We start from the raw sequence: 72,089 nt of genomic DNA, 5'->3' as shown, positions 1-72,089 counted from the left end.
CTTGTGCACAATTATTTAAATTCCCATGAATTTTTTTGAAGTACACAAAAAAAGGACAGACATCTTTCTTGTTTCATTAAACACACACGGGAAATGGTGACTTCTTAGAAATCAGACATTTTCAGAAACAATGAATGTTGTCTTCAGCTGAATAGTCCTATTGACTGACCAAGTCATCATTTTGTTCCAATTTACGTGTAGAACAAAAAAAATTACGTTGCATTTCATAAAATGAGAAACTATTATGAACATATAGAATGATTGTATTCATTTTTATTTATCAACTTACAGTAATCAAACAAATCTGTCAAGTTGTCATTCCACAAATTATCATAAAAATCATATTTGATTAAGACATCTGTTAACTCCCATCATTATGGTAAATTACTATTTAATTTTAAGTACATTATACATAGGATCCATCCATTTAATTCCAATCCAATTATCACAATAAACATCTGATTAATTTTCACTTGAGTAACCACAGTGAGCATGTGATTGTAGACCTGCCCAGCCTGGTTGGGAACATTATGAAGGAATGTTGTGCAGCTCTGATAGTGTCTCTGTTACCAGACCAGGAGGTACAGTTTCAATTCCCATCTTGCACAGAGTTGTGTCAGAGCAGCTCTGAATGTTGATTAGAAAATATCTAAGAATCAATTGAATTGCCTTTCAATTCAATATTAGATATGCTCCCATCTGTTATTCATTCCAATAATCACAGTATTTGCTATTTATTTTCTTCAGGTCAATAATAACAGAATGTATCTAATTCTACTCAATCATTATTCATTGGAAAATATTTGAGACTGTTGCAGTCATACAGATGAAATATACAAAGTAATGATATTCATTGATTTTCTTTTGTTCTGAAGAGCTGAGTTCAAACAGTACATAGAACATGATGCTCCAGTGCTATAAAAATGAGGAGAAAAAAATAAATTTCTTGCTCAGTCAAATAAACAAATACTAATTTCTTTTATTTATCAATTTTTAATTATTGATCCATTTATGAATTATGTGAAATTTGTTTTTCGTTTTCCACTCACCTATATATATTGAATGTGAGATTGAACTGCTGTGAAAATATCCAAGTGCATTCATTTGAAATTTGACTTTGCATATTTATCACTGTGGGATATATGTAAAGCAGTGTTACTTCTGCATTCATAATTGTTTATTCAAGGTAAATGAACTCGCACCAGTGTACAATTCTTTCAGCCAAGAGCTGAGTTAACAAGAATGAAAACTATATGAAGGAAATATATAATTGCTTTTGTATTAGCTAAAATGTGCAAACAAGAATGAAATGTGTCTGCAAATAATGGTAGATGTTATAGCCAAATAGTTAAGGTATTGTGAGGGGAGGGGGTGTAGGTTAAGTTAGATATGCCTGTACAAATAGTTACAAGCATCTGTTTCCGCTTCAGCAGGAACAAAAAAAAATCAAAAGGTCATAGGGGGCGGTGTAAATAAAGAATAAAAGGAAATATTGCTTTGGTTAGCACAGAAATAGATGGCAGTGAAGAAGGATAAATAACAATAAGACCACAGAGGGAGGTGGTCAAACGGCCTTGTGAGGCCAGAGATAAACATTTTGTCAGGGACGAGGCTGGATGAGTTCAGAGATAAACAGCCGGTTTAGATTAGAAATAGCTGTAAACAGGGGAGGAGCAATGGGAGGAGGGACGAGTAACGAATTACATAAATATTGTGTACTCGTTAAATTCCGTGTGTGTGTGTGCCTTGTGGACAGTGAACACCACACCCCTCTTGCAACAGCGTAATAAACGATACTACTGATTCAGGTCTTGTTCCAGACTGAAGTTATTGAAGTGACTGAACTTCGTTTCTCACAATCACTTATCTCATTTATTGCATGATGTCTGAAGTGTGTTTTGCTCAGCAATTCTATCAACTATTTAAAAAGTCTAATCTTAAATAAGATCCTTAACACCCAATTATCAATCTATTCCTAATTCATGTAAATATCTCAATTTTCTTGAAGTCAATGTTCACACAAAACAGTGCACATAAAGCAACACGAAGATTTTCATCATCAGCGAATTACTGTTCAGTGGAATAACCAGAGTATCTTATTGTTCATGAGTCTAATGACAACAGTAAGCATTTGTTTACTCGTCCATGCAGTAAGTGCATTTGATATTAATATTTCAGTTCAGTCATTAATGACAATTTATGTTGTTTAAACCAATAATTCTAATTTATCATGGATATTGACGGTAATACAATAACACTGGAAATATTTTTTAAAAAATATTCTAACAATCTTTAAGCTCCTCTTCTGTTGTGTGTGTGCAAGAGACATTTCAAATTATAACCATTTTTGTTGCAAATTCAACAAACGCTACATTTTGAATTTATGAACTTCTTACAGGTTTGCAAAAAGGTTAGTCTTCACTGTATGTCATATTAAAAGACTGCTCTTTCCAAACATGCGTGCTACAAAATGATTATTGCTTTCATTGCATTGTAAGAAAAGAAGTGTTGATTTTTTTGTTGTTTCAATTCCAACATTATTCATCATTGTACAATAATGACACAATTATTACAATCGCTTTATATACCACCCAGTAGTGACTTCATTGTTTGTTTAGTTTCATGCTCATTTTCATGATTTATTAATTTTCTTCCTAATTCTGACACTTTGATTATAATATTAATCAACGTACCATCTCTACAAGGAATCCAGTGGAAAGAAATTCGCAATTTGTATATTGCATATATTTTTGAGTTCAGAAAAGAATTTTGTTCAATAATCACTGAATGTCTCATTTTTTGTTTAATACGTAAAGCTAGCTCCTATGTTTTATTCCTTAGTTCACTGATCTTAATAAATATTCAATCGACATCACAGCAAAGTGCTTTTGAAATATTGAATCATGTTAATTCTTCATATGTATTCATTGTACAATCTCTCATTCATTGTAACAATCAATATTTATTTTACCTGTTGAAACATAGTTCTATTAATGTAAATATATTTCACTTCAATGCTAACACTTAAGACTTAAGCATTTTTCATGCAACAAAATCCAATGAAAAAGCATCAGCATCTTTTTATTATTTCATTAAACAATGACAATACATTTTGAATTTTTGAAAGTTGAACATTTTTAGAAAGAAGGAATGTTGTCTTCAGTTGAATGTTCGCATTGAATGACTTCTTCACAGTATCTGCTGTTTATTCTCTTCTTCGGATTCCCAAGAAAAGAAATTAACTAGTTCTGCTGGTTCTAAATTCCTGAAAAATATTTGAGAATGTTGTGATCTTAAAGGTGAAAAGGCTAAGTGATCGTAAGTGATTAGTTTTTTGATCGAAAGAGCTTGATTCAAACATTTCGGACATTCACATTGTTATTCTGCCATGTTACAAGGAGAGAATACAAGTCGCTTTCTTCGTCTGTAAAGTAAACTTATGCCACTTCCAATTATTCATTAGTCAGCTAATTACCTACATTTGTAATTAAAAATTGCAATTCATCTAAATATTGGAATGACATTTGATCAAATTAAATTTCTAATTATTTTTCATTCGTGAATTGTTGGAGTTTTTTTTGTTTTCCATTCATCTATTCGTATTGAATGTAAATTTTATGTGCTTTGACAATAGTGGAGGGTGTTTATTTGAAATTTGTCTTTGTATACCTCTCACAGATTTTACTTATTGCATATAGTTGCACAGTGGCTCAGTCATTAACAATGCTACTTCACAGTGCCAGGGATCTCGGTTTGATCCCATCCTCGGGTAACTGTCTTTGTGTACTTTGCCCATTCTCTCCAAGTCTATGTGTCTTTGCTGTGGTTTCCTCCCACAATCCAAAGACGTGCAGGTTAGGTGAGCTGGCTATGCTAAATTGCATATCGTGTTCAGGGATGTGTATATTAGTCAGCAGTAAATGTCGAGTAATATGTTTGGGAAAGTGTTTGGATGGGTTACTCTTTGGAGGGTCATTTTTCAATGAAATGACCTGTTACCACACTGTGCTAACAGTGATTTTACAATAGTTTAATTGCGTTTCTCTAAGCAATTCTAACTTTTTAAAAGTTGACTTTAGTTAATACCTTTAACACTTGATTATCAGTGTTCATAAATCTTGTAAAATATCTCAATATTTTTAAAATCATTGCTCACACAAAACACTGAACATGAGGTCACAGAAAGGTCTTCAGGACCATGTAATTACTGTTCAGTGGAATAATCAGAATAACTATCTGATTGTTCCTGAGATCAATCCCCACTGCCACAGTAAGGATCTGGTTATCATTCCCTCCAATAAATGCAGAAGTTGTCCTCTGGTATTTCAGTTCAGTAATTACACACGATACCGGTTGTTCAAAGCAGTGGTTATTCTTTATTATGAATGGCAAATGATTCTAACAAAAGAGGTGTTCATATGTCCTAATGTGTTGCATGATCACAAACAATTTTCAATCCAAATATTGCACAAAAAAGTGTTAAGTTGGTTTTGTTCAACTGCCGAGGCTAACATTTTCAGTTCATGTCCATTACAAATATTTGGAGAAAGTGAGGAAAGCAGATGCTGGAGATCAGAGTCAAGAATGTGGTGCCGGAATAGCACAGAATGTCAGGCAGCATCTGAGGAGCATGAGAAACCATGTTTCAGGAATAAGCCTTCATCGGGAATCTCCGGCTCCATGGATGCTGCCTGGTCTGCTGTGCTTTTCCACCACCACACTTTCGACATAAAAAATATTTGCTTATTTGGAGCAAATACTCTCTGTTTCCTCTGTAATTTAAATTTACTGTGCTTTCTATTCACTCAAGTTCTCGTTTTAATAGCTCTTCGTTTTCTTCCTAATCTGATACAAATCTCAAAACTCCAGGCACAATAAAAGTGATATGAATTATAAAATTATTATCTGGACAAGAGAACCAATGAACAGCTACATAGACTTCTTGAACAACAAAGATATTAGAATGAAAAAGCAATGCCTTCCAAAAAAAATCTCTGTATATCTGTATCCTTTTTCAATTCAATAATCCTGCAATTAGCTTATAATTGTCAGTTGATCTCTCTTAATGACTATCTAATCAATGTCATTGTAAACCACTGATAAAATTGAAACATTTTATTTGTTAAAATGCAAAGGTTCATTCTCAATTCATTATTACAACAATAAGTGAACCATATTTTATCTGTCCGCTAAGGTCAAGTGACCTGTGGCCCATAATTGAACATTCTAAATATTCCTACAGCTGGGGAAAGCAGAGATAAAAAGGTCAAAATAAAGGAAACAGTAGACAAAGTAACCAGCTCCAGAAAACAGTGGAAAGCCCGGTCAAAGAGCTCACAAAGGTTCGGGAGATCCTGTTACAACCAGCCCAAGAGCTGTGTTTTGGAGAGGTTGAAGCAGACTTCCTGGCACCTTGACTTGCAGCCAGTGCCTGAGCATTAGACACCTCACTTGAGAATGACCACAAGTGAAGGGTGTTTGCATGAAACACATTGAATGCTTAGAATCCAGAATTTTGGTAAAATGTTGTGAAACATTTCCCAGATCATGGAAATCAGCTCAACATTATTGAAATCAAAGTACTTGTAATGGTCTTCAAGACCACCTAATTACTGTTCGGTGAAAAACACTTTGTACGTACCTTATTGTTCTCAGGATGAATAATCATAGCAAACATCACAGTCTCACCAGATCCAAACATATGTAAGAGACACCTTATTATAATTTACACACTACGTCTTTCCCAGATTATTGATAACACCTTATTACTTATGCCTGCGGATACTACACGTAACATGTATCGAGATGAAGCAAGTCCTGAATATAGGATTTTTTTTCCGATAGATTTCCAATCCAAAAATTATGATAAAAATGATATTGTAGTTCATTACATTGTCAACAGATCCCCATTAAAAGTATTTAACCATTTATTCAGAGACAATATTGAAACAAATACATTGATAAATGCTGTTGATTGTATGCTTCTGTGAAAATAAATCTTCCTTATTGACTTATTTTCAGTATAATTCTGACTCAAATGTCTAAATATTGATGATATGAAAAATTGCATGGATTAAATACAATGCGGAATTTGTTGTTATGATATATTATATTTCTCCAGAAGAAAAGTAGAGAAACCAAGTATAGAAATCTTGAAGATCTGAGAATTTTGAATGACAAACCATTTCTGATCAACGTTCACTGAATGTCTAATGTCTTTCCATGTCATCATGCCAGAATTTGCATTCTCAGCTGACAGATGAAGAAATATCTAGTCCACATCAGAGCAAATCCATTTGGAAATATTGAATCATTTATTTTGCCAAAGTTCTAAAATTAATTATCAATTCATTGCCATTCCAAAAATCACATAGTCATTCAGTTTAGGTTTTGTAACAAACATCGTCAAATTCACATTTTAATTTCATCCATTATTTCTTAGTGTCAATATTAAAAGAAGAATAATAGTTCTCTTATTCCAGGATAACACAAACACAAACTAATTAATGATTCCCTCTCCAACACTCATAGATAAAATCTGTTCCCTTCTCATCTGAATGTTCCCAGAAATCATTGGATTAATATTCGTCCTTACATATTAAGAGATGTCTGATTATTTTACACTCCAATAAATGCTGCTCATTTTTACACATGACGGGCAGCTATATGAGATTTCTAATCATTTTAAAGTTTGCTATAAAATGTTTTTAAGATTAATTGTTACTTATATCTAATATTTAAGAATTGATCAAATCCAGTATATCTAGCTTTAAGTGTGAAATTAAGGCTCAGTAACGTAAACGTATTGCATTGTACAGAAACCAATGGTAGCGAATGGTGATTTTTATTTCAATACTTGAATCTTAGTTGATTTGCTGTTCTGGGCATAACCTGCCCCCACCTGGAATAGAATGGTCCATATTGGCTCATACAAAATGCCTGACATTTAAAAACAGGCAGCCTACCTTAGAACTAAAATACAAGGTGTCAGGGGGGTCATAAACTAGACTAACATTCTGTTCCAGCCTTAAATTAAAAGAAAGCACACTACCAATGGACCTACTCCAACGCCAGGACTACAGCATTCCTGACATTTCTTGATAAGAGCATTCCGACATACAGACAAATGACCGATCCTGATCTTCATAAATGAAAGGATAATTGTCCCAGTAAATGAATAAACAGCAGCTGTAGGGTGCAGCACAGTTAACTCACTAAGCAGCTATCATGACAACAGTAGAGTTCATTTGTCAGATATAGTTATTATTTTACAGTTACTCAGAATATTAAACATAGGTTCTAATTACAGATTCTTGAGTATAATAGGGGAAATTTGCAACATAGGTTTGATATATGTAACCAATGTCTACTAAAAACATTATGGAAAAAGCATTTAGACTGGGAGTTGAAGTTAGCTAGTTTTATGAATTAACTTCACGGTATGATGTTGACTGCTCATTAATTATAAAGTCCTGACAGAAAGAGTAGCTGTATAATTTTACACAATATAACAAACTTTATAACACAAGTCATATTACTAATCTTATAGCAAGTAAGCTAAAATCAACTGTCTTTTCTATTTCTTTGTTCATTTATAATTAAGACAGTGAGCAATATGAGGAGTAAAATTGGCTTTGATAAAATAAAATTAAATGAATGGCAGAACTCAAAATGTCTCAACTGATAAGGTATCCTGAGATGCCCGAGGGAGTTCAGGAATAACTTTGGAATCTAAGTCAATAAGATGCATGGAAAGATCCCAATAGGAATCTCGGGATGTCCATTAGAATGCCCATCTGCGATTATGTATTTCAATTGAGTGGCTAGATGAGGAGGGAAGGGCTGTAACCACATTGCATGTGGCCATTGTGATGCAGAAAGTCCATAAAAATGCTGCTTTTTACTGTACATGTTACAGTGTGTTATGGATCTCCCTTCCGAGATTGGCCTCGGGGGACGATCCCTTCATTAACTGGTTGCTGAAGAGTAAACATCTTCCACATGCCTGAGCTCAGATTGCCTCCTGAGTCCTCATTCTCTGCCAGGTGAAAACAATTCTACAGCAATGATGACATTTCAATTCAACACATACATTTATTGTGTGTGAAATTATTATATTCTGAGCGATATAATTTTCATGATAAAATTGCATTTCATTTACTTTTTTTGGTGTACAAGGAAACATTTCGATTATATCCATTTGTTCTTTTGTTCAACCAACACTAAGTTTTAAATTATTGTGAAGACTACAATGGGGGAAATGGGAACGAGTCTTCAGCTCAAATGTCATGTGAAATGACTGTTTACTTTTTTCAAACAAATTGCCCTCCAAAATGATTTTTATTTTCAAATCATTATAAGAAAAAGATTGCTTGAAAATGTTGACAATTCGCCTTTTCCTCCCATATTAGATGTCAGTGAACAATAATCACACAATTATGAGAATTTCTTTCCGTATCATATGTCAGTGACTCTGTATTTTGTTCACAATAATAGTCACTTTCATGGCCTAATTCTTTTCCTCCTAATTCTGAAATAAATATCGAAACATTTATTGTGGTAAAAATTACATCAACAAAATTGACATGACTCTTCAAGACGACTATTGGAACAATATAAATCTTGCATTGCCTGCATTTTTAAACAAAATCTTTTTTTTTCAATTGCTGCTGAATGATTTTTTTCACATCATCCAGCTAAGTTTTATGCTTTAATTTTCAGTTCCTTAATCTTAATGAATATCCAATCAATATCAGAGCAAAGTGTTTTCAAAATATTAAGTCAATTTATCTGTCAGGATTCTAAAAGCAATTATCAATTACAAGAATTGCACAGCAATTGAACATAGACATGGTAAAAATGCGGTTTTTTTAAAAAAAAATGTAATTCATTATTTCTTATTGTCAATGCTACTATATTAATACCTATTTGTCCAGGCCCATGCACATACCAAACGACCAATAATATCCCTTGCAAAATTCTTTGTAAATGTCAGATTTTTGCTCAGGTGAAATATAACGATTATCTCAGCCTTTGAAATTCAGAGAGCTCCAATTCCTTTTCCCTGCGATATTACTCTTCATTTCTAAATATTACTCAGTCTAATATCAAGATGGGATATCTCATTATTCTCAAATTCACGAATATATATTTTTAAAAATCCCTTTGTTGCTAATATATCTTATATCTAATAATTGTGCAATCTAGTAAGGGCTACAAATGTGGAATTATGCTTCTGTACAATAAATACTACAAGGTCATTGCAATGTACAATCTCTTAATCATTGTGAATATTGCATTTATTTTAAACTTGGAAACATCTTTTAATTGATTTGATCATAATTTATTTCGATGCTGACAAATACTGTATATCCAATCACAATATCAGTAGATTATTTGGAGATATCATCGTCCATTCCAATAATCACAGTATCTGCCATATACTTTCTTCTGGTCACTCATAGCAAAATGTATCTAATTCCACTCAATCAAGATTCCTCAGAAAATATTTGAGAATGTTACAGTCATAAAGCTGAAATATACAAAGTCATGAGAGTCATTCATTTTCTGTTGTTCTGTAGATCTTAGTTAAAACAGGACAGAATTTTATGCTCCAGTGCTATAAATATGAGAAAAGATCAATTACTTCTCAGTAAAATAAAGAAATGCCACTTGCTATTATTTATCAATTTTTAATTATTGGTCAGTTTATGAATTGTGTGAGATTTATTTTTAGCTTTCCAGTTATCTATTGATATTGAATGTGATATTGAAATGGTGTGAAAATATCAGGATGTGTTCATTTGTAAGTTCAATTTGCATATCTCTCACTTATCCTGTTGAATGCATGGTGGTTTAAGAACGTTTCACTCAGCAATCCTCGAAAAAATCAAAAACTGTCTGATTTTAAATCAGATCATTCACACCCAATTATCAATCTGTTCCTAATTCATGCAAATATCTCAATTTTATCGAACTTAATGTTCACACTAAAAAATACACACAAAGCAACACAAAGACTTCCATCACCATCTGATTATTGTTCAGTAGAATAACCTGAGGAAGTAACTTATTGCTCCTGAAACCAATGATAACAGTAAACATTTGTTTACTATTCCATGCAACAAGTGCAATTGATATCTTCTATTTCAGTTCAGTAGTTAAAGATGATTTATGTTGCTTAAAACAATGCTTCTACTTGATTACTTATATTGACTGTAATACAATCATGCAAACAACAAACGTTTGTCATTCTATAAATCTTTAAGTTTACTTATTTTAAATTTGTGTCAAGAGATATTTCATATTACAACCATTTTTGTTGTATAATTCAGCAAACCTAAATTTTGAATTTGGGAAAATCTCCATTTTTGCAAAATGGAAGTAGTTTTCAATTTATATAACACAGTAAATGATTGTTTTTTTTCAAAATCACGCGCTCTGCAAAATGATTATTGGGTTAATTTAATTGTAAGAAAAGAACTGTTTTGAACATGTTGATTCTTTTTGTCTTTTCTATTCCAACATTATTCATCACTGTACAATAATGAACAATTATTATAATTCCTTCATGTACCAAATGGCATTGACTGCATCATTTGTTCACTTTCATGCTCACTTTCATTATCTATGAACTTTCTTCCAAATTCTTACACAAACATCTGAACTCTGATCATAATATTAATCATCTCAATTAAAATAACATGTCTCTATGATGAAACCGTTTGACAGAAATTCATATTTCTTGTATTACCTTCATTTTTTAGTAAAGAAAGGAAAACATTTTCTATAATCACTGAATGGCTCATTTTTTCTTCAATTCATAAAGGGAGTTACTATATTTGATTCCACAATTTACCCATTTTAATCAACATAACAGCAAAGTATTTTTGAAATATTGAATCATTTTAATTGCTCGTATAACAACATTATCAAGTCATTGTCATGATAATAATTGCAAAATTATTTAAGAAAGCGTTTTGAACAACTAAAGTGAGACTCACATTTTAATTTAACCAATTGTTTCTGAGTAGCAACACTGCAATATGAAACTTTATTTTCAGTTCAAGTTTCCCACAATGGATCCAAGGACTTTCCATCTAACATTAATTATGAATGTCTAATGTTTGCTTATTTGAATGATCTCCGTAATCACAGACTTTAAATTCACAGACCTGCAATTACTTTTCATTGCAATAATTCCTGTTTGTTTGCACATATTCCTCAGTCACATAGCAAAACGAAATTTCTCATTATTTCTAAATTCATTGATCGAATTTTATAATTCAGTTGTTGCTCATACCTAATAATCATTCAATCCAGTACGTGCTGTGAACGTGGAATTACGGCTCTTTACATGAATAACTAATATAGTGTGCAACATCTCATTCATTGCTTATATTAATTCTTATTTTACCCGTGGAAACATAATTGAATTCAGTTAAATATATTTCACTTTGATGCGAACATTTACTGCATTTCTAATCATCATAAGATTTAAGTATTTTTCATGACACAAAATCATGTAAAATTCCAGCGTTTTGTTAAGTCAAATGAAAAAGAATTAACATTTCTGTATTGTTTCATTAAACAATGACAATGCATTTTGAATTTTTCGAAGCTGAGCATTTTTGCAAAGAAGGGATGTTGTCTTCAGCTGAATATTCACATTGAATGACTAATTCACAGTATCTGCTGTTTATTCTCCTCGAGTTCCCAAGCAACCAAATTAACTCATTCTGCTGGTTCTAAATTACTGGAAAGTATTTGATATTTTTGCAGTCTTAAAGATGAAGAAGTCAATGTGAATTTACTGTTTTTTTTATTGGAAACAGCTTAATTCAAACATTTCAGGCACATAAATTGCTATTCTGCAGTGTTACATGGATGAAAAGCAAGTCAATTTCATCATCAGTGAAGTAAACAAAGGTCACTTCCCGTTATCCATTAGTTAGCTCATTCCCAAATTTGTCATTAAACAATACAATTCACCTGAATATTGTTGTGCCCTTTGATCATATTAATTTTCAAATTATTGTTCATTCATGATTTGTCAGGGATTTCAATTTTTTGTTTTCCATTCACCTATTCATATTGAATGTAAGATTGGTACGCTTTGGCAACATCAGAGTGTTCATTTGAAATTTGACTTTGCACGTCTATCACTTATCTCACTTCTTGTATGGGGGCTGGGCATTGAGAACAGAGGATCAGTAAAGTAATTGAGAATGTTTGAGTCTTAAGGATGAAGAAGTCGATGTGATTGTACTGATTTTGTTTAGCTCATTCCCAAATTTGTTGTTAAAACAATGCAATTCACCTGAATATTGTTGTGTCCTTTGATCATATTAATTTTCTAATTATTGTTCATTCATAATTTGTCAGGGGTTTTTATTTTGCACATCTCTCACTTGTTTCACTTCTTGCATGGGGGCTGGGCATTGAGAACAGAGGATCAGTGTTTAGCACTTATGACTTACAGTGTTATGCACTTGGGTTTGATTCCATCCTCGGCCACATGTTTGTGCGGAGTTTGCATGTTCTGCTTTTCTCCCACAATCAAAAGATGCGCAGATTAGGTAAATTGGCCATGCTAAACTGCACGCTCTGTTCAGGGATGTGTAGGTTAGGTGCATTAGTCAGGGGTAAATGTCCAGTAATCTGAGAGCAGAATGGTGCTGAGTGGATTATTCTTTGGAACGTCAGTGTAGACTTGTTGGGTCAAATGGCCTGTTTCCACACAGTAGGGGGATTCCATATAATTAGAATTGTGTTTCGCTAAACAAAACTGACAATTTTTTAAAAATGTTGCCTTTAAAACTTATCTTTAACAGGCAATTGTCAATCTTGTAAAATATCTCAATGTTACTGAAATCAATGTTCAAACAAAACACTGCACATGAAGCCACACAAAGATCTTCATGACCATCTAATTACTATTCAGTGGAATAATCACAGTAAATATCTTACTGTTCCTGAGATCAATCACCACTATCACAGTAAGGATCTGGTTATCATTCCCTCCAATAAATGCAATCGTTGTCCTCAGGTATTTCAGTTCAGTAGTTATACACCATACTGGTTGTTCAAAGCATGGTTATTCTTTATTATGAATGGCCAAGGGTTCTAACGGCAAGAGATGTTGTTCGATCTGATTTGTTGCATGTTCTCAAACAGGTTTTCACTACAAAGAAACAGGTTTTCACTGCAAATATTGCAAAAAGATGTGTTAATTTGATCTTGTTCAACTGCTGATGCGAACACTTTCAGTTCGTGTTCATTAAACATATTTGGAGAAAGTGAGGAAAGCTGTAGCATTGTAAAAGGGCAGGCACATCCAAAGAGCAGGTGTATCAACCTGTCGGGCATTAGGCCATCATCAGAAAAGATTCCTGACGAAGGGCTCATGCCCAAAACGTCGATTCTGCTTCTTCTCGAATGCTGCCTGACCTGCTGTGCTTTTCCGGCACCACACTCTTTTGACATTAGAAATGTTTGACTGAATATTCAGAGATAATACTAAAAGTTGCCTCTGTCAATTTAATTTACTGTGCTTTCTATTCACTGAAGTTTTCATGTTAATTGCTCCTCTTTTTCTTCTAAAATCTGATACAAATTTCAAAATACAGAACACATTAAAATTCACATGAATTATAAATTTGATTTCTCGACAAGAAAACCAGTGGAAGGCGATATAGAATTCTTGAACAGCCTACACATTTGAATGAAAAAGCAATTCCTTCCAAAAAATGTTTGGACTTCTGCATCTTTCTTTCAATTCAATAATCCTGAAAATAGTTTATAATTGTCAGTTGATCTCTCTGAATGAGTATCTAATCAATGTCAATATAAACAACTGAAACATTAATAACAGATTGATAACTGGGTGTTAAAGACCTTATTTGAAGTGAACAAATGTATGGAATTTACTTGAATTCCACCAGGAAACATTCTTGAATCATAATACAAGAAATGAGATATGTGAGAGATGTGCAAACCTTATTTTTAAACGAATAAACTCCAATATTTTTAAAGCATTTCAACCTTACGGTCAAAATGAACAGGTGAATGGAAAAGTAAAAACAAGTTTCTGACAATTCATAAACTGAACAACAATTACAAATTCACTTTGATCAAAGGACAGAGTAATATTTAGCTGAATCACAACAATTAGTTACAAAGTAGGCAAACAGTTGACTGACAAGTAATAGGTGGTAGCATTTGTTGGTTTACTGAAGAAGCTATCAACTTTATTTCCAATTTATAGCACGAGATAATAATGTTTCATGTGTTTCAATTGTTTCGACTTGCCCCTTTGCAACAAAAAAATCAATCTAATTACTTAGACATCGTAATCTTGAATTCTGCAACATTTTCAAATATTCTCCAGGAACTTATAAGCGACAGAAATGGATACAGGTATCCCCACTATCCGAAAGTAGAGCGTTATTATGAAACCTTTCATAAGCTGAAAAGGCGTAAATTGAAGAAGCATTAATTTATAAGGGAAACATCTCCCCTTTTTTTATAAAAGTGAAAATCCTCTTCATATTTCTTTCAGTTAGAGAAACCAGGGACAGATATGTCTTTTGTAAAAGCAAAGTGGCTAAAGCGAATTTTCCAACATATATTTCTTTGTAACCTGACTCAAATAAGTATCAGATTTTGTGATTTTTGATATAATAGATAAAAGCAGATGTAATGTTGGATTGAAAAGCAATTCAATCTGTGCTTAGGTACTCTCTAATCAACATTCAGAGCAGCTCTTGATAGATTTCTCGTGAAGGTGTGATTTGAAACCTTCCCTCGGGTCTAGTGATAGAGACACTACCACAGCTCCACAGGCTCCTTTCATAATGTTCCCACTCAGGACGGCAGGACTGCAATATTATGTTTCATGTGGTTACTCAAAAGAAAACTAATCAGCTGTTTATTGTTGTAATTTGAATGGGAATTAATTAGGTAGTTTCTGTGTGTAATGAACTGAAACTTAAGCAATATTTTACAATAACAATAAAATAAATGAATGTTACTCTTAAATAAACAGGAATCTCATGACAATTCTTTGCAAGACAAATTGACAAAACTGCGCGATCATTGTACTTTGATTTAAAAATGCGTCAGTCATTCAATGTGAATATTCAGCTGATGACAATTTCCCTTCCTTTCAACAATGTATAACCTCCACTATTTCAAAATGAACAGTAATTGAAAAAGGAAGGAACAAGCAGATGATAATTCTATTTTCTGTACATAAACGTGCGATGAATTTTAAGTAAGCTTTATAGATGTAAAAATGAAACTCTTATTGTGGTTCGAAATAAAATAAACGTTAGCTTGAAGTGAAATAAAATCAAATCAATTCAACTGTGTTTTCTTGGTTAAAATACAGTTCAATATTCAAAGTAATCGAGTGATTGTACACTGCATTATCTTTACATTAATTCAGTGCTGAGGCGTAATTCCACATTTATACCCGTTATGTTAAGCAAGCTTGTGCCAGGAGTCAGAGGCGGTAGGGGAGGTTCTTAATGAGTACTTTGCTTCAGTATTCACGAGTGAGTGGGACGTTGTTCTTTGTGAGGACAGCATGAAACCGGCTGATATGGTCGAACAGGTCGATGTTAAGTCTGAGAATGTGCTGAAAATATTGAAAAGTCATGGGGATAGATAAGTCCCCTGGGCTAGAAAGGATATAATATAGGTTGTTGTGAGAAGGGAGGCAAGGGATTACTGTGTTTTGGCGATGATCTTTGCAACCTCACTGTCCACTGGAGTCATACCAGATGATTGGAGGGTGGCAAATTATTCTTATTCAAGAAAGGCAATTGAGATAATCCTGGGAATCATCGATGAGTCAGTCTTATAAGAGTTGTGGGCAAATTATTGGTGAGCATTCTGAGAGACAGGATTGATGATTATTTGGAAAAGTATAGATTCATTAGAGATGGTCAGCATGGGTTTGTGAGCGGCAGGTTATGCCTCACAAGGCTCATTGAATTATTTGAGGATGTGACAAACACATTGGTGAGGACAGAGTAGTGGGTGTGGTGTATATGGATTTTAGCAAGGTGTTTGATAAGGTTCCCCATGGTAGGCTCATTTAGAAAGTAATGAGGCATGGGATACAGGGAAACCTGTCTGGTTAGATATAAATTGGCTGGCCTTTAGAAGACAGGGTGAGATTACATAGATAGTTTTCAGCTTGGAGCACAGTGACCAATGGTGTTCTGAAGGAATTAGTTCTGGGACTTCTGCTCTTTTGTGATTTTTACAAATGACTTGGATGATGAAGTGGAAGGATGAGTTAGGAGGTTTGCCAATGACACGAGGGTTGGTGGAGTTGTGGACAGTGTGGAGGACTTTTGTAGGTTGCTGGAGGACATTGACAGGATTGCAGAGCTGGGTTGAGAAGTGGCAGATGGAGTTCAACCTGGGAAAATATGAAGTTATTCATTTTTGAAATTCAAATTTGAATGCATATTTTGAGATTAAATGCAGGATTCTTGACAATGTGGAGGAACAGTGGGATCGTGGGGTTCACGTCCATAGATCCCTCATAACTGACATCCGGTGGCACAGTGGTTAGCACTGCTGCCTCACAGCGCCAGAGACCCGGGTTCATTTCCCACCTCAGGCGACTGACTGTGTGGAGTTTGCACGTTATCCCCATGTCTGCGTGGATTTCCTCCGGGTGCTCCCACAGTCCAAAGATGTGCACGTCAGGTGAATTGGCCATGCTAAATTGCCCATAGTGTTAGGTAAGGGGTAAATGTAGGGGTATGGGTGGGTTGCGCTTCGGCGGGTCAGTGTGGACTTGTTGGGCCGAAGGGCCTGTTTCCACACTGTAAGTAATCTAATCTAATCTAAAAAAAGGTGTGAGGGTTATTAAGATGTTGCATGGTGTGTTGGCTTTCATTAGCAGGGAGATTGAGTTAAAGGGCCACCAGGTTATGCTGCACCTCTATGGATCCCTGGTGAGACTACACTTGGAATATCGTGTTCGGTTCTGATCACCTCATTACACATTGGATGCGGATGCTTTAGAGAAAGTGTAGATGAGATTTATCAAAATGTTGCCTGGACTGGAAGGCATGTCTTATGAAGAAAGGTTGAGGGAGCTGGAGCTTTGATCATTGCAGTGAAAGAGGATGAGAGTTTACTTGATAGCTTTGTATAAGATGATGAGAGGCATAGATAGAATGGATAACGAAAGACTTTATAGTTTCTTTATAGGTAATGGTGGGTTCATAGAATGCACTGCCAGTGGTGATAGTAGATTCAGATCCATCAAGGACATCTAAGCGATTCTTGGAAAGGCACATGGATGATAGTAAATGAAGGGCATGTTGGTTAGTTTGATCTTAGAGGAGGATAAAAGGTCAGAACAACATCGTGGCCAAAGGGCCTGTACTGTGCTGTACTATTCTATATTCTATGGACGGAAATGAACATTTATATATTAGCAACACTTAGATTTTCAAAATTGTATGAGCATACTTACGAATAATGATAAATTTCATCTTGCTATTTGACTGTGCTATCTGCAAAAATGAACAGGAATTGTTGCAGGGAAAAGTAATTAGGTTTTTCTAAATATATAAGCCTGGGATAACACAGATCATTCAAATGAGCAAAAGTCATATTTTTAATAGTGCGTGTTCCATCAGAAATAATGGATTCTTTTGTCGCTGTGTTGATTGGAAATAAAATGGATTTTTATATTACTGTTTAGGTACGAGGGAAGATTGGATTAAATTCAAATATAAACTTCACTGTGGTTGTTAGTAAGATAAACTAAACTATATAATAATTATTGTCATGCAAATTCTTTAATAACTACTGTTAGAATCCTGAAAAAAGGATATACTGTACCATTTTTCAAACAGTCAATAAATTAAATTGTGAACCTCAGTAAACTTGTTACCCAGACCAATTATTATGCAATTATTGTAATGGTAATGACTTGATAACTAATGCTAAAACCTAAACAGATACATTGGTTCAATACTTTGTAAGCATGTTGCTCTGAAATTGATTGGATATTTATTAAGATCGGTAAACTGAGGGATCAAATATAATAGCTCGTTTGATAGAATTGAAAGGAAAAAAATGAGAGTGTTTATTGAACAAGATTGTTTTTGTTTAAAAATGCAGTTGATGCAAGAAAAATATATTTTCCTCCATTGGTTTTCTTGTAGAGACATGTTCTTTAAAAAAAAATTGTCATGATTCAATGTTGAGACACTTGTGTCAGAGTTAGCAAAATGGAGAGTGAGGGAGAAAGAAATTTTTAAAAAGGAGAAATGAAAGGAACTGGCGAGAAGAGGAGCTCTAACTGTAGTGTCTCACCCTGCCAACATCTTATTGGGTGAGCTGGAACGCAGACTAGTCAAGCAACAAGCTGACACAATCATACGCACAGAATCATAGCTTACAATGCCCTAGACAACATCGTCACCATCCCTGTACATCCTGTCCCACCGGCAGGGGACATGGATGTAACTGAAATGCTGGAACATACAGGGTAATGGACTAAGATCTGCAGAATGTGATCAATGTGATTTATTTGACACTCCTCCAGAATATTAAACTCCAGTCCAATTTGAAAAGTTACTAGCGTCATCAGACTTGAACTACAAATGTCAGGAAAAAAATTATCAGAAAGTTACAGCACAGATAGAGGCCACTTGGCCCATCCCGTATGTGTAGGCTATAAACTCCCCAGGCTTTGCAGCTTTTTGTACTCACCATTGAGAGCAATTATTTCAGACTGTACTCTGCCCTCTATGCTTTTATAATCTGTTTTTAACATATTTCTCTGACAGCTGCACACCTTGTTTCCTTGTTTCTTTCCCAGTCCTAATTCTGTCCCCCGTGACCTTGGGCGTCGACCATTTCTGCTATTTAATCTCTCCTGCCTTCCCCTGTGTGACAGAGTGTCTTTATGTCCTTGTCTCATCCCCACCTTGCTCACAACCTGTTACATTTCTGATGGTTCCCAGACCTCTGAAACTATCACTGCGCCCCCTGGGTCAATGGCACGAGTTTTGAATTCTCTTCTTCCTGAGATAATCAGAAATCTTTCCGGTTGCAGTTACCCCCTGATTTTATTTTGAAAAGCAGTGCATTTGTGTCAGACTCAAGTATTTGTGAACCTTCATCCACAATTCCGAGCATTTGGATGTAATTTGTGACCCTCCCACAGATGTGTAACGTTACTGGATTGGCCATGCTAACATGGCTGCAGTGTGCAATTTATGTGGGTTGGGCTAGCCATGGTTAACGTGGGGTCATGGGGGTAGGGTGGGTGAGCAGGTCATTGCAGACACGATGGGCAGAAGAGTCTCTTTCTGCAACCTATAGATTCTGTGATTCTAACTAGTTGCGAATGTTGTCCCATTTTCCTCATGCCAGGTTCATTCAAGTCACACATATGATTCTGTGGGTGCTCACTCACTCCTTCCCTTCAGTTTTACATCAATTTCACACTGTATGTGAGGATGGGAATGCATTTGTAAATATAAATACTCCAACCGAAACCCCAAACAGGTCAGGAACTGTTTATGCTCCTTTCATCACTCACAAGGAACAGGAAAGTAAAGGTTCCGTCACAAATCTTACAGGAACATAGCGGTTATAATCACCCAGGAAAGGCTCAACAGCTCAAAATGCTTTTCTCAAGAAAAGAGGAGGCTCAAAGACCGCCTGGTACAAGTAGAAAGCTTTGTGTTTGTGTTTTCAGAGATGTGTTTGAAATCATTGGGTTGGAAGCATGTTTCATTGCACTAGATCATCAAAGGTGCTATCTAAATGTGCATCTTTCTTTCTATCTGTCTGAGTTAACAATCAGATGGACAGGTCAGTGTCTGAGTGTCTTACCAAATCCCTGATTGAATCTGTCACCGCCCATAAACTCAGGTGCCTCACCACTCACTGGGTCACGGAGAAACTCTGCCGTTACAATGAGAACTATCTTTGCTGTCGCCTCTCCTCGTGTTTCCGCCTAATCCCCACTTCCCTTCATTAAATCCCAGCTGCCTCTAGCCCACCCACATGGGCATATTGAAGAGCATGACAGGAGAAAGGATTGAAACAGAGAGTTCAATAGCCAAAATAAAAGAGGAAGAAGGAAATAAACGGTGATTGTGGATCCCAGGGGATACAGACTCCAGGATTAGTCCTTTGTGGGCATTCCTGCAGTAATACAAGACAGCATTCCATGATGAGAGTTAAACCCGGGTGGCAGGAGAGGGAGCCACTGAACATGAGCAGGTTTAGTTCAAACACAGGAGATTTGTTCAGTCAGTAACAGTGTGTTCGACATGGAGGTGAAGTGAGCAGTGAGGGGAAATGTAACAACAAGCTGCCGATGGGTAACTTTTATTGGAACAGGAGGCGGCCATTCAGCCCCTCAACTCTGCTCTGCCATTCATGATGATCATAGCTGATGTGTGACATAACGTACAACTTTCAAACCCCTCTCATTTCATCAATAAACTCCTCTGCAACACACAAGATGAGTATTGGAAAACTAAGCATCTGCAAACTTTGGTACATCAGAAACAAAATCAGATATTGCTGGAAAAATTCAGGAGGTCTGGCAGCATCTGTGGAGAGTGAACCGTTTGTGTCCAGTGATCAGTCAGGTGACCAGCTGCAGCTGACCATTCTGTTGTTTCTGTAACACTGGAACAGGTTCTGGTGCGAGGGGAATGCGATTGTCAATAACAAACGAGAAAACAGGAGGATGTACTCAATCAGAATTAGGAATTCACTCACCCCTCCCAGTGAGACACCCACCGACACAGTCACACTGCGGAGAGGCCATTCACCTGCCCCACGTATGGGAAGGGATTTACTCGATCTTACAATCTGCTGAGGCACCAGAGAGGGCACAGTATTTTTAGACCCTTCACCTGCTCCATGCGAGAGAAAGGATTCATTCAAATCTCTCACCAGCGGAGATATTAGTGCATTCCCATCGGGGAGAGGCCATTCACCTGCTCAGTGTGTGGGAAATGATTCACTCAGTCCTCTGACCTGCTTAAACACCAGCGAGCTCACTCTGGGGAAAGATCATTCACTTGTTCCCAGTGTGGGGGCAGATTCACTCAAATGCAGCACCTGTGAAGTCCCCAGTGAGCCCATACACGCGAGAGGACATTCAGATGATCAGTGTGGGAGAAGGGATTCAGTGATTCATCCCGCCCCCGAGACCCCAGCGGATTCACACTGGGTAGGAGTTGTTCACCCCTCTGTGAGACAAAGGATTTGCTGCGTCTTCAACACGATTGAGAGCCCAGTGAGTGCTCACAGGGAAGTGGTCATCCCCCTGCTCCATGTGGACTGCAGGACTCTGATTCTGATGTTACTGTCCATCAGAGTCAGGAGTGGACCTTGTACATGATGACACTGCTGGAGTATTGATGATGTTGTTGTTAACCACATTAACTGGGCTGGAGGTGACTGAACTTACATTGCCACTTTCTGAACCTCAGGATGTCTCTTTGGGCAGTAAGTCTCCACAAACAGCAATGTGACAATAAACAGGGATCATCTGTTTTGATTTAAATTGGGATTATAGCACGGCTGCTTCACAGCATCAGGTACAAGGTTGGAGTGCAGCCTTGATCAACGGCCTGTGTGGCGTTCCCACATTCTCCCCAGGTTAGTGTGGGTCCCCTTCAGGTGCTCTGGTTTCCTCCCACAGTCCAAAGATGTGCAGGTCAGGTGGATCAGTCGTGCTAAATTGTCCACAGTATCCAGGATTGTGCAGACTAGGTGGATCAGCCGTGGGAAATGCAGGGTTACAGTGATGGAGTACTCTGGGAGTGATGTTCTTCGGATGGTTGGTGGGGTCTGATAGGCCAATGCTCTCCTTCCACACTGTAAGGATTTTATTCTATGATTGAGGATAAAGGCTACACAGCAGGGTGTCCTTGGAGAAGGAGCATGTAGTGTGGATCAATGCTCTCGATGCCTTTAGATAGAGGTGGGCACCGCAGGGGATATAGTGCTTTATCTCCACCGCTGCCCCCTCCCCACAACTCTACTTTGATTTAGTCCCTTCTCACTCTGTCACTTGTAATGGTTTGCTTGACCCGTAATGGGCTTTCTTTGGAAATATTCAATTGGTTACACAAATGGTTTACTGCTGGTGATTATATGTCTCGACGAGAGTGGTGCTGGAAAAGCACAGCAGGTCAGGCAGGATCCGAGGAGCTGGAAAATCAACGTTTTGGCGAGAGGCCTTTTCCAGCACCCCTCTAACCTAGGCTCTGTTTTCCAGCATCTGCAGTCCACACTTTTGCACGGCTGGTGATTATATGTTAACCAAAAGCAAAATGGTGTAATGATGATTGTGATGGTGGGAAGGTTGCTGTGCTCACATTTCTGGGTCAGAGAAATGGGGAAAAGAACGCTTCACAGCTAACAGAACGAGAACTGAAAAGCAGTTAAATCAAACCAAAGGTTCAGACAGGGAGGGAATATTTCCCTGGAGTTTGAGTAGCTGGAAAGTGATGGTGTCTGGGAATAGACAGGATTTTGTTTTACAGGAGGTTGAAAGATTGAAAACTGTTATATTCAAACAGTTCAATTTATTTTCTATAATTTTTTTTGCTGTGCAAAAAGCTCTTACAACATTTTAAAACCAAATTCACAAACCTTGTGTTGAAGATAAATGTTAAATAAAATCCATCAAACCATCCCTCACTGAAAACTGTTGTGGAAGTGCAATCTCCTGGAGAATCCCTGTCCCCTTCTTCCTACCCGGGCTCCATGGCTATATACATACCTAGGAGATAGCAGCAGGAGGGTATTCGGCCTTTCAATCCTGCTCCACCATTCAATGGGAAACAGCTGACCATCCAGCTCAATCTCCTGTTCCTGCTGTGTTCCAATCCCCTTTCATGACTTTACCTTGAAGAACTATGTCTCAGTCCTCCTTTATTTCACTGCCTTTTGTTCCAGTGGCGTTGCGGTGTTACTGTGTGGATGTAGGTGGGGTAATATGATGGTGCTGCCTCCTGGAGGATGCACTCAGCGTCCCTCATCATCCTGCAGTAACATCAATTGGGTTTCAGCAACGAGAGATAGAACCCATTTCCAGGATATGGGCATCACTGGCTCAGCCAGCATTTATTCCCCATCTCTCGTTACCCTCGAGAAGATGGTAGTGAGCTGCTGTCTTGGACCATTCACAGTCCATTTGGCGCAGAGAGACCGACAATGCTGTGAGGGAGAGTGTTGCTGGATTTTGGCCCAGTGATTCTCCATCTTTGGTTCATCAAATGCTGGTTAACTTTATCACAATCGGCAAATGATTTTGAGATTTCAGTATGCAAATCTTCACCATCTAGCACCCTGTATAAAAGGAATATCGTACAGATTAGAAATTCAGAACAGACAATTCTAGTTTCTCTGGAATATCTATTTCCCCTTTCTTCCCCCAAAGCTGTAACCCTGCAGCCCACTTACTCTCTCCCACCATTCTGACTCTACTACCCCCTAATGTACACCCTCTACATTCTGATGGAGTAACTGATAAACAGATCCATGCCACCACTTCCCGTCCCTGGTTAGACTCTGCACCCTTTCTGGGTTCACTTCCTTTTCCTTCAGTTGCTGCAAGTCAATAATGTAACAGCAGAATGAAACAAAAGGAAACAGAAAGGGAGGTGGCAGATCCTGGACAGAAGAGGAACCTTCAGTCTGGGAGAATGGGTCAGATTCTTCCTTGTTTCCCATTGGTCAATACCCAGTGTTATAAGAAGTTGCGAATGGAACTTGGTCCCATCTGGGCGTAGTGACACTTTGCCCCCCCTACCCCCCCCACTAACTGATCAATACCATTGGCAGATGCGTCCCTTCTCCTGCCAATCACAGTGTGAAATGCTATCCGCTAGTTACCCCAAAGAACATGCTCCAAAACCCGCCCACATTCTGTACGTGTACAGTGCTGGGTTTCCCCACACACGTGTGGTCCCTGCCTCAGGGACTGTGGGAGTTGTAGTCCCCATGAACCCCAAACACCCCTCCCTATTTATCTCTCAGCCGTATTCTACCACCCACATTTCTGATGAAATGCTGACATGCCCAATACGTCAATTCTCCTGCTCCTTGGATACTGCCTGACCTGCTGCGCTATTCCAGCGCCACACTTTAACACAAGCTGGAAGAACAACACCTCATCTCCCACTTGGGGACCCTGCAACCCTCTGGCTTCAACATCAAATTCAATAATTTTAGGTCCTGAACTCTCCCACATCCTAGTGTCTTTGCCCCCCTACCCCACATACCAGGCCTTTTTATTACGTAGCCTGCCAGTACACACTACCTGTGGTTAGCCACTAACAGTCCCCGTAAACAGCTATTCACTCTCCCCCCGTCCGATCATTATTCACTCCTTTGTCCAACTGCTCCTATCTCTCTCTTTGGACTCTATCCCCACCTATCATTTACTCCTTAACCCCTACCTTCTGCATAAAAACAGACTTTTTTTTCTCAGTAACATCAGTTCCTGAGGAAGCGTCACTGGATCAAAAATGCGAACTGATTTCTTTTCACAGATGCTGCCAGATCTGTTGAGCTTTTCCAGTACCTTCTGGTTGTTGTGTGTGATTTACAGCATCTGCAGTTCTTTTGGTTCTAATTTACCCGGAGTATTTAATTCAGGTCCCACCCCTCATTCACTCCAATTTGCTGGAGGATCAGGCCAACTCTCCTATTGGTCTGAAGCTGTGTCAATCAGCCAGGCCCCATTGTGACCTGGGTGGTGGGATCCTCCCAGGTGCATCAGAGGCTGAGTGGTGACCTCATAGAGGTTTATAAAACCATGAGGGGCCTGGGTAGGATAAATAGACAAGGTCATTTCCCTGGGGTCGGGGAGTCCATACTGAGAGGGCATAGGTTTAAGATGAGAGGGGAAGAATTTAAAATGGATATGAGGGGCATTTTTATTTCCCACTGAGGTTGGTGCGTGTATGGAGTCTTCTGTTAGGAAGTTGGTACAAATCCTCCAAATCCTTCCTTAACAAAGTTAAATTTCAAATTTGTTTTGACAATAACTACTGAATCTGCATCCAGCTGTCGGTCAAACTGTTCCAGATACTCAGAACTTAGTGAGTAAAATAATCTTCACATTTTTAACCTGCATTATTTGCCAGTTATCTGAAAATAGTTACTAAAAATTGTGACGTTAAATATTTCTCACTCTGTCTCTCTGTAAATGAAATACCCTGGAAACAAATCAACTCCTGGTCGAAATCACTGCTTAACCTTCTCAGCTCCAAGGAGAATTGCCTGACCTTCTGCTAAATCTTAATTTTAATTTATTAGTGTCATAGAGATGGACAGCACAGAAACAGACCCTTCAGTTCAACTTGTCCATGCCGACCAGATATCCTAAATTAATCTCGGCCCATATGCTTCGAAACCTTTCCCAAACACAGATCCAGTGAGATGCCTTTTAAATGTTGTAACTGTACTCGCCTCCACACTTTCTCTGGCAGCTCATTCCATACACGTACCATGTTCAGCTTGAAACTTTACCCCTAATATCCCTTTTCAATCTTTTCCCTCACGCCTGTGCTTTCTAGTTTTGGACTCACCTAAACAGGAATAAGACCCTGGCTGTTTACCCTATCCATGCCCTTAACGATTTTATCAACCTCTATGGTCACCTCTCAGCATCCGATTCTCCAGTGAAAACAGCCTCAGTCTATTCAGCCTCTCCCTTTAGCTCAATCTCTCAACCCTGGCAACATCTTTGCATTATTTCTGAGTCCTTCCAAGTTTCACAATATCATTCCGATAGCAGGGAGACCAGGACTGAAAGCAGAATTCCAGAAGTGACTGAATGAATGTCCTGTACAGCTGCACACTGATGTCACAACTCCTGTACTCAATGCACTGACCAGTAAAGGCAAGTACACCAAACACTTTCTTCACTACCCTGCCTATCTATGATTCCACTTTCAAGGAACTATGAACCTGCACTCCAAGATCTCTTTGTTCAGCAACACTCCCCAGGACCTTCCCATTAAGTGTGGAGGTCCTGCCCTGATTTGCTTTTCCAAAATGTAGAACCTCATATTTATCTAAATTAAACTGCATCTGCCACTCCTCAGCCCATTTGATTGGAGTCTCATTGTACTCTCGGGTAACTTTGCTGTCCACTGCACCTCCAATTTTGGTGTCTATTGTAAACCTACTAACCATAGCTCCAGTATTCACATAGAAATCATTTATATAAATGGCAAAAAAGCAGTGGACCCAGTACCCAGCCTGACAGCATATTGCTCATCACAGGCTTCCAGTCCAAAAAGCACCCTCCACTATGACACTGACTGCTCAGCAAGGTTAGAGCTCATGGAATACAGGGAGAACTAACCATTTGGATACAGAGCTGGCTCTTCAGACTGGAGGTCTGTGACGAGTGGAGTGTTACAAGGATCACTGCTAGATCCACTACCTTTCGTCATTTATATCAATGACTTGGATGTGAACATCGGAGGTATAGTTAGTGAGATGACACCAAAACTGGAGGTGTAGTGGACAGTGAAAAAGGTTACCTCAGAGTACAATGGGATCTTGATCAGATGGGTGAATGGCTGAGGAGTGGCATTTTGGGAAAGCAAATCTTAGCAGGTCTTATACCCTTAATGATAAGGTCCTGAGGAGTGTTACTGAACAAAGAGACCTTGGAGTGCAGGTAGATAGGATAGTGAAGGCGGCATTTGGTATGCTTGCCTTTATCGGACAAAGTATTGAGTACAGGAGTTGTGAGGTCATGTTGCGGCTGTACAGGACATTGGTTAGGCCACTTTTGGAACGTTGCGTACAAATCTGGTCTCCCTCCTATTGGAAGGATGTTGTGAAACTTGAAAGGGTTCAGAAAAGATTTACAAGAATGTTGCCAGGGTTGGAGGATTTGAGCGAGGCTGGGGGTTGAACAGAGGTTGAATAGATTGGGGCTGTTTTCCCTGCAGCGTCGGAGGCTGAGAGGTGATCTTATCTATGTATATAAAAACATCAGGTGCATGGATAGGATAAATAGACAAAGTCTTTTCCCTGGCGTGGGGGATCCCAGCACTAGAGGACATAGGTTTATGGTAGGAGGGGAAAGAAATTAAAGAGACTTGAGAGGCAACGTTTTCACACAGAGGGTGGTACGTGTATGGAATGAGCTGCCAGAGGAAGTGGTGGAGGCCATTACGATTGCAACATTTAAAATACATCTTCATGTGTATATGAATAGGAAGGATATGGGCCGGGTGCTGACAGGTGGGACTTGATTGCATTGGAATATCTGATCAGCATGTACTGGTTGGACCGACGGGTCTCTGTTTCTGTGCTGACCTTCCAGCCAATTCCGTATCCAAACAGCTAGTTCCACCAGAATTCTATGGTTTTGAACCTGCTAATCAGAGTGTTATGTGAAACCTTGTGTCTTTCTCCAGTCCAAGTTAATGATTTCAATGCAAAAGCCATGCTGACTCTCCCTAATAATTTGTTGCTTTTCCAATGACATGTAAATCCTGTCCCGGAGAATCCCTTCCAACAACTTCTCTGCCACTGACTTCAGGCTCACCGGTCTATAGTTCCCTGGCTTTTCCTTACCACCTTTCTCCAATAATGGCACCCAGCTTCCAGCACCTCACCTGTGGCGATCGATGATACAAATATTGCAGCGAGGGCCCAGCAAAAGCTTCCCTCATTACCCACAAAGTTCTGGGATACACCTGGTCAGATTCCAGGGATTTATCAACCTTTATGCATTTTAAGACATCCAGTACCTCCTGCTCTGTAATATGTACACTTGCCAAGTTATCACTATTTATTTTTCCAACATCTCTAACTTTCATATCCCCTTTCAGTAAAAACTGACATGAAATAATTACAGAATCTCTCTCACCTCCTGCTGTTCCATAGACAGTCTTGTTGATCTTTGAGGGTCGCTCTTCTCTGCCTAGTTATTCTTTTGTCTTTAGTGTATTTGTAGAATCTCTTTGGATTCTCCTTAAACCTAGTTCCCAAAGCTATCTCATGTCCCCTTTTTTGCCTCCTGGTTTCCCGAGAGTATACTCCTACTGCCCTTATAGTCCCCTAGGGACTCACTCAAACCCAGTGCTCTGTACCTGTCATATCCTTCCTTCATTTTCTTGACCAGAGCCTTAATTTCTCAGGTCATGCAGCATTCTCGACGCCTCCCAGCCTTGGCCTTAACGGGAACATACTGTCTGTGTACTCTCATTGTCACAGGCCTATGGGGGCAATGGCAGATGAGGACAGAGAAACAATCATTATCAGTAAAGAGGTCGGGTTGGGAAAACTAACAACTCATCCTTATCTCTGTAATTCCTCTCTAGCCTCAGAACTACCACTATCTCTGGGATCAAAAACATCTCAATCTCTGCAACATCCTCCAACCTCTAATCTCCTCCAGTCTCAACACACTTTCTATCTTTAATCTTGTCCACCCTCTCAAATCTCTGTGATGTGCCTTTCTTTAATTCCAGCCTTCAAGATAACCCATTTTTACTTCAGATTCCTGCACCCAGAGCTCCACAATGTCCCGCTTAAACTCTGTCACATTTTCCTCCAAAAAACATTAATCAATCACGTATCATTTATTCTAATATCACCTTCTCTGACCCAGTTTCTATTGTGGCTTGTCATATTCCTATATTATGCGTTTGTGGTCTACATGACAGAAAACGGTTTTGTGGTCCATTGGGTTTATGCTGTAAAGAAATCTCCCAGCTAACTATTTTAATCCCATTTTCCAGCACAGAGCCCATAGACCTGTCAGCCTTGACCTTGCAAGTGTGTTCCTAAATAGATTTTAAATGCCTTCGGGATTTCTGTCTCTCACTCTCTTCCAGACAGTGAGGTTTAGTGCAACTGTTGCTCTATTCTATCACCCACAGGGTTCACAGCAGCTGGGTCTGTGCAAACCGCAGAACGCCCACACATTGTGAAGGATCGCAGGGTCCCTGAGACGGGGCACAGGAGATTTACCAGGATGGTTCAAGGAATGGGGGATTTTAGTTGCAGAATGTGTGGGGCTTTTTTAACATTAATTGTTCACGTGACATGTGTGTTGCGAATACACATTAAGAATAACCATCCGCAATTAATCGACTCTCATTTTCAACCTCTCCCCTTGCCTGTGCTGTGGTAATACTCAGGTTAACCACTACTAGACATCTCTCTCTAATGAGAGAGCAGTCCTATGGTCGGGTAGGACAATGCTGACTTCATCTTTTACACAGTGATGTCACTGTACCTCGGGGGTGGGGAGAGGGAATGCTGAAGGTAGTGGATGGGAAACCTCTCAGGTACAGTACTTTATCCTGGAGGATGTTCACTTTCTTTAATATTGTTGGGGGTGGGGGGGTGCACTGATGCAGGCAAGTGGAGAATGTTCCAACACAATCCTGATGTGTACCGTATAGAGAACAAACAGACATTGGGGAATCAGCGGTTTGGAAAAACTGAGTGTGTTCTCCTTGTAGCAAAGGAAATTTTGGGAGCTGTGACAAAGCGGTTTACAAACGTTACACAGTATAATAAACCTGAGACCCTTCAGCTCATTATACAAGGATTACAGGACACATGTTGAAGATTTGGGAAGATCTATTGAGAGGATGGTTTGATTCAAAGGAGAACTTTTATTCAGCAAATGGTATTGATCTGGAACACAATACTCTCACACAATATGAATATCCAGGGCCTGATGTATTGAGTAATTCTGTCAGAGTTTGGCGTTACAGTTACTGAGATTACCATCTGAATATCTGCCTGTAATACAAGTTTATAAAATCCGTCACTGTCAGTTCAAGTTTGAAACTCATACAATCCCCTCCTCCTGGCCCAGGAGGACTGTACACATTACCCCTGGTGGAGGTTAGCAGGCAATTCAGGGGCAAATCTATGTGGCTTTCTATGAGTTTCCACCTTGGGACTTCATGTGACTGAACATGGGACAGAATATCCCAAGATTCATTGAGATATGGAGAGCAGGATTTCCTTCCTTTTCTTTCCTTCCATTCTGCCGCTGTGCCTCCTCAACAAGACATGGGGTGTGAAAGGCTCATGCACCTTGATGGGCAAGTTATCTCCATTCTGGCCAATGGGCAGCAAGCTCCTCCCAGTCATGAAACAGAGTATCTCTGAAAGATAGCAACTGTGCATGCTTCCCACTGCCCAGTGCTCACAGTACACGTTTCGAATAATGAGGGGGGGTGGAAATCTCCTCGAAAAAGCATAACAGGAAAGTTCCAAAAGGTTATAAACAGTTTACAGAGAGATATTCACAGGAAACCTGGGCAACAAGTTGTCAAATAGAGTATAACTTGGGATAAACTGCAGAAAGCTGCACCACAAAGGGACTGGGGGGAAATGAGCAGGAAACACAAAAAGCGAGCACACAGTTACAACAGGGAATCAGGAAGGGGAATGGAATGCTGTCCCTTATTTCAAAGAGTTCGGAGTATATACCTTCGGGCAACTAAACAAATGGCAAGTGAGACCACATCTGGAGTAACGTGAACAGATTTGGTCGCTTTAGTTCATGAAATAGAGCAGTTTATTGGAGGCATTTCAGAGAAGATCCATTGGGATGATCCCTGTTTTGGAAGGATTATCCTGTAAGCAAAGGCTGAATAAGTTGGGAATATACTCACTGAACTTTGGAAGAATGAGAGGAGATCTCCTTGAAACATACAGGATTCTGTCAAGGTTTGACAGGGTAAATTTGGAGAGGATGTGTCCCATTACGGGTGTGTCTTGAACCAGATTCTGGGTCAGTCGCAGAATCAAGGGTTCTGTTTCAGATTTGTCAAGTTAAAGGCAACACCGACACAGGTTAGGGATTCAGTAGCAATGGAGCTGGGGTGAGAAGGAGACAAGCAACGTTTTAGAGATTGGAATTCCTGGTGTTTGTGATTGTGTAGATGTCTGATCAGAAGGTCAGCTTGGGGTCAGATATGAAAGCAATATTGTGAAGCATGTAGTTCTGCCTCAGACACTTCCCAGTGAGAGGGAGGGACACAGCAGTAAGGGAAATGTATTTGGAATAACAACTGAAGGCAATGGGTTTAACAATTGCAGTGTTACATTGGAGTGAATTGCAGCTAATCGAAGCGTGGTAAGCAGTTTGATAACTGAGTAACAGTGGAGTAATGGAGATGGATGAACGGGAGGGAGAGCTGGACATTGTCAGTGCGAAACCTAACACTGTGCTTTTGGGCGATGTTACCTCCTGGCAGTGTGTAGGTGAGAAACAGGACAGGCCAAGGATAGATCCTGGAGGGACACCAAATACAATGAACTCAGAAAGGAAAGGGAGAGTGGAGATGGAGCAGGATTTTCCAATGATGGTGAGGTCAAATATTAGGTTTTAGCCGAATGGGAGAGAAGGACATAACCAGAAAAGACAGACAGACAGATCATGGAAAAATATTTCAATGTTGGTGTTGGAGGTGGTGGTGGGGGGTGAGGGGGGGGGGGGTGGAAGAGCGGTGACAAGTGGGAGGATGAGACAGGGATTTCGAATGTCCATGATTTAGCTACACTAGGGTAAATGGTCAAGATGACCTCTAATAAGGCTTGACAAGAGACTCGAGGAAATGCAAGTTTAGGACCAAAATGAGGAGCACCCTTGTGAGGCAGAATGGCTCGGTGGGCTAGTGGAGAGGGAGGAAAGAAGCAGAGGCAGCTGATCGGATTGTCTTAATGTTATGGACAGAGAAACTCCATGTGCTCCTCACTCTTGTCGTTGGAGGGGAGGATGGAGGAGACAGGATAATGGACGTTCTTTTTATTTTCAAAACAATAAACAAAACCTGTGATAGTGATTCTAAAATTAAGTGAACAAACCTGTCGTATTTATCATTTATCAAGAATATTAAAATATACAACTGAAGTTCAGGTTTGAATCCCAAATCGGTAGAGGTTGGCTCTGAAGTCAAGAAAAAAATAACTGGAATGAAGAATCTACTGTTTGCCATGGAACCATTGGGGATGTTTTTCTGCCATTGACAATGTCCTTGAGGGAAAGAAACCCGACAGTGGCCCATCAAGTCACACATTGTATTAATCACTGCACAGTCTCAACAAAGGAATGAAACTGGATGGACCACATTACATCTACCAATGCACTGGAAAATACAACCACACAATCAGCCCTCTTGACCCTGCAACTTCCGCCTCACTGTGGGCCAACAACAGCAGCATAACTGTACTCCAGCCCAATCTGAAATCTCATGGCCTGATATCCACCACTCAACCATTAACATCAAGCCTGGGGAACCAACCCTGGTTCAATGGTGAATGCAGGAGGGCATGTCAGGAACAGTACAAGGCAAACCTAAAAATGAGGTGCCAACCTGGTGCAGCTACCAAACTTGCATGCCAAACAGCACAAGCAACACCAGATCGAACTAAGTGATCCCATAACCAACAGATGAGATCGGAGTTCTGCAGTTCTGCCACACCAAGTCAAGAATAGTGATGGACAATTAAAAAACTCACTGGAGGAAGCATCACAGATATCCCCACCCTTACCGATGGAGGGATCTCACACATTCATGCAACAGATAAGAGGACAGCATTAGCAGTGATTTTCAGCCAGCAGTGCCAAGTGGATGAGCCTTCTCCATTGGTCCCTCACATCACAGATATGAATCGACTTGGTTGAAAACTCATTTCCAATCAGATCAAGAAATGGATAAGCAGTGTAAAGGTATGGGCCTTGCCAATATTCTGGCAATAATACTGTTGGCTGTGCTCCAGAACCTGCTGCCCAACAAGACAAGTACTGCTCCAGCTCTGGCACCTACTGACTTTGTGGAACATTGCTCAGGGATGTTCCAACACAACAACACAGGGCAGATCCAACTCAGCCAATTCCCCTCTATCAGTCCACACTCGCTCAGCAGTGAAGTGATGGAAGGTGTCATCAACAGTGCTGTCAAGCAACTGCTCAGCAATAACCTGCTCAGTGATGCCCAGTTTGGGTCCTGCCAGGGCCACTCAGTTCCTGAGCTTGTTACAGACTTGATTCACAAACTGACAAACAGCTGAATGAGGTGAGGATGACAGGCCAGACCCCCTCCAAGACCACTATTTCAACTTCAGTGATATCACCTGACCTCACCACAGTCTCAGCTCATTTGCTGAAACTCTCATTCATTCCTTTTGTTAACTCTAGATTTCATTATCTAAACCAGCATCCCACATTCACCTTCCCGATAATCTCAAGAATATTGAAAACTCTACTGCTGAACTGCTCACTTGTACCAAAACTTGCTGATCAATCAAAAGACTCCCATTTATAAGCAACAACAATTTACTTTCGCACCTTTGAATTAATTCCTGGCTGTAATCATTCCTATCTCCCTGCAGCACACACCTTTTCGTATCTCAATAACTCATTTTAGTTCAGACTCTCAATGATGTGTTTATTTTTGAGTTCTCCTGTGTAAATGATTCTATAGACTCAAAGGGAACATGGTCTGGAATCCCCTCTCTAAGCCTCTAAGATCTAATTTCTTACTTTAAGACATTCTTGTAAAACTGCTTATTTGGCAATGGTTTTGGTCACTGGACACAATATTCTCCATCTGTAGCCTTATGTCAAAAGTTCTCAATACTATTTTTGTGAAATTAAAACCATGATGATTTGTACCGATATCTTCTACTCTTCAATATCGCTGGGTGAATAATCTGTAACGTCTCTTACCCAACCACGTTGTAGGAGCACCTTCACCATACAAACTGCAGCAGTACAAGGAAGTCAAACATCACCCTCTCCACAGGCAACAAGGCTTTGGCATTGATCACTGGTTTCTGTGGAAGGGGAAATACACAGTTGATGTTTCAGGGAGTGCAATATGAATTACAGGGAATGGAAATGGTGCAGAATTTGACTGTCAGAAATGGAAGGAAAATGCACTCGCTTATTGGAAAAAAGAATTCGTGACTGTCAAAGATATTGTGGAAAAAATAATCTGATAATGGAACATCATACGGTCAGGAGCCGGGCAGCAGTGGACAATTCATTTACATTCCTGAAGAAGAGCTTATGCCGAAACGTTGATACTCCTGCTCCTCGGATGCTGCATGGCCTGCTGTGTTTTTCCAGCTCTACATTTTTCAATTCATTTACAAAACAGCTGTGAAAGTAATAGTAAAATACCATACAGAGCAAAAATATACCCATGAGAGACTGAGGAAGCTAGATACTGAACAAGTGGACATCAGAGAACCCAGAGGTGAACCAGAGCAGAGTTCACTTTTATAATCCCATAGTCAAAGATGTCTAGCACAGAAACAGACTTCTTCAGTCCAACCTGTGCCAACCAGATATCCTAATCTAATCTACCTAAATTAAATCCTTTTTGCCACTCCTCAGACCATTGGCCCATCTGATCAATATCCCACTGTACTCTGATGTGAGAGGAGATTTCGGTTCAAACAATTAAGATGTGCATGACCCAACAGGCTTCTCTATAATAAAAGACAAGACATGCTTCTTTTTGTAAGAACATTTTGTATAGTCAAAAGTGGGATAATTTAAATTGTGTAAATGCTGACATTTTGTGAGCAGAGTAAAAACAAGTCCTTGATTGATGAGACCACTAACACAGACAGAGAAGAATGAGTCATTGATTGATAAGACTATAGGATAGAAAAACAACTCGAGAGACATCCGCTACAGATTGATGAGACCACTAACACAGACAGAGAAGAATGAGTCCTTGACTGATAAGACTACAGGGTAAAAAACAACTCTGGAGACATCTGCTACAGACTTTGTGACAAGGGTGCAAAATGGAAAATACTGACGGTTTAGAATGTGAACCTCGTGGCTCTTTAGAGCCAAAGAGGGGAGGGAATTATGCTGTATATAATGAGAAACTTTGTAAGCCTCGGCGCGCCTTTTTCTCAGAAGGGTGCCCAACTCTGCAGACTTGCTAATAAAACTTTGTTTTCCTGAATTTGTCTAGAGCAATTATTAAGAAGCGATTTACGTTTCTAACATCTGAGATAACCTTCTTCATTGTCCACAATACCTCCAATTTTGGTGTCACCTACAAACTTACTAACTATACGGCCTCTATTCACATCCAAATCATTTAAATGAATGATGAAACAAATCCAGAAAAAAGTCCATTTCTCTGGGTTTGAATGTGCTCTGTGTAAATCCTGCGCTCTGACTCTTTCTACCAGGGAAGGCTGTACATACATCCCTCTGAACTTTGCCCCCTACAAAGCTGGCGGCCGCGCACGTGTCCAGTGAATCTTTGCCCCGAATAAAGATGGCGGCGCTCACTCGGGCCGATTACTCAACGAAGCATATTCCCGTTTGCTGCAAAAACTGGATTGTAAGTTTCAAATTTGTATTTTCCGATGTGCAGCAAATGTTTGTAAAACCTCTCAGACCATACCAACACCATTTCCCTCCCGCTTCCTGCTGTTAATTTCTTTCCTTACCAACAGCACTCCGCACACACATTCCGAACATCCGAACCCACCGCGAGGATGATCACGTGATATAGTCTAGTCCCGCCCTCATTCACTGATTGGCCGGAGGACCAACGGCCCCGCCAGGTCCTCCAGCTCCGCCCCTGCCTTTCCATGGGTCCGTCGCTGACATCAATCACATCTTCGGTCCAACCTGTCGATGCCAACCAGATATCCTAACCTGGTCTCTCTATATTAAATCCTACCTGCCTGTCCTCAGCCCACTGGCCCATCTGATCAATATTCCATTGTATTCTGAGATAACCTTCTTCATTGTCCACAATACCAACTGTTGGCTGGAGCTTGCGCACTGCTTCGTGGCTTTTGTTGCTGTTTCTCAGTTACAAGAGTGAGGGACAAAGTTAAAAATCACACAATCACCTGATGAAGGACCAGCAAAGTCGTGCTTCCAAATAAACCTGTTGGACTATAACCTGGTGTTCTGTGAATTTTAATTTTGTCCATCCTAATCCAACACCAGCACCTCCAAGCCACGAGTGAGGGAGGAATGCATAACATAAGAACAAAAGATCTTCGAAAAGGAGAAGGCCGTCCGGTAAGACCATGGCTGATCATTTTGTGGATGCAGAACCATTTACCCACGTTCTCACCGTATTCCTTAATTAATTATTTCTTTTTAAAAAAAAACTAACTTAGCTTTAAAAACGTTCATTTAACTAGCATCAACTACTTCCCTGGGCAATGCACTCCAATCTATATCAAGACGTTCCTTCTCAATTCACTCCTAAATTGGCTGCCTCTAATCTTGTGGTGATGCCCTCTTGTCCTGGCTTCATCTGCCAGTGGAAACATCCTCTCTACTTTTATTTTTATCCATTCCATTCATTATTTTATATATTTCCCATTCTTCTGAATTCCAATGAATATAATCCCAATCTACTCAGTCTCTGTTAAACCAAACCCCTCACCTCCGGAATCAACATAGTTAATCTCCTCTGCACCCCCTCTAGTTCCAGTACATCCTTGAGCACGTAAGGAGATGAAAACTGCATGCGGTACTCCAGGTGTGGCCTCACCAGCACCCACTATAGCGAGAACATAACCTCTGCTTTTAAACACAATCCCTTCAGAAATGAAGGACAAAATTCCATTTGCCTTCTGAATTGATTGTTGTACCTGGTGACCAACCCTCCTGCAGAAGGGTGTTCAGGTGCCTCTGCATAGCAAATAATGTAACTTTTTAAAAAATTCAAGCAATAATCTTTTTATTAATGTTACTCCAACCAAAGAGTATGACTTTACATTTATGAACATAATATTCCACTTGCCAAACCATTGCCCACTAACTCAATGTATCTATGTTCCTCTGCAAAGTTTCCCAGTCCTCCGCACACTTTGTCCTGCTACTCATCTTAGTCTCATATGCAAACGTTGACACCCTACATGTGGTTCCCCACTCCAAATCATCTGTATCAATTCTAAATAATTGCAGTCCCAACACTGATCCTAGAGGCACACTACTAGTTACTGATTGCCAGCCAGAATAAGGCTTATTTATCCCCACTCTTTCCTTCCTGTTAGTCAACCAATCTTCTCTCCATACTAATACTGTATCCCATGCACCCTTATATAATGCAACAGCCACTTGCGTGGCACCTTGTTGAAGGCCTTTTGGAAATCAAGGTAAACCGCATCCACTGGGTCCCCGTTGTCCACCTTGCTTGAAATGTCTTCATAGAATTCCAAACGATTTGTCAAGCATGGCCTGCCCTTCATGAATCCATGCTCTGTCTGCCCAATGGGACAATTTCTATCGAGATTCCCTGCTATTTCTTCCCTGATAATAGACCCAAGCATCTTTCTAACTACAGAGAAAAAACTAACTGGTGTAGAATTCCCTATCTTTTGTCCACCGCCTTTTCTTACAGTCCTTCCTTTTCACTGGAATATGCCTTTGCTGAGCACTTCCTAAAATGTCTTTGAAAATCTATCACTGCTTATCAACAGTCCCACCATAAAATCTTTGTTTTCAGTCTACTTTATCCACGTTCTCCCTCATTCTATTTTAGTTCCCCGTGTTCAAGCACAGGACCAAGATATTAAATTTTATCTTCACACTCTCCATATGTATTCTAACTTCAACCATACAGTGATCACTTCTTCCAAGAGGATCCCTAACTCTGAGGTCATTAATTATTCCTGTCTCATTGCACAGGGGCCAGATCTTGGATATCTTGCTCCTTGTCGATTACATTTCATACTGTTCAAAAAAATTATCATGGATACAAATCATGAACTCCTCAAGGCTACACCTGACTAAGCTGGTTTGACCAATCTACATGTAGATTAAAATCGCCCATGGTAATAGACATGCCATTTTTACAGGCATTAGTTATTTCTTTGTTTATTGCCCATCCCAATGTGATGTTATTATTTGGCCTACACGCTGCGCCTATCAGTGACTTTCTTGTTAGAATTTTGAATGCATCATTCCTGTTTCTCCTAATGTACAGCAATAACAACAACTATTTGCATTGTTTGGAATCTTTCACAATGGCAAATCTCCTATGGTGCTTCATGGATGATCAAAACATTGATTAAGGAGAATGATTTTAAAATACATCTTAACAGAGGATAGAGAAGTTAGGGAGGGTATTCCACAGACTTCTGCCCTTGACAGCTCCAATTGTGGAGTGATGCAGGTGGGGTGGGTTGGAAAGGGCATGTGCAAAGGGGAAATGGGAAAGTGTCGGCAGTGCATAAGATCTTAAGGATAGAGGAGGTTCCAGACTGAGTCTGTCTGTCATAGACAGTATGGCTGCCTCATGGAATTTGAAGCACCGCAATGGGCCCATGCATGTCATGTTAGTCAAGGATAGTATAACGGTGGCTGAGAGAACATTTGATGAGAACTTGTCTACTGAAGTAGTGTGGGCTGAGGATAGAAACAGCAGAGGGGAGGTCACACTGCTTGGATTTTGTAATAGGCCACCACAGAGTTCCAGGGAGGGGGAAGAGATGATTCGCAAAATTACTCTGGGTAGGAGTGAAAGTAACATGGTGGTCATTATGGGGGACTTTAACTTCCCCAACATTGACTGGAAATGCTACAATTCTAGTACGTCGGATGGATCAGTTTTTGTCCAATGTGTACAGGAGGGTTTCCTGACACAGTATGTCAAAGGGCCGACAAGAGGGGAGGCCACATTGGATCTGGTGCTTGGTCATGAACCGGACTGGGTGTTTGATTTAGTTGTAGGTGAGCACTTTGGAGAGAGTGATCATAATTCAGTTATGTTTAGTTTGGCAATGAAAAGGGATAGGTATACGTCAAGGTGAAGATTTATCGATGGGGCAGTGGCAATTATAATGCGATTCAGCAAGAATTAGGGATCATAGAATGGGGTACCGAAATGCAGTGGATGCAGACAATGGAAATGTGGAGCTGGTTTAAGGAACAGATATTGTGTGTCCTTGATAGGTATGTCCCTGTCAGGCAGGGAGGAAGTGATAAGGTAAGGGAACCGTGGTTTACCATAGAAATTGCATCTCTTGTTAAGAAGAAGTAGGAGGCTTATGTTTTGATGAGGCAAATGGTACAGATGAGGCGATGGAGACTTACAGATCAGCTAGGAAGGATTTAAAGAGAGTTAAGAAGAACAAAGGGAGGACACGAGCAGTCTTTAGTGAATAGAATAAAGGAGAACCCTAAAGCTTTCTATAGGTATTTGAGAAATAAAGGATAGGGTAGGAATCGGGCCAATCAAAGACAGAAGTGGGAAGTTGAGTGTGGACACTGTGGAAATCGGAGAGGTGCTAAACGAACATTTCTCATTGGTTTTCACTCAGGAAAATTAGAATATTGTAGATAATAATGAGATAGAAGATGTTAGACTAGAAAGGATAGAGGTTAGTTACGAACAGGTGTTATCAATTCTAGAAGGATTGATAGTAGACAAGTCCCCTGGGCTAGACGGGATTTATCCATAGATTGTCTGGGAAGCTAGGGAGAAGATAGCAAAGACTTTGGCTTTGATATTGAGCTGTCATTGCCTACAAGTTCAGTACCAGAGGACTGGATGATTGCAAATGTTATGCCCTTGATCAAGAAGGCCAGTAGAGATGACCCAGGTAATTATATACCAGTGAGCCTTACTTCTGTTGTAGGAAAGGTTTTGGAAAGGATTATAAGATACACTATTTGTAATCATCTGGCAAACAACAATATGATTTCAGATCGTCAATATGGTTTCGTCAAGGGCAGGTCGTGTCTCACACATCTCATTGAGTTTTCTGAGATGGTGACCAAGCATATAGATGAGGGTAGGGCAGTTGACGTGGTATACGTGGACTTCAGTAAAGCCTTTGATAATGTTCCACATGGTAGGCTGTTAGAGAAAATGCAGCAACATGGAATTGAGTGTGATTTAGCAGTTTGGATTAGAAACTGGCTTTCTGAAAGAAGGCAGCGAGTGGTGGATGATGGAAAATAATCAGCCTCCAGTGCGGTTATTAGTGGTGTGCCACAAGGATCTGTTTTGGGATCACTGCTGTTTGTCATTTTTATAAAAGTCTTAGACGCAGGCATAGGTGGATGGATTGGTAAATTTGCAGACCACAGCAAAGTTAGTGGAGTAGTGGACAGTGTGGAAGAATGTTACAGGTTGCGGGGGGACTTGGATAAACTGTAGAATTGGGCTGAATGTGGCAAATGGAGTTCAATGCAGCTAAATGTAAGGTGATGCACTTTGTAAAGAATAACAGGAAGGCAGAGTACTGGGTAAATGGAAAGATTCTTGGTAGTGTAGATGTGCAGAAGGATGTTGAAGGCCATGTACATAGATGCCTGAAAGTTGCCATCAGGTGTACAGTACTGTTAAGGCGGCATACAGTGTGTCAGATTTCATTCGTAGATGGATTGAATTCTGGAGCCGCAATATCATGCTGCAACTATCCAAAACACTGGTGCGGCCATATTTGGAATATTGTGTGCAGTTCTGGTGCCCATATTTCTGGAAGGATGTGGAAGCATGGGAAGGGGGGAAAAGGATATTTACCAGGATGTTGTGTGGTCTGGAGGGAAGGTCTTATGAGGAAAGGTTGAGAGACTTGAACGTGTTCTCATTGGCAAGAAGAAGGCGAAGAGAGGATTTGATAGAGACAAACAAGATGATCAGTGGCTTAGATAGTGTAAATATATGGCTTACTTATAAGTATATGGCTGGCTGCCACCTTTGGGGATGCTCCGTTACATGCACGTGCAGGATAAGGTCACGTGGTGCATTGCACCGTTCCAAAACAAGGTCACGTGATGCACTGTTTCACGCGCCGGAGGTGTGCAGGGAGGTCACGTGGTCCTCCTTTTCGCGGGCAAAATTGGGTCACGTGGTACTCCGTTTCACGCGCAAAACACGGTCACGTGTGGTCGAACATCCGGGAATGGAAGAAGGCAGAGAATGGAGTCAGACTAACAACCAATCAGAAGATAATCCCACCTCAGTGACTGCATGATGTTTTTTACTATATAAAAAGACTGGGTCAGGGACAAGGGTGTGGTATTTTTCTGAACTGACACACTGTATAGTTTGTCAGGGACGGAAAGGTCTAGACCCAGAGCTCTGTCTGCTTTATCCACTTACTGTAAAATAAACTCAAAAAGTGTGACACCGAACACCTTCTCCTATTGCTTCATTTTGAAGAACACGCAGGACTTCGCTCACACATAGAAGAAAGTAAATTAGTAGATTGAGCCAGAGTCTGACAATAGGGTAGACAGTGAAAGTCTTTTCCCTAGGATGAAGACATTAGTGTGTATAAGGGGGCATATCTACAAATTGACGGGTGATAGATTTAAGAGAGATGTCAGAGGCAGGTTCTTTACTCAGAGTGGTTCGGGCATGGAATCCACTACTTACTGATGTAGTTAACTCAGCCACATTAATGAGATTTAAACAATCCTTTAGATAAGCACATGGGTGATTTCAGGATAGTGTAGGGGGATGAGCTGAGAATAGTTCATAGGTTGCCGCAACATCAAGGACCGAAGGGCCTGTTCCGCGCTGTATTGTTCTCTGACTATTGTGCTACAAGAGATTTTCACTGACTTAAACAGAGTGATGGATCTTGTATTGTGGGCTTACGAAATGTCACTGATCTCTACCAAACATGTACGAGGTACAGAATGCTGCCTGACCTGCTGCGCTTTTCCAGCAACACATTTTTCAGCTCTGATCTCCAGCATCTGCAGTCCTCATTTTCTCCATGTACGAGGTGGAGTCAGGGCAATAATAAGAGGCTGCAACAGGAGGGGGACAGGTAGCTCCATACAAAACCCGACTCCTTCTCAACTGTTTTCACCACAAAAACCGAGCGCCTTCCAGAAAAGCACCTCTATATCCCGCCACTTTGCCCTACAATCGTGTTATCTGGCTGTGCACGAAGAGCAGTGCAACACTCTGTTCTGGGACGCTGAAACGCTTGGTAAAGAGTCAAATCATCTGAGCATTGAAAGCCCCATCACATTTCATGCATTTTCTCTTGTTTTCACTGTTCCTGACTTCCCTTAGTTTTCCTAATGAACCTGCTAAAGTTGTTATTACACACATCTGCACAAGCAGTGAATTGAACCCAGGCGTCTCGTCCAAGATTCGGGATATTTTCACCGCATCACAAAACATCGACTCGAACTTCCTTTGTCCCTTGCCTGCTAAGTCACGCCTGAATCAACTCTGCAATTGGGAGGAAGGGGCGGAACAGGAGGACCGAGTAGCGGCCAGCCCTCCAACCAGAGTGAGTGAGGAGTGGGGCCAAAGCATTCTCGGAGAGTGATCGCTTCAAGATTGGTCAGAGAGCAAACTATTTTGCAGGATTGATCATTCTCACGACATAGTGGAGCATTAAACTTCTCTCATAAATCAATGTGAGATTTTAAAAAAATACTGTAGTTGAAATGTAAATCTGATAATGTACATATTTCCAATCGATTTACACTACTCGAGTAAGAAACTTATTTTCAAACTCCCAGAACAGTTGGTAATTTACATACCTGGCCGGTATGGTTGATTTGGACCAGACAATTTACATGTTAGACATCTCTGTGATTAGAACTCGACAAAGCAATTGTTAATGACTAATATTTTACCCATCAGTGTGTGCAGTTATGAATATTCTCTAAAAATCCACTGATAACCTCAGACGCATGCGCAGTTTGGTTTCTATGTGGAGCATGCGCAGTGTCACATTGCTCAGGACGCAGAGAGAGACATGGAGCTACTTTCTCCAGCAGCGGCTGCGATCGGCTTCAGAGAGCGGCACGTGGGAGCTTTGACGGGAGAAAGGAGCGGTGAGAATTCACAAGTCTCGGATAAAGGTTAAAAAAAAACTCGGAAAAGACACTCCAAGCCCAGGTAAGGAGGTGGCGGTCTCTGATCAGGGAAGGGGCCCAGGGTCACGGCCGCCATTTGTCTGAGGGAAGAGGGAGCACGGGCCTGACGGCCGCCATCTTGAGAAGGTCAAGGTGCAGGAGGGCTGGGCTCTCGGGGTCTGTAGAACAATCAGAGGAAAGGGCAGACCCATTGTTATTGATTAATCCCGCGAACACAGCTTCACTGGGCGGTCCTGCAGGAATATCCTCTCTCAGTCCTGCTGGGATGTTTTACCCAATCAGAACCAGCAGCTCTCCTCCTCTCTCAGCTCCCCTTCTGTCCTTCCTGCAGCATCTGTCCCCTGGAACATTGAGCTGCCTTTCCTGTCCCTCCCTCAGCTGTTGTTCTGTAATACCTGTGATATCCCAGTCCCATCTTAGATTACTTCACTAAAGACATGAATGCACCTGATGGATTTTTCTTAACATCAGCAATTGTTTAATACTCACTGACAGGTTTTTAATTACATCGTTTTTGAAGCATTTACTTCACATTCAATCATTTGCAATGGTGGGATATGAACCTATGTCCAGAGAACACTTGCTGAGTTTCTGCATAAATTGTCACACAATAATGCCACTCGGTATCACTTCGCCTGCTTACAGGTTGTATATCGCAGTGCAACATGAATCAAAACCCTTTCTTCCCACACAATTATTTGATCCTGAACCTTGATGATATCAGCCAGTATTTCTCCATGTGTGATCCCTCACTGTATGCGTCTAATTGCTGCCTCTGTCAGTGTCTCTCACTCTTGCAGCTACTCCAGATCCTGAGCCAACAGAATTCTCCGCTCCAGAGAGATGAAGCAGCACAGGCGAGGAATGGTGACTGGAATTTTCCAGATCTCTGTGGGCTCACTGCCATTCTACATGTGTAACCCTCACAGCATCAGTCTAATTTCCCATTCTGCTTATTTATGTGTCTACTATAGGTACCCAGGGAGTTCCTGACTCAATAGGCTTGCCAACTGCTGGTTGGGAAGATGATCGGTCAGTCAGAGAGACGAAGGTCAGGGAGGTTGGGAGTCTTTAATAAATCCTGCTGCCAGGTAAGATCACTCAAATGCACAGAGCAGAGAGCAATGAGAGGGCTCCAAACATCAGCTAACAAGACATGACATAGACATAGTGCTGGAGGGGGAGCACAGTACAGGCACAACCCAGGCTCAATCACCACGCCTACTTTAAGTTTTGTTGCACTGAGACAGCATCGGGAGTTCCCAGTTTTCAATCCAGATGTGTGCTGTCTTGGTGAGCACTAGGACAACAGAAGGGAATGCAGGCCTCACATGAGAGAGTGGTAATGCTGCCTGGGATCTTTCTGTTCCCTATTCCCTCTCCAACATTGTATCTATGGGTCATCTTGTGGACCAGTGTCTTCAATCATTCTAACTCCTATAACAGTTCCTATCTCTGTCTTCTCCTCCCTCTCACCAATTATTTCATATATTTGAAACCTCCAGTCCAGATGACCATCCGTATCGCTGTAACTTGCTTCAGTCTCTACAACATGCCTTGTCTCGATAGTCTCCTCCTCCAATAACTGGAGACATCGGGTCTGTTTCTGTGCGGCATGACTCTTCGGCCGAGGTTTCCTAAACGGAATGAGTTGCATTTGCCTGTGTTTGGCATATACCCCTTCCAATCTTCTCCTCTCCATGTACCTGCCCAAGTATCTTTTCCATGTTGTAATTGTACTTGTTTTTACCATTTCCTCTGGCAGTCCATTCCATCTATGCACCATCCTCTGTGGAAAATGTTGCCCCTCAGCTCCCTCTTTAAATCCTTGCTCTCTCACCTCACGTTTATGCCTCTAGCTTTGGACTCACCTACCCTTGGCTTTTCACCTTACTTAGACCCTACATGGTTTCATAAACCTTTATAAGGCCACCCCGTGGCCTCCTTTGCCCAGGAGAAATATTGACGACAATGTTACAAATATCTCCAACTCATGTACTCAGTGCTCTGACCAATGAAGACAAGTGTGCCAAATGCTGCTTTCCCCACCCTGTCCCCCTGTGATTCCATTCCAAAAGAGTGTAACTGCACCCCTTGGTCTCTCTCTGTTCGACAACACTGTCCAGGGCCCGACCATTACCTGTGTTAGTCCTCCCTGGTTTGTCTTAACTAAATCCAACACATGAATTAACTCCATCTTTCATTCCTTGTCCCACTGGCCCAGTTGATTAACATCCCCTTCAATAACTATATTCCCTGCCCACTCTTCCACTAATTTTGGTATCCGCAAACATACAAACAGTGACTCCTATATTTATACCCAGATCCTCTATATAAATGATGCACATCAGTGGCCCCAGCACCAATCCTGCTGGTCACTGCTGGTCTAAGGCCTCCAGCACACTGCTGGTCTAAGGCCTCCAGTCTGAACATCAACCCTCTACCTCCTCCTATCAAACCCATTGTGTCTCCAGTTGGGTCGCTCTCCCTGAACGCATGTGACCGAATCTTATTAACTCATGAAGCCTGCTCAACCCAGTCAAAGGCCTTGCTGAACCCAGAAACAACATCTTCAACAAACTCAGGCAAGTTTGTGAGACATGTTTTCCTGCGCAGAAAGCCACTCTAACTGTCTGCAATCAGTCCTGTCTTTCCAAATGCATGTAACTCGTACTCTCAGAATGATCTCCAACACCTTACCCATCCTTGATTTCTGTCTCCTCAGTCTGCAGTTCCTTGGCTTCCCCTTGCAGTCTTTCTTAAATAGGGCACAAAATTATTTTCACAGTCAGACAGTCATACAGCACAGAAACTGACTGTTCGGTTCATACCGACCATAATCTTAAACTAACCTCGTCCCTCCTGCCTCTTCCTGGATCACATCCCTTCAAACTTTTCCTATTCCTGTACTAATATTTAAAGCATTGTCATTGTACACACAGTCACCCTTTCCTTGGGAATTTCATTCCACACACAAAACACACTCTAACCGTTTGCTCCTTATGTTTTCTGATTTTAAATCTCTCCCTTCTAACCTTAAGAAATGTAGCCCCTTGTTCTAAAATGACCTGCTGTTGGGAAAAGACAAGTCACGTTAACTCTATCTATACCCCTCATTATTTTATAGACTTCTATACGCTCACCTCTCAATCTCCAGGCTCAAGTCAAAAATGTCCCAGACTATACAACCTTCCTTTATAACTGAAACCTTCTATACCCATCACAATCCTGGTAAATGTGATCTGAACCCTCTCCAGCTTAATATCCTTCCTATAACTGGGCAGAGTATTCCAGAACAGGCCTTACTAATGTCCTGTATAATCTACACACGACTTCCCAAACTCCTAAATTTGAATGACTGAGCAATGAAAGCAAGGACCATTTATAACCATCCTGTCTCTCCTTGTGGCAAACTTCAAAGAACGACGTACCTGAACCCCAAGACGTACAATACTACTGAAGACCCCACCATTAATTGTGAAAGCTCGACCCTTGTTTGTTGGAACCTAAATGCATTACCTCGCATTTACCCGAATTGAACTCCGTCTGCAGTTTTTCAGCCATTCACGCATTTCATCAAGATCCCTTTGTAATCTCAGAAAACCTCCATCACTGCCCAGAATGCCACAAAACTCACTGCTCAGGCTCCTACAATTTCTTCCCCAGCTTCCCACAATGTTCTGAGATATACTTGATCAGATCCTGGGGATTTATCTACCTCTATGTTTTAAAACTTCCAACACCGCCTCTTCTATAATGTGGACTCATTTCAAGACATGGAGTCATCGAGATGTATAGCATGGAAACTGACCCTTTGGTCCAACTCCTCCATGATGTTTTTCATCTCATTTGCCAGAACTTTGCCAATATCCCTCTAAAATCCTGCTATTTAGATACATATCCAGATGCCTGCTAAATATATTTCTGTCAGCCTCCACCATTTCTTCTAGCAGTTTATATCATATATATATACCAACCTCTGCAGGAAACAGCTATCCCTTTGGTCCCTTCTAAATCTTTTCCTCTCACCTTAAAGCTATGCTTTGTAGGTTTGGACTCGCCCCCCACCCCCCACGACCGGAGAAAAGTCTTTATCTATTGACCCTATCCATGCTCATCATGATTTTAAGAAACCTTTATAAGATAACTCCTCAGCGTCCCATGTTAAAGTATAAATAATCCCAGTCTCTTCAGCTTTTCTCTGTAGCGCAAACCCTCCAACCCTGGCAACATCCTTATTCATTTCTTCTGAACCGTTTCAAGTTCCACAACATCCTTCCGATGGCATTGAGACCAGAATTGCACACAATATTCCAATAGTGGTCAGGCCAAACACTGAGCGCCCCAGACCTTATCCACAGTAAGTTCCAAAGTGAAATATTTGTTTAGGATCTTGTAGTTTCACACACCGTTGGATTTGTTGATCATTAAGAATACTGGTTTTGTCTCTAGCTCTTCTTTTGCTCTTAATACACTTTGGATTCTCCTTACCTTTATGTGCCAAAGTTATTTCATGTCCTCTTTCTGCATTCCTGATTTCCATCCAAAGAGTATTCCTCCAGCCCCTATGCTCCTCAGGGATTCCCTTGATCCAGCTGGCTATACCTGACATGTGCCCCCTTTTCCTTGAGCAGAATCTCAGTCGACAGCCAGTGTTTCTGAAAGCTGTCAGCATTGAGCTGCACACAAACAGGAACATGCTGGTGCTGAACGGTCCTTTTATCTCACATTTAAAATATTTCAAATTGTCAGAATTCCCTTTACCTGCAAATAGACTCTCTAATCAACTTTTAAAAAAGTTCATGTCTAATACTATCGAGATTTGTCTTGCCACATTTTATAACTTTAACGTTTGGATCAGGTCTGTCTTTCAGCAAAGCTATTTTCAAACTAATAGAATTGCGGTCACTTTGCCAACGTGCTCCCTCACTAACACCTCAGTCCTATTCCCTACCTTGTTTCCCAAGGGGAGGTCAGGTTTTGCTCCTTTCTCCAATTGGGCCATTTACATATTGACTGAGACCTTGTCAAAGGCCTTCCCGAACGCCATGATAACCACATCATCTGCATTGCTCTCATAAGTATTTTTAGATAACTTTTCAAAAAAACTCAATTGAATTCATCAGACAGGATTTTCCTTTACAAAATCTGTCCTGAATCTATTCCTTCCTTTTCAATGTTGATACATCTTGTCCCTCAGAATTGTTCCCAATTTTTACCCAATATCCCTGTGGCCAGCAAAGTATTAAAGAGATCCAAAAGGGCCCCAGCAATCTCCTCCCTTACCTCACACTGCAGCCTGCAATACATTTCATTGGGCTCTGGGGATGTCTCCCCCTTTATGCCTGTGAAAGCATTTAATACCTCCTTATTGATCTTAACATGTTCTCGAGTCTCACCATCCTGACTGAAATCCCCGGCTACAGTGTCTTTCTCCTGTGTGAATACAGATGGGAATCATACATTGAAGACCTCAGCTCCTTCCTCTGGCTCCATGCGCAGATCGTCCCTTTGGTTTCCAACAGGCCGCACTCTTTAGCTGGGAATCTTCTTACTCTGACTCTCGTCATAAAATATCTTGTAGCTTTTCCAAACTAGTGTCTGCCAAGGAGGTTTCATGGCCATTGAGCGCCCCTCATTTTTAAGGACCCCCTTGCACTCTCTATAGTTGTTGAAGGGCTTCACCTGGTTTGATTGCACTGTATTTTCTTTACCAAACTCACAATATCACTTGGTCAGTATTCGCTGAACTTGGTGCCTTTGTCATTCACTGTTCATGGTACACGCTGGCCCTGAATTCTCACTGTATCACTTGAAAATACTCCCGCTTTCCAATTGTAGGCTCGACTGCAAATAGTTCCTCTGAGTCTATATTTTCCAAATCCTGTCTAATGCTAGTAATAATGATCAGTGATAGTGTTAATGAAATAATAAGTAGCATTCCCCAAATTTGGACACACAACTTCTACATGATCCTTAGCTCTTTCCATCATAACTTCAAAACGTACAGAATTATGGTCATTATCCCCAAACACTACATTATCCTTATCTCTGTCAAAATGTTCAGTACCTACAGCCCACCCTGTCTCTTTAATATCCTCCAGCCGTTACCAAAGGCTTGTACCTTCCTCAAGCCTTTCCATCATATGATATCACTGCAAACTTCTCCAGTCCCCACAGCACTCCTCCATCCTATCCTACAGCACCTCACTCCCATGAACCTTCTACCATCCCTATAAACCTCCTTATCTGTATAAACCCCTCCAGCTCCCACAGCCATTCCTGCCCATCCTCCCTTTGTGTAACATTATGAAGCCACGTCACCGTTCCCCAGACTGCAACCTTGGCCAATCTCTGCAATCATATCTATCTCTGTGACCTCCTCCCATCATTACTAGCCGCCTTAACTCTGTAACCTCCTGCAGTCACTAAAATCATCCGTGAATGTGTACCAGCCTATTGAGGACTGTCACCTCTTCCAGTCCCAACAACTCTCTCTACCTGTAACTTTGGCTAGTCTGAAGAGTCCTTACTAATTCTTCAACCCTCAGTATTGACAACTTAATCCAGTTTCGATAACTGAGAAGAGAGGAATGAGAAGGCTCCAAACCTCTGTTAACAAGACATGACATCGATACAAATCTGGAGGGGGAATACAGTACAGGCCCACCCCACGCACAATACCCACCCCTACTTTAGGTTCTGTTGTACTATAACTTCCTACACTCCAACACTGCAACTATGGCATGTCTTGTGGGCTTGTGTCTTCAATAATTTTTAACTCCAATGACAGTTAGTATCCATGTAACCTCCTCCTATCCCAATAGTCACTCCACGTATTTGAAACGTACTGCATTCCAGATTACTATCCCTATCGCTGTAACTTGCTTCAGTGTCTACAACATGCCTTATCTCGGTTGTCTCCAGTTATTGGAGGAGGAGACTGAGTCATGCAGCACGAAAATAGTTCCCTCGATCCAACTCGTCCATGTTGACCAGAGTCCCTGACCGAGTCGCGTTTCCCTGCATTTGACCCACATCCCTTCAAACCTTCTCCTCTCCATGTTTCTGCCCAAATCGTTTTTACATGTTGTTATTGTACTTTTCTCGACCACCTGCACCATCCTCTGTGTGAAAAACGTTCTCCTCCAATCCCTTTTAAGTCTTTCCCCTCTCACCTGATATTTATTCCCTCTAGAACATAGAACATGGCGGCATGGTACAGGCCCTTTAGCTCTCAATGTTGCGCCAACCTGTGAAACCAATGTGAAGCCCGAGTAGCCAACACTATTCCATTCACGTCCATGTGGCTATCCAATGACCGTTTAAATGCCCTTAAGGTGAGCAGATCTACTCCTGTCGCAGGCAGTTTGTTCCATGCTCCTACTACATTGAGTAAAGAATCTATCTCTGACATCTGTCATATATCTTTCACCCCTCAATTTAAAGCTATCCCATCTCATGCTCGGTATTGCCATCTGAGGGAAAAGGCTCTCACTGTCCAATCCACTTCACTTTCTGATTATCTTAGTATCTCAATTAATTCATCTGAAACGTCTTCTCTCGAACAAAAACAGCTTCAAGTTCCTCATATCACATTCCCTCCATACCAGGTAACATCCCAGTAAATCTCCACTGAACCCTTTCCAAATCTTACACATCGTTCCTCTAATGGGGTGACCTATCTGTTCTGTCATTTCCTGGCCTGTCTCTGCTGCCCTTCTTGAGCAAAGGAACAACATTTGCTATCCTCCAGTCATTCGGCATTTCATCCGTGGTCAGCAATGTATTAAATATATCCACCAGGGCCCCAGAAATCTCATCCCTTACCTCCCAAAGCAAATTGAGATACATTTCATTCAGAGGGAAGGGAGACCTGGAGCCTTCAAGAAATCCTGCAGCGAGATAGGACCACTCACAGTGAACAGAGCAGAGAACATTTCAGCGATCGATCTTTGGTATGGAGGACATGACATAGGTACAGAGTTGAAGGGTGAACACAGAGTGTGATGGTCCCAGGCTCAATCCCCACTCTCTTGTTTACTTTCTTCTCTGCTGTATTGAGTCTTCCTTTGTCAATATAGGAAGTTGACAGTTATCAATCCAGGCCTGTGCTGTCTTAGTGAGGATCAGTACAAAAGCAGGGAAAGCAGGCCTCTCCCAAGGAGATGGTTTTGAATCCTGGGATCTTTCTATTCCACACTTCCCCCGATCACGCTGACTTTTGTCATGGGATGGAGTCATTCCTTAAGGAAACATACCTTTCGGTCCAACTTAGAACATAGAACATAGAACATAGAACATTACAGCGCAGTACAGGGCCTTTGGCCCTCGATGTTGCGCCGATCAAAGCACCCCTAACCTACACTAAGCCACTATCCTGCATATACCTATCCAATGCCCGCTTAAATACCCATAAAGAGGGAGAGTCCACTACTGCTACTGGCAGGGCATTCCATGAATTTACGACTCGCTGAGTGAAGAACCTACCCCTAACATCAGTCCTATATCTACCCCCCCTTAATTTAAAGCTATGCCCCCTTGTAATAGCTGACTCCATACGTGGAAAAAGGTTCTCACTGTCAACCCGATCTAACCCCCTAATCATCTTGTACACCTCTATCAAATCACCCCTAAACCTTCTTTTCTCCAATGAAAACAACCCCAAGTGCCTCAGCCTTTCCTCATAGGATTTTCCTACCATACCAGGCAACATCCTGGTAAACTTCCTCTGCACCCGTTCCAGTGCCTCCACATCCTTCCTATAGTATGGCGACCAAAACTGCACACAATATTCCAGATGCGGCCGCACCAGAGTCTTATACAACTGCAGCATGACCTCAGGACTCCGGAACTCAATTCCTCTACCAATAAAAGCCAGTACGCCATATGCCTTCTTCACTGCACTATTTACCTGGGTGGCAACTTTCAGAGATCTGTGTACATGGACACCAAGATCCCTCTGCTCTTCCACACTACCAAGTAGTCTACCATTAGCCCAGTACCCCATCTTTTTATTACTCTTACCAAAGTGAATCACTTCACACTTAGCTACATTGAACTCCATTTGCCACCTTTCTGCCCAGCTCTGCAGCTTCTCTATATCCCGCTGTAACCTGCCATATCCTTCCTCACTGTCTACAACTCCTCCGACTTTCGTATCATCCGCAAACTTGCTCACCCAACCTTATAACCCTTCCTCCAGGTCATTTATAAAAATGACAAACAGCAATGGTCCCAAAACAGATCCTTGCGGAACACCGCTAGTGATGGCACTCCAAGATGAACCTTTGCCATCAACTACTACCCTCTGTCTTCTTCCAGAGAGCCAATTCCTAATCCAAACCTCCAACTCACCTTCAATGCCATATCTCTGTATTTTCTGCAGTAGCCTACCATGGGGGACCTTATCAAACGCCTTACTAAAATCCATATGTACCACATCTACCGCTTTCCCCTCATCTAGCTCCTTAGTCACCTTCTCAAAGAATTCAATAAGGTTTGTGAGGCACGACCTGCCCTTCACAAAACCATGCTGACTATCCTTGATCACATCACTCTTATCCAGATGTGCATAAATCCTATCCCTTACAATTCTCTCTAAGACTTTGCCCACAACAGAAGTGAGACTCGCTGGCCTATAGTTACTAGGATTATCCCTACTCCCCTTCTTGAACAAGGGAACCACGTTTGCTAGCCTCCAGTCCTCTGGCACTACTCCTGTCGACAAAGAGGACACAAAAATCAAGGACAATGGCTCTGCAATCTCCTCCCTTGCTTCCCAGAGAATCCTAGGATAAATACCATCAGGCCCAGGGGACTTATCTATTTTCACCCTTGCCAGAATTTCCAACACCTCTTCTCTACATATCTCAAAGCCATCCATTCTACTTATTCGTGCCTCAGTATTCATATCGACAACAATGTCCTGTTCCTGAGTGAATACTGACGAAAAGTATTCATTCAGCGCCTCCCCAATCTCTTCAGCCTCCACACGCAACTTCCCATTACTATCCTTGATTGGACCTATTCCTTCCCTTGTCATTCTTTTATTCCTAACATACCTATAGAAAGCCTTAGGGTTTTCCCTAATCCTACCAACTAAGGACCTTTCATGTCCCCTCCTTGCTGCTCTTAGCTCTCTCTTCAGGTCCTTCCGGGCTACCTTATAACTCTCAATTGCCCCTATTGAACCTTCACGCCTCATCTTTACAAAGGCCGCCCTCTTCCGTTTAACAAGGGATTCCAACTCCTTATTAAACCACGGCTCCCTCACACGACCCTTTCCTCCCTGCCTGATAGGTACGTACTTATCAAGGACACTCAATAGTTGCTCCTTGAACAAGTTCCACATATCAATTACGCTCTTGCCTTGGAATCTACTTTTCCAATCCACACATCCCAAGTCATGCCTCAACGCATCATAATTTCCCTGCCCCCAGCTATAACTCTTGCCCTGTAGTACACACTTATCCCTCTCCATCACGAGAGTAAAAATCACCGAATTGTGGTCACTGTCCCCAAAGTGCTCACCTACCTCTAGTTCTAATACCTGGCCTGGTTCGTTACCCAGAACCAAACCACCTCTTGTTGCCTTATCTACATATTGTGTCAGGAAACTCTCCTGCCCACATTGCACAAACACTGACCCATCTAACGAACTTGAGCTATAGCTTTCCCAATCAATATCAGGAAAGTTAAAGTCTCCCATAACAATCACCCTACTACTGTCGCTCTTCTCCTGAATCATCTTCGCAATCCTTTCTTCAACGATTCTAGGACTATTAGGAGGCCTGTAAAAGACTCCTAACAGGGTGACCTCACCTCTCCTATTCCTAACCTCCACCCAAACTACCTCAGATGGCAAATCTTCGTCCATCTTCCTTTCCACCGCTGTAATACTATCTTTGACAAGAAAAGCCACACCCCCCCCTCTTTTGCCCCCACCTCTGACCCTACTAAAACATTTAAACCCTGGAACCTGCAACAGCCAATCCTGTCCCTGATCTTGCCATGTCTCCGTAATAGCCACAACATCAAAGTCCCAGGTACCAACCCACGCTGCGAGTTCACCTACCTTATTTTGTATACTTCTGGCATTAAAGTACACACACTTCAAGCCACTCTTCTGTTTACAGGCACCCTCCTTTAAGATTGATGCCATATTCCTAACCTCCCTACACTCCAGGTCCTGCACCCTAAAGCTACAGTCTGGGTTCCCATGCCCCTGCAGAGTTAGTTTAAACCCCCCCCAAGAGCACTAGCAAACCTCCCCCCAAGGATACTGGTGCCCCTCAGGTTCAGGTGCAGACCATCCTGTTTATAGAGGTCCCACCTTCCCCAGAAAGAACCCCAGTTATCCAAGTACCGAAATCCCTCCCTCCTGCACAATCCCTGTAGCCACACATTTAACTCTTCTCTCTCCCTATTCCTCGACTCTCTATCACTTATCTGTGCCTGGGCCATGAATGCTTGTAATTCCCAGAAAATTTCTTATTTCTGTAACCTTAACCCTGCCCGCAATCCCACTATTAATTTGATCCCTACTCCAATACTGATGATCCTTCATATTTGTAAATGGCTCTAGTCTTGATAACATTCCGAATTTCAATAATCACATCCTGCACTCAGTACAATAATCGCTATTTCTGTAGTTCTTCACAATAACCACAGTCCACCCTGTCACTGTAAAATCCTTTTCAGACCCTTTTCCAGTCGCAACAACACTCCACATCTCTGTTTTATCCTCTGAGCACCTCTAACGCTCTCACTTTGTGTGACCAGTACTCTGTGTGAATAACCCTTGGCATGTGGATGGACAATATGTTATGTGAATAATTCTGTTGCCAGAGGATGGTCAATACTGTGTGAGAATAATCCTGTGGTCTGCGGTTGGTCAATTCTGTGTGTGAATAATCCTTTGGCCTGAGGATGGTCCATCCTGTGTGAGAATAATCTTGTGGCCTGACATATATCAATAAAATGTGTGAATAATCCCGTGGCCTGAGGATGATCAATACAGTGTGAGAATAGTCCTGTGGCCACATGCTGGTAATAAAGTGTGTGCATAATCGTGTGGGCTCAGAATGTTGAATATTGTGTGTGAATACCCCTGTGACTTGAGATTGGTCAACACAGTTTGTGAATGATCCTTTGGCTTGTGAATGGTCAATACTGTGTGTGAATAACCCTTGGCCTGAGGATGGTCCAAACTTTACGTAATTAATCCTGTTGCCTGAGGTTATTCAGTACTATGTGTGAATAATCCTGTGCACTGTGAATACTCAACACAGAGTGTGAGAAATCCTGTGGCCTGAGGGCAGTCAGTACTGTGTGTAAATAACCCAATGGCCTGTGAATTGTAAATACTGTGTGTGAATAACCATTGGCCTAAGGATGGTCAATACTGTGTGTGAATAATCCTTTGGACTGTAAATGGTCAATGCACAGTGTGAATAATCCTGCGGCCCGAGGATGGTCAATACTGTATGTGACTAACTCTTTGCCTAAGGATGGGTAATACTGTGTGTGAATAATCCTGTAGCCTATGAATGGTCAATACTATGTGCGAGTAATCCTCTGGCCTGTGCATGGTCAATATTGTTTGTAAATAAGCCTTTGGTCTGAGAATGACCAATACTGTGTGTGATTAAGACAGTGGCCTGTGAATGGTCAACACTGTGTATGAATAATCCTGTGGCCTGTAAATTGTCAAGACACTGTGTTCATTAATCCTGTGGCCTGTGAATCGTAAATACCGTGTGTGAAAACCCCTTGGCCTAAGGATGATCAATACTGTGTGTGAACAATCCTGTGGCCTGTGGATGGTCAGAACTATATGTTATTAATCCGGTTGTCTGAGGTGTTCAATACTGGGTGTGAATAATCCTGTGCCCCATGAATGGTCTATGGTGTGTGTGCATATTGCCGTGGACTGTGAATGGTCAATACTCTGTGTGAATAATCCTATGTTTTTAGGATGGTATATACTGTGTATGAGCAATCCTGTGGACGGAGGATGGTTGATGCTGTGTGGGAATAATCCTTTGGACTGTGCACGGTCAATGCATTGTGTGAATAATCCTGTGCACTGTTAATGTTCAGTACCGTGTGTATGCTCAATGCAGTGTGTGAATAATCCTGTAGACTGAGGCCAGTCAATACTGTGTGTCACTAATCCTGTGGCCTATGAACCGTAAATACTGTGTAAATAAGTATTTGCATAAGGATGGGCAATACTGTGTGAATAATAATGTGGACTGTGGACTGTCAATGCTGTGTGATAATCATCCTGTGAGCCGTGGATGGTCAATGCTATGTGTTAATAATCCAGTGGCCTGAGGGTAGTCAATACTGTGTGCGAATAATCATGTGGATTGAGAATGGCCAATACTGTGTTGGAATAACCCTTTGGCCTAAGAATAGTCAATACTGTGTGAGAATAATCCAGTGGATTGAGGATTGTGAATACTGTGTGTGAGTAATCCTGTGACCTGTGTATTGCCAACACTGTGTGTAAATAGTTCTGTGGTCAGAGGATGATCAATGCTATGTTGAATAATCCTCTGGCCTGATGCTAGTCAATACTGTGCGGGAATAATCCAGTGGCCTGAAGATGTTCAATACTGTGTGTGAATAACCCTCTGGCCTGAGGATGGTGAATACAGTGTGTGAAAAATATTGTTGCCTGAGAATGGTCAATAAAGTGTGCGAATAATCCTGTGGCCGAAGGTTGGACAATACTGTGTGGGAACAATCCTGTGGCCGGAAGATGGTCTTCACTGTGTGTGAATAATACTATGGCCTAACGATGGTCAGTACTGTGTGTGAACAATCCCGTGGCTTGAGGATAGTCAGTACCGTGTGGGAATAATCCTGTGACCTGTAAATGGTCAAGACAGTGTGTTCACTAATCCTGTGGCCGTATGCTGGTCAATACTGTGTGGGAATAATCCTATGGCCTGAGGATGTTCAATACTGTGTGTGAATAATCCTCTGGCCTGTGAATTGTCAATACTGTGTCAGAATAATCCTGTGGTTTGAGGATGTTCAATACTGTGTGGGAATAATCCTGTGACCTGTTAATTGGTAAAGAGAATGTGTTCATTAATCCTGTGGCCTCAGGTTGGTCAATACAGTGTGTGAATGATCTTATGGCCTTAGGATGGTCAATACTGTGTGTGAATAACCGTTGACCTGAGGATGATCAATACTGTGTGTGAGTAATCCTGTGGATGGAGGTTGGTCAATACTGTGTGGGAATAATCCTGTAGCCTGATGATGTTCAATACTTTGTGAATACCCCTGTGGCCTGAGGATGGATAAAACTGCGTGGTAATAATCCTGTGATCTGTAAATGATCAAGACAGTGTGTGCATTAATCCTGTGGCCGTAGGCTGGTCTATACTCTGTGAATAATCCTGGGCTGAGAATATTGAATATTGTATGTGAATACTCCTTTGGCCTAATTTTGGTCAATACTGTGTGTGAATAATTCTCTGGCATGTGAATGGTCATTACTGTGTGTGACTATACCTTGGCCTGAGTATGATCAATACTATGTGTGAATGATCCTGTGGCCTGAGTATGGTCAATAGAGTGTCAGAATAATCCTGTGGTTTGAGGATGTTTAATACAGTGTGTGCGTAATCCTCTGGGCTGAGAAAGGTCAATAATGTGTGTGAATAATCCTGTGGCCTGAGGATGTTCAATACTGTGTGTGAAACGTCCTGTTGCAAGAGGATGGTCAAAACAGGGTGGGAATAATCCAGTGGCCTGAGAATGGAAAATACTGTGTGGGAATAATCCTGTGCCCCGAGGATGTTCAATACTGTATGAGAATAATCCTGTGGTCTGAGAATGGTCAATACTGTGTGGGAATAATCCTCTGACCTGTAAATGATCAAGACAGTGTGTTCATTAATCCTGTGGCCATAAGATAGTCAATGCTGTGTGTGAATAATCCTGTTGGCTGAGAATGTTGAATATTGTGTGCGAATAATTCTGTGGCCTGTGGTTGGGCAATGCAGTGTGCGAATGATCCTGTGGCCTAAGGATTAACAATACTGTGTGTGAACACTCCTCTGGCCTGAGGATCGTCAATACTGTGTGGGAGTAATCCTGTGGCCTGAGGTTGGTCAATACTATGAGTGAATGATACTGTGGCCTGAGTGTGGTCATAATCCGTGTGTGAAAAATCCTGTGGACAGAGGACGGTCAATAGTATGTGTGCATAATCCTCTGGCCTCTGAATCATCAGTACTGTGCGTGAGTAATCCTATCGACTGAGGATGGTCAGTACTGTGTTTGAATAATCCTGAGGCCTCAGGATATAGAATACTGTGTGTGAATAATCCTCTAGCCTGTGAATGATCAATGCTGTGTATGAATAATGCTGTGGACTGTAAATGGTCAATACCGTGTGTGAAGAATCCTATGGTTTTAGGATGGTCCACACTGCGTGTGAGTAATCCTGTGGACTGAGGATGGTCTATATAGTGTGTGAATACTCCTGTGCACTGTGAATGCTCAATACTGTGTGGGAATAATCCTGTGGCCTGACGTTGGTCAGTTCAGTGTGTGTATAAGTCTGAGTACTGAGAATGATCAATACTGTGTGTGATTAATCCTGTGGCCTGAGGATGGTCTATACTGTGTGTGATTAATCGTGTAGACTGAGAATGATCAATACTGTGTTTGAATAACCCTGTAGCCTGAGAATGATCAATACAGTGTGGGCATAATCCTTTGGCCTGAGGATGGTGAAAAGCGTGTGTAATTAATCCTGTTGCCTGTAGTTGGTCAATACTCTGTATGAACTTTCCTGTGGCCTGTGTCTGTTCAATGCAGTGTGTGCATAATCCTGTGGACTGAGGATGGTCAATACTGTGTGTGAATAATACTGTGGTTTTCAGATGGTCAATACTGTGTATGAGTAATCCTATGAAATGAGGATGGTCAATATTGTGTGTGAATAATCCTTTGGAAGGTGAATGGTCAATACAGTTTGTCAATAATCCTGTGGCCCATGAGTCATCAATACTGTGTGTGAATAATCCTTTGTCGAAAGATGGGCAATAGTGTATGTGAATAATCCTTTGGAATTTGAATGGTCTATATAGTGTGTGAATAATCCTGTGCACTGTGAATGCTGAATACTGTGTGTGATTAACCATTTGTCTAATGATTGTCAATACTGTGTGTGAATGATAATGTGGCCTGTGGATGGTCAATACTGTTTGTTAATAATCCAGTGGCCTGTAGATGGTCAATTCTGTGTGGGAGTAATCCTGTGGCCTGAAGATACACAATGATGTGTGTGTGAAAACTCGTGTGGTCTGAGGATGGTCAATACTGTGTTGAAACATGCTGTGGACTGTGAATGGTCAATACTGTGTGAGAGTAATCCTGTGGACGGAGAATTGTCATACAGTTTGTGAATGATCCTGTGGCCTGAGAATTGTCAATACAGTGTGTGAATAACCCTTGGCCAAAGAATGGTCAATACTGTGTGTGAATAATCCTTTGAACTGTGAATGGCAAATACACTGTATGAATAATCCTGCGGCCTGAGGATAGTAAATACTGTGTGAATAATCCTATGGCCTGTGAATTGTCAAGACTGTGTCCGAATAGTCCTTTGCCGAAGGATGAGCAATACCGTGTGTGAATAATAATATCGCCTGTGGATGTTCAATGCTGTGTGATCATAAACCTGTGGGCTATGGATAGTCAATACAATGTGTTAATAATCTCTGGCCTGTGCATGGTCAATACTGATTGCAAATAATACTGTGGCCTGTGGATGGGCAATACTGTGTGTGAATAATCCTGTGGTTTGAGAATGGTCAATACTGGGTGTGAATAATTCTGTGATCTGTGAATCATCAATACTGTGTGTGAATAACCTTTGCCTGAGGATGGTAAATACTGTGTGTGAATAATCCTGTGGACTGAGGATGGTCAATGCTGGGTGTGAATAATCCTGTGGCCAGAGAATGGCCAATACTGTGCGGGAATAATCCTATGGCCCTTGAATGTCAATACAAAGTACGAATAATCAAGTGTCCTGAGAAGGGTAAATACTGTGTGGGAATAGTCCTGTGACCTGCAAATGGTCAAGACATTTTGTTCATGAATCCTGTGTCCGTATGCTTGTCAATACTGTCTAGGAATAATCCTGTCGGCTGAGAATGTTGAATATTGTGTGTGAGTACTTGTGTGGCCTGAGGATGGTCAATACTGTGTGTGAATAACCCTGTGGCCTGAGGATGTTCAATACTGTGTAGGAATAATCCTGTGGCTTGAGGATTGTCAATACTGTGTGGAAATAATCCTTTGACCTGTAAATGGTCAAGACAGTGTGTTCATTAATTCTGTGGCCGTAGGCTGGTCAATATTGAGTGTGAATAATCATGCGGCCTGAGGATTGTCAATACTATGTGGGAACAATCCTGTGACCTGTAAATGGTCCAGACAAAGTGTTCGTTAATCCTGTGCCATGTGCTAGTCAATACTGTGTGTGAATAATCCTGTGGACTGAGAATTGTCAATACTGCGTGGAAATAATCCTGTGACGTGTAAATGATCAAAATAGTGTGTTCATTAATGATGTGGCCGAATGGTGGTCAATACTGTGTGTGAATAACCGTTGGGCCAAAGGATAGTCAATACTGTGTGTGTTAAATATCCTGCTGCCCAAGGTTGTTCAATATAGCGAGTGAATAATCCTGTGGCCTGAGAATGGTTCACACTCTGTGGGAATGATCCTGTAGCCTGAGGATGGTCAATACAGTGTGTGAATAATCCTGTGGCTTTAGAATGGTCATTCATGTTTGGTAATAATCCTGTGGCCTGACTATGGTCATATTCTGTGTGGGGAAAATCCTGTTGACTGAGGATGGTCAATGCTGTGTGTGAATAATCCTGTGGCCTGTGAATGGTCAAGACTCTGTGGGAATCATCCTGTGGCCTGAGGTTGGTCAATACGGTGTGTGAATAGTCCTCTGGCCTGAGAATGGTCAACACTATGTGTGAAAAATGCTGTGGACTGTGAATGGTCAATACAACATGTGATTAATCCTGTGGACAGAGAATGGTCAATACCATGTGTGAATTGACCTCAGGCCTGAGAATTGTGAATACAGTGTGTGAATAATCCTGTGCACAGTGAATGCTCAATAAAGTGTGTAAATAATCCTATGGCCCATGAATCGTAAATACTGTGTGTGAATAACCCTTGGCCTAAGGATTGTCAATACACTGTGTGAATAATCCTGTGGACTGTGAGTGGTCCATACACTGTGTGAATAATGTTGTGGCCTATGAATCAACAGTATTGTGTGTGAATAACCCTTGGCTTGCAGATGGTCAATCCCGTGTGTGAACAATCGTGTTGCCTGAAGTGGTTCAATACCGTGTCTGAATAATCCTGTGGACTGTGAATGGTCAATACTGCGTGTGAATAATCCTGTGGCCTGAGGTTGGTCAATACTGTGTGTGAAAAATGCTGTGGACTGTGAATGGTCAATACTATGTGTGAACAATCGTGTTGCCTGAGGTGGTTCAATACAGTGTGTGAATAATCCTGTGTCTTGAGAATGGTCAATACTGTGAGAAAAATGCTGTGGACTGTGAATGGTCAATACTATGTGTGAACAATCGTGTTGCCTGAGGTGGTTCAATACAGTGTGTGAGTAATCCTGTGGCCTGAGGATGGTCAATACTGTGTGTGAATTAACTTGTGGCCTGAGAATTGTGAATACAGTGTGTGACTAATCCTGTGCACTGTGAATGCTCAATGCAGTGTGTGAATAATCCTGTGGACTGAGGGCAGTCAATACTGTGTGTGAATAATCCTATGGCCCGTGAATTGTAAATACTGTATGTGAATAACCCTTTGCCTAAGGGTGGGCAATACTGTGTGTGAATAATGATTGGCCTGTGGATGGTCAATGCTGTGTGATAATAATCCTGTGGCCTGTGCATGGTCAATACTATGTGTTAATAATCTTTGTCCTGTGCAATGTCAGTATTGTTTGCAAATAAAACTGTGGCCTGTGGATGGTCAATACCGTGTAGGGAAAATCCTGTGGCTTCAGGATTGTCAATACTGTGTGTGAATGATCCATGGCCTAAGGATGGTGAATACTTTGTGTAAAGATTCCTGTTCCTTGAGGATTGTCAATACTGTGTGGGAATAATCCTGTGACCTGAAAATGATCAAAACAGTGTGTTCATTAATTCTGTGGCTGTAGGCTGGTCGATATTGAGTGTGAATAATCATGTAGCCTGAGGATTGTCAATTCTATGTTGGAACAATCCTGTGACCTGCAAATATTGAAGACCGAGTGTTCATTAATCCTGTGGCCGTGTGCTAGTCAATGCTGTGTGTGAATAATCCTGTGCCCTGTGAATGGTCAATACTGTGTGTGAATATTCCTGTGGCCTGAGAATCGTCAATACTGCATGGAAATAATCCTGTGACGTGCAAATGATCAAGACAATGCGTTCATTAATCCTGTGGCCATATAGTGGTCAATACTGTGTGTGAATAATCCTGTGGCCTGAGAATGGTCAATACTGTGTGGGAATAACCGTTAGGCCGAAGGACAGTCAATACTGTGTGTGTTAAATATCCTGCTGCTCGAGGATGTTCAATACAGTGAGTGAATAATCTTGTGGCCTGAGAATGGTCCATACATTGTGTGTGAAAGATTATGTTGCCTGAGGACAGCCATCATGTGTGTGAATAATCCTGTGGCCTTCGAATAGTCAATAATGTATGGGAATAATCCTGTGGCCTGTGAATCGTCAGTACTGTGTGTGAATAACCTTTGGTCTGAGAATGGTCAATACTGTGTGTGAATAATCCTTTGGACAGTGAATGGTCAATACCATGTATGCATAATGCTCTGGCCTGTGAATCGTCAATACTGCGTGTGAACAATCCTGTAATTTGAGAATTGTCAATATTGTGTGTGAATATTCCTGTAGCCTGAGGATGGTCAATACTGTGTAAATATAATCATGTGCCCTGAGGTGATGGTCAATACTGTGTGTGACTACTCCTGTGGCCTGAGAATGGGCAATACTGTGTGTGAACAATCCGGTGGCCTGAGAATGGTCAATACTGTGTGAATAATCCTGTGGTCTGAGGATGGTCAATACTGTGTGTGAATAATCCTGTGGCTTGAGGGTAGTCAATACTGGGTGCGAATATTTCTGTGACCTGTAAATGGTCAGGATAGTGTGTTCATTAATCCTGTGGCCGTCTGCTGCTCAATACTATGTGTGAATAATCCTGTGGCCTGAGGATGTTCAATAGAGTGTGTGAATAATCCTGTGGTCTGAAGATGGCCAATACTGTGTGTAAATAATCCTGTGGCCTGAGAATCGTCAATACTGCGTGGTAATAATCCTGAGACGTGCAAATAATCAAGACAGTGTGTTCATTAATGATGAGCCCGTATGCTAGTCAATACTGTGTGTGAATAATTCTGTGCCCTGAGGATGGTCAATACTGTTTGTGAAAAATCCTGTGACGTGCAAATAATCAAGACAGTGTGTTCATTAATGATGTGGCCATATGCAAGTCAATACTGTATGTGAATAATCCTGTGGTCTGAGAATGGCCAATATTGTGTGGGAATAACCGTTCGGCCGAAGGATAGTCAATACTGTGTGTGTTAAATATCCTGCTGCCTGATGATGTTCAATACAGTGAGTGAATAATCCTGTGGCCTGAGGATTGTCAATACTTTGTGTGAATAATCCTGTCACCTACGGACTGTCCATGCTGTGTGTGAATAATCGTGTTGGCCTGAGAATGGTCAATGCTGTGTGGGAATAATCCTGTAGCTTGAGGATAGTCAATACTGGGTGGGAATATTTCTGCGACCTGTAAATGGTCAAGACAGTGTGTTCTTTAATCCTGTGGCCGTATGTTAGTCAGTACTGTATGCGAATAGTCCTGTGGCCTGAGGATTGTCATTACTGTGTGGGAATAGTCCTGCAGTTTGAGGATGGTCAATACTGTATGTGAAAATTCCTGTTGCCGGAGGACGGTCAATACTGTGTGTGAATAATCCTGTGGCCTGAGAATGGTCACAACTGTGGGAGAATAATCTTGTGGCCTGAGAATGGTCAGTACAGTGTGTGAACTATCATGTGCACTGAATACTGTGTGTGAATAATCCTTGGACTAAGGATGGTCACTACTGTGTGTGAACAATCCTGTGGCCTGAGGGTAGTGAGTACTATCTGTGCATAATCCTGCGGCCGGAGGGTAGTCAAAACTCTATGTGATAAATCTATGACCTGTAAATGGTCAAGACAGTGTGTTCATTAATCCTATGGCCTGAGGGGGGTCAGAGCTGCGTGTGAAAAATCCTGTGGCCTGAGGATGATCAATACCATGTGTGATTCATCCTGTTGCATGAGGATGGTCAATACTGTGTGTGACAAATCCGGTGGCAGGAGGATGGTCAATACGGTGTGTGATTAATCTTGTGGCCTGATGATGGTTAATACCATGTGAAAATAATCCTGTGGCCTGAGGATCATCAATACTGTGTGCAAAAAATCCTGTGGCTTGAGGATGGTCAATACTGTGTGTGAATAATTGTGTTGCGTCAGGATGGCCAATACTCTGTGAACAATCCTGTGACTTGAAAATGGTTAATACTCTGTGAATAATCCACTGGCCTGTGAAGCGTCAATACTGTGTGTGAATAAACCATGGCTTGAGGGTTATCAATACCATGTGTAAACAATTCTGTGGCCTGAGGATGGTCAGGACAGTGTGTTTATTAATCCTGTGGCTTGAGAATGGTCAATACAGTGTGTGAATAATCGTTTGGACAGTGAATGGTTAGTTCCATGTATGAATATACCTGTGGCCTGTAAACTGTCAAGGCAGTTGGTTCAAAAATCCAGTGGCTGTAGACTGGTCAATACTGTGTGTGAATAATTCTGTGGCTTGAGCATGGTCAATGCTGTGTGTGAATAATTGTGTTGCGTCAGGATGGTCAATACTGTGTGCGATTAATCCTGTTGACTGGGGTTGTTCAATGCTCTGTATGAATAATCCTGTGGTCTGTTAACGGTCTACGCTGTGTGTGAATAATGCTGTGGACTGTGAATGGTGAATACTGTGTGTGAATACTCCTGCAGTGTGATGGTGGTCAATATTATTTGTGAACAATCCTGTGGCTTGAGGATGGCCAAAACTGTGTGGGAATTATCCCGTGGCCTGAGGATGGTCAGTTCTGTGTGGGAATAATCCCTTGGCCTGAGGAAGGTCAAAAAGGTGTGTGAGAAATCTGGTGGCCTGAGGATGGTCAATATGGTGTGTAAATAATCCAGGGAACTATGAATGCTCAACACTGTGTTGGAGTAACCTTGTGGCCTGAGGATGGTCAATGCTGTGTGTGAATAATCCTGTTGCCTGATGATGGTCAGTACCTTGCGAAAATAATCCTGTGACCTGAGGATCGTCAATACTGTGTGTGAAAAATCCTGTGGCTTTAGGAAAGTCAATACTATATATGAATAATCCTGTGTCCTGATAATGGTCAATACCCCGTGCTGGACAGATATATCGTCTGGGTTTATAGATCAATGCACTGCTGTGGTCTACACAGCTCCCCGTACTCTACAGATATCTAGTACGGGTTTATAGATCAATGCACTGCTGTGGTCTCCACAGCTCGCCGTCCTGGACAGATATCTAGTCCGCGTTTATAGATCAATGCACTGCTTTGGTCTGCACAGCTCCACGTCCTGGACAGATATCTAGTCCGGGTTTAAATATTAATGCACTGCTGTGGTCTGCACAGCTCCCCGTGCTGGACAGATATCTAGTCTGGGTTTATAGATCAATGCATTGCTGTGGTCTGCACAGCTCCCCGTCCTGGACAGGTATCCCGTCTTGGTTTATAGATCAATGCACTGCTGTGGTCTGCACAGCTCCCCGTCCTGGACAGATATCTAGTCCGGGTTTAGTGATCAATGCACTGCTGTGGTCTGCACAGCTCCCCATTCTGGACAGATATCTGGTCTGGGTTTTGCGATCAATGTACTGCTGTGGTCTGCACAGCTCCCAATCCTGGACAGATATCTAGTCTGGGTTTATAGATCAATGCACTGCTGTGGTCTGCACAGCTCCCCGCCCAGTTTAGATATCTCGTCTGCGTTTATAGATCAAGGCAATGTTGTGGTCTGCACAGCTCCCCATGCTGGACAGATATCTAGTCCGGGTTTATAGATCAATGCACTGCTGTGGTCTCCACAGCTCGCCGTCCTGGACAGATATCTAGTCCGCGTTTATAGATCAATGCACTGCTTTGGTCTGCACAGCTCCACGTCCTGGACAGATATCTAGTCCGGGTTTAAATATTAATGCACTGCTGTGGTCTGCACAGCTCCCCGTGCTGGACAGATATCTAGTCTGGGTTTATAGATCAATGCACTGCTGTGGTCTGCACAGCTCCCCGTCCTGGACAGGTATCTAGTCCGGGTTTATAGATCAATGCACTGCTGTGGTATGCACAGCTCCCCGTCCTGGACAGATATCTAGTCTGGGGTTATAGATCAATGCACTGCTGTGGTCTGCACAGCTCGCCGTCCTGGACAGATATCTAGTCTGGGTTTATAGATCAATGCACTGCTGTGGTCTGCACAGCTACCGGTGCTGGACAGATATCTCGTCTTGGTTTATAGATCAATGCACTGCTGTGGTCTACACAGGTCCCCGTCCTGGACAGATATCTAGTCTGGGTTTATAGATCAATGCACTGCTGTGGTCTGCACAGCTCCCTGTCCAGGACAGATATCCAGTCTGGGTTTATAGATCAATGCACTGCTGTGGTCGGCACAGCTCCACGTCCTGGACAGATATCCCGTCTTGGTTTATAGATCAATGCACTGCTGTGGTCTGCACAGCTCCCCGTCCTGGACAGATATCTAGTCCGGGTTTAGTGATCAATGCACTGCTGTGGTCTGCACAGCTCCCCATTCTGGACAGATATCTAGTCTGGGTTTAGTGATCAATGTACTGCTGTGGTCTGCACAGCTCCCAATCCTGGACAGATATCTAGTCTGGGTTTATAGATCAATGCACTGCTGTGGTCTTCACAGCTCCCCGCCCAGTTTAGATATCTCGTCTGCGTTTATAGATCAAGGCAATGTTGTGGTCTGCACAGCTCCCCATGCTGGACAGATATCTTGTCCGGGTTTATAGATCAATGCACTGCTGTGGACTGCACAGCTCCCCATTCTGGACAGATATCTAGTCTGGGTGTATAGATCAATGCACTGCTGTGGCCTACACAGCTCCATAATACTGGACAGATATCTAGTCCGGGTTTATAGATCAATGCACTGCTGTGGTCTGCACAGCTCCCCGCCCAGAATAGATATCTAGTCCGGGTTTATCGATCAATGCACTGCTGTGGTCTGCACAGCTCCCCGTGCTTAACAGATATCTCGTCTGGGTTTATAGATCAATGCACTGCTGTGGTCTGTACAGCTCGCCGTGCTGGACAGATATCTTGTCCGGGGTTATAGATCAATGCACTGCTGTGGTATTCACAGCTCCCCGTCCTGGACAGATATTGAGTCCGTGTTTATAGATCAATGCAGTGCTGTGGTCTACACACCTCCCCGTCCTGGACCGATATCTAGTCCGGGTTTATACCTCAATGCACTGCTGTGGTCTGCACAGCTCCCCGTGCTGGACAGATATCTAGTCCGGGTTTATACCTCAATGCACTGCTGTGGTCTGCACAGCTCCCCATGCTGGACAGATATCTAGTCTGGGTTTATAGATCAATGCACTGCTGTGGTCTGCACAGCTCCCCGCCCTAGACAAAAACCTAGTCCGGCTTTATAGATCAATGCAGTGCTGTGGCCTACACACCTCCCCTGTACTGGACAGATATCTAGTCCGGGTTTATAGGTCAATGCACTGCTGTGGTCTGCACAGCTCCCCGTGCTGGACTGATATCTAGTCCGCGTTTTTCGATCAATGCACTGCTGTTGTCTGCACAGCTCCCCGTGCTGGACAAATATCTGGTCTGGGTTTATAAATCAATGCACTGCTGTGGTCTGCACAGTTCCCCGCCCTGGACAAAAACCTAGTACGGGTTTATAGATCAATGCACTGCAGTTTTCTGCACAGCTCCCCGTCCTGGACAGATATCTAGTCTGGGTTAATAGATCAATCCACTGCTGTGGTCTGCACAACTCCCCATTCTGGACAGATATCTAGTCCGGGATTATATAACAATGCACTGCTGTGGTCTACACAGCTCCCCGAACTGGACAGATAATTCGTCTAGGTTTATAGATCCATGCACTGCTGTGGTCTGCACAGCTCCCCATTCTGGATAGATATCTAGTCTGGATTTATAGATCAATGCACTGCTGTGGTCTGCAAAGCTCCCTTTCCTGGCCAGATATCTAGTCCGGGTTTATAGGTCAATGCACTGCTGTGGTCTGCACAGCTCCCCGCCCTGGACAGATATCTAGTCTGGGTTTATAGATCACTGCACTGCTGTGGTCTGCACAGCTCCTCGTACTAGACAGATATCTAGTCCGGGTTTAGAGATCAATCCACTGCTGTGTTCTGCACAGCTCCCCGTGCTGGACAGATATCTAGTCCGGGTTTAGAGATCAATCCACTGCTGTGTTCTGCACAGCTCCCCGTCCTGGACAGATATCTAGTCTGGGTTTATAGATCACTGCGCTGCTGTGGCCTACACAGCTCCCCGTACTGGACAGATATCTATTCCGGGTTTATAGATCAATGCACTGCTGCGTTGAGCACAGCTCCCCATTCTGGACAGATATCTAGTCCGGGATTATAGATCAATGCACTGCTGTGGTCTGCACAGCTCCCCGTCCTGAACAGATATCTAGTCTGGGTTTACAGATCAATGCACTGCTCTGGTCTGCACAGCTCCCTGTCCTGGACAGATATCCAGTCTGGGTTTATAGATCAATGCACTGCTGTGGTCGGCACAGCTCCACGTCCTGGACAGATATCCCGTCTTGGTTTATAGATCAATGCACTGCTGTGGTCTGCACAGCTCCCCGTCCTGGACAGATATCTAGTCCGGGTTTAGTGATCAATGCACTGCTGTGGTCTGCACAGCTCCCCATTCTGGACAGATATCTAGTCTGGGTTTAGTGATCAATGTACTGCTGTGGTCTGCACAGCTCCCAATCCTGGACAGATATCTAGTCTGGGTTTATAGATCAATGCACTGCTGTGGTCTTCACAGCTCCCCGCCCAGTTTAGATATCTCGTCTGCGTTTATAGATCAAGGCAATGTTGTGGTCTGCACAGCTCCCCATGCTGGACAGATATCTTGTCCGGGTTTATAGATCAATGCACTGCTGTGGACTGCACAGCTCCCCATTCTGGACAGATATCTAGTCTGGGTGTATAGATCAATGCACTGCTGTGGCCTACACAGCTCCATAATACTGGACAGATATCTAGTCCGGGTTTATAGATCAATGCACTGCTGTGGTCTGCACAGCTCCCCGCCCAGAATAGATATCTAGTCCGGGTTTATCGATCAATGCACTGCTGTGGTCTGCACAGCTCCCCGTGCTTAACAGATATCTCGTCTGGGTTTATAGATCAATGCACTGCTGTGGTCTGTACAGCTCGCCGTGCTGGACAGATATCTTGTCCGGGGTTATAGATCAATGCACTGCTGTGGTATTCACAGCTCCCCGTCCTGGACAGATATTGAGTCCGTGTTTATAGATCAATGCAGTGCTGTGGTCTACACACCTCCCCGTCCTGGACCGATATCTAGTCCGGGTTTATACCTCAATGCACTGCTGTGGTCTGCACAGCTCCCCGTGCTGGACAGATATCTAGTCCGGGTTTATACCTCAATGCACTGCTGTGGTCTGCACAGCTCCCCATGCTGGACAGATATCTAGTCTGGGTTTATAGATCAATGCACTGCTGTGGTCTGCACAGCTCCCCGCCCTAGACAAAAACCTAGTCCGGCTTTATAGATCAATGCAGTGCTGTGGCCTACACACCTCCCCTGTACTGGACAGATATCTAGTCCGGGTTTATAGGTCAATGCACTGCTGTGGTCTGCACAGCTCCCCGTGCTGGACTGATATCTAGTCCGCGTTTTTCGATCAATGCACTGCTGTTGTCTGCACAGCTCCCCGTGCTGGACAAATATCTGGTCTGGGTTTATAAATCAATGCACTGCTGTGGTCTGCACAGTTCCCCGCCCTGGACAAAAACCTAGTACGGGTTTATAGATCAATGCACTGCAGTTTTCTGCACAGCTCCCCGTCCTGGACAGATATCTAGTCTGGGTTAATAGATCAATCCACTGCTGTGGTCTGCACAACTCCCCATTCTGGACAGATATCTAGTCCGGGATTATATAACAATGCACTGCTGTGGTCTACACAGCTCCCCGAACTGGACAGATAATTCGTCTAGGTTTATAGATCCATGCACTGCTGTGGTCTGCACAGCTCCCCATTCTGGATAGATATCTAGTCTGGATTTATAGATCAATGCACTGCTGTGGTCTGCAAAGCTCCCTTTCCTGGCCAGATATCTAGTCCGGGTTTATAGGTCAATGCACTGCTGTGGTCTGCACAGCTCCCCGCCCTGGACAGATATCTAGTCTGGGTTTATAGATCACTGCACTGCTGTGGTCTGCACAGCTCCTCGTACTAGACAGATATCTAGTCCGGGTTTAGAGATCAATCCACTGCTGTGTTCTGCACAGCTCCCCGTGCTGGACAGATATCTAGTCCGGGTTTAGAGATCAATCCACTGCTGTGTTCTGCACAGCTCCCCGTCCTGGACAGATATCTAGTCTGGGTTTATAGATCACTGCGCTGCTGTGGCCTACACAGCTCCCCGTACTGGACAGATATCTATTCCGGGTTTATAGATCAATGCACTGCTGCGTTGAGCACAGCTCCCCATTCTGGACAGATATCTAGTCCGGGATTATAGATCAATGCACTGCTGTGGTCTGCACAGCTCCCCGTCCTGAACAGATATCTAGTCTGGGTTTACAGATCAATGCACTGCTCTGGTCTGCACAGCTCCCTGTCCTGGACAGATATCCAGTCCGGGTTTATCGATCAATGCACTGCTGTGGTCTGCACAGCTCCCTGTCATGGACAGATATCTAGTCCGGGTTTACAGATCAATGCACTGCTCTGGTCTGCACAGCTCCCCGTCTGGTCAGATATCTAGTCTGGGTTTATAGATCAATGCACTGGTGTGGTCTGCACAGCTCCCCGTCCTGGACAGATATCTCGTCCGGGTTTATAGATCAATGCACTTCTGTGGTCTCCACAGCGTCCCGTGCTGGACAGATATCTAGTCTGGGTTTATCGATCAATGCACTGCTGTGGTCTTCACAGCTCCCCGCCCAGTTTAGATATCTCGTCTGCGTTTATAGATCAAGGCAATGTTGTGGTCTGCACAGCTCCCCATGCTGGACAGATATCTTGTCCGGGTTTATAGATCAATGCACTGCTGTGGACTGCACAGCTCCCCATTCTGGACAGATATCTAGTCTGGGTGTATAGATCAATGCACTGCTGTGGCCTACACAGCTCCATAATACTGGACAGATATCTAGTCCGGGTTTATAGATCAATGCACTGCTGTGGTCTGCACAGCTCCCCGCCCAGAATAGATATCTAGTCCGGGTTTATCGATCAATGCACTGCTGTGGTCTGCACAGCTCCCCGTGCTTAACAGATATCTCGTCTGGGTTTATAGATCAATGCACTGCTGTGGTCTGTACAGCTCGCCGTGCTGGACAGATATCTTGTAAGGGGTTATAGATCAATGCACTGCTGTGGTATTCACAGCTCCCCGTCCTGGACAGATATTGAGTCCGTGTTTATAGATCAATGCAGTGCTGTGGTCTACACACCTCCCCGTCCTGGACCGATATCTAGTCCGGGTTTATACCTCAATGCACTGCTGTGGTCTGCACAGCTCCCCGTGCTGGACAGATATCTAGTCCGGGTTTATACCTCAATGCACTGCTGTGGTCTGCACAGCTCCCCATGCTGGACAGATATCTAGTCTGGGTTTATAGATCAATGCACTGCTGTGGTCTGCACAGCTCCCCGCCCTAGACAAAAACCTAGTCCGGCTTTATAGATCAATGCAGTGCTGTGGCCTACA

Source organism: Chiloscyllium punctatum, chromosome 4, assembly GCF_047496795.1.
Source record: "Chiloscyllium punctatum isolate Juve2018m chromosome 4, sChiPun1.3, whole genome shotgun sequence".
NCBI classification, from domain to species: Eukaryota; Metazoa; Chordata; class Chondrichthyes; order Orectolobiformes; family Hemiscylliidae; genus Chiloscyllium; species Chiloscyllium punctatum.
Note: the sequence above shows the minus strand (reverse complement) of the source record.